General features: G+C 37.5%; 2 protein-coding genes across 5 annotated transcripts; one reads left to right on the forward strand and one right to left on the reverse strand.

Moving 5' to 3' along the window:
* The first annotated feature begins 26459 nt into the window (after window positions 1-26459).
* On the forward strand, window positions 26460-41309 carry LOC107802309 (vesicle-associated protein 1-2). The gene is made up of 8 exons (XM_075238222.1): window positions 26460-26762; window positions 26876-26946; window positions 27019-27100; window positions 27343-27458; window positions 34006-34155; window positions 34266-34307; window positions 36891-36968; window positions 40840-41309. Exons 1-8 carry the CDS (start codon window positions 26711-26713, stop codon window positions 40948-40950), a joined length of 702 nt encoding a protein of 233 aa, XP_075094323.1. The 5' UTR covers window positions 26460-26710; the 3' UTR covers window positions 40951-41309.
* An 882-nt stretch (window positions 41310-42191) lies between these two features.
* LOC107802312 (uncharacterized) lies at window positions 42192-47282 on the reverse strand. 4 transcript variants are annotated; one of them, XM_016625786.2, is made up of 6 exons: window positions 46766-47282; window positions 45917-46012; window positions 45549-45743; window positions 45391-45451; window positions 45067-45188; window positions 42192-42737 (listed from the first exon to the last, which is right to left on the reverse strand). In XM_016625786.2, exons 1-6 carry the CDS (start codon window positions 47141-47143, stop codon window positions 42666-42668), a joined length of 924 nt encoding a protein of 307 aa, XP_016481272.1. In that variant the 5' UTR covers window positions 47144-47282; the 3' UTR covers window positions 42192-42665. The 4 variants fall into 4 exon arrangements, with proteins under 4 accessions (XP_016481272.1, XP_016481270.1, XP_016481271.1 ...); XM_016625784.2 differs by having other exon boundaries at window positions 45067-45191; XM_016625785.2 differs by having other exon boundaries at window positions 45391-45454.
* Between the last annotated feature and the right edge of the window lie 24807 nt (window positions 47283-72089).

Here is a 72089-nt window from a genome sequence, read left to right on the forward strand (position 1 = left end):
TCCAAAAATAATGTTTGATAAATAGTACAAATTTGTTGCTGCTACTTCCTATTGATTGTAGGTGAGAAAAATATTTTCCATCAAAAGGAAAAAAAAATTCTCTCACTTATCGATGAAGTCATTTTCTGTCGTAAGACTATTCCTCCTACACATATTATAGCTTACATTTTATTATATTTCATTCAGCCACATCCGATTTATCAATATCAAGCCTTAACAAGTATTCTTGTCAGATTTTCAATCACCCATCCAACCAACATTTGAAAAATAAGTGAGCAAACCACTTATTTTCTTTTAAAAAATTCCTTCATAGTAAACAATTATTCGAGGAATTGCCTATATGCAAAATCATAACTAATATTGATACATTTCGCATTTTGTATTTCAAGAGACTAAAAAAATAACTTATATTAAATGTTATTCATAGATCCAAATTTACATCAAAGCATTGCGCAGACAATGTTGAATCACACGATTTCAAATATAATATGAATAATTTACTGGACTGTTGAGGAATATGGTGTATATGAAAGTGGAGGAAAAGAGGAGCATAATTGTTTTTGTTTTTTCACAACAAGAACAGCTTGCAAAGATGATGGTTTGCTTTCATAAAAAAGATTGCTAAAAAGGAACCATAGTGCACTTTTAATACATTAGTTTGTTAATTGCGTTTGCGAGCTTTAGTAATCACCTTTTGCCTTAGCTTTTTAATGCTAATCCAATGGACCTTGGTGTCGGTAGCATCGATCGTCCCCATTGCCCATTCCATTCAAGAATTTATTTAGTATTATTCCATTAATTGATATGATTCACCAATATGCGAGCTGTATTTAATAACGTTAATATTTCATTTTTGTACTGTATCTCGATTATTTTAGCAGATACATACCACTAGCTTGTGATGTATTACATATAAATTCTAAACTATACATACTCTTAGCAATAAATTGATTTTATATCAATTAGGATAGATATCGATTACATGTTTTTTTTTTCACTTGATTTTGAGGTCAGTTTCCATGAAATGTCATCTTAAATATTTTCGTTAAGTTTTCTTATTTAAGAGGTATTAGTCTTCTTGATCTGATTGCATTGCATCAATATGGATCTAATAATTTATTGGATGTTCATTCCGATATGAATAAAATGAATTCTTACGCGTATTTTTACATAAAGAAAATATGTTAAGAAATGAGTTCCTTTCTATTTTCGAAGGCAAAACGGAATCTTCTTGAATCTAATACTTAAATGGTAGATTGACCGAATCCAACAATGACTTACTTATTTGAGAAAAAAAAAATCGAAGGTAATTGTTTTTGGTTTTTCACAACAAGAACAGCTTGCAAAGATGATGGCTTGCTTTCACAAAAAAGATTGCTAAAAAGGAATCATAGTGCACTTTTAATACATAGAATCTGTTTTTTTTTATTTTATCTTAAGTGAAAAATATAAGTGCTTTCAGGCTTCATCATTTCAAGAAATATATAAAAGAAAATTTGTGTTAAAATTAATTGGTATAATTTTTTTTATGAATAATAATAAAAGGTAGAGAGAAATGCCTTTCAACAATTGCAAACTCCATTTCTTTATGGCTATTATTATCACATAATTAATTTGACTATGAAAAAGTTAAACCTACAATAGCGAACTTAAGAAAGAAAATCAAATTTCCAAAAGGAAAAATATTCAAAAGGGAGTAAGGAAACTTAAAGGTCAAACCGAAAACTTTGATTGTATCTCTTAAACTTCAGAAGAAACGTTAGATGACAACTAAAAGGTTTTAGTTAAGTGAATTAGTTGCTAGTGTCACACCTCCTTTTTTCCGGAATAGGGAAATTTTTCCAATTAAAGTGACATTAATCAAAATGAGATTATTTATTTAATTCAGAGTCACCACTTGAAATATTTATTATGGTGTCACAAGTCGCCGGTTTATTTTAAAATCTCAAATCGAGAAAATTGACTCTATTTTACGGTCCGCGAACACAGAAGACCAGGTAAGAAATTCTTTTAACCCGGGAGAAGGTGTGAGGCACTCCCGAATTTCGTGATTTTAGCACGGTCGCTTAACTATTAATAATTGACCTAATTTTCTGATTTATTACACATTTAAAACATATTATGCATTTTTTTTACTTTTTAACCGCTTTTAATATTTATGGAATTTATTTGAAAAGTTGCGATGTTGCGCACTCGTTATTTTCGTACACATTGCAAACCGCATCACGTGAAACGTACCCGTGATTTGCAACATGTTTATTATTATTAATTTGATTTGAAGTTGTAAGGTCGAGTCACGTGAAACGCGCACTCGAATTTGAGGTTATATATTATGACTATGTCACGGGAGCCGTATCCATAGTCACGATAATTTAAAATTAATCGTTCCTAAAGCAAGCTACGATGTTCATGAATTAATTTTGCTAAACTACTTTGAGATTATTTGTGAAGCTATTGAATTGCGGAGGTTATTGTGAATGTCGTAGGTATTATGAAAGTCATTTGAAGTTATATTAATTTATAAAGGAGAGCTAGCTTACATGTTTATTGGGAACACGAAAACAAATTAATTATTCTTCTTGCCTTGGGCCCAAAACGTTGGTCATTTAACATTACTCACTAATTATGCCTAAAATTAATTTGCAAACAAATCATATGACCCACTTAGCAATTAATTATAAACTAACCAAACTAAACTAAAACAGAATACTACCTAATAAATCTCAAACAACTAATCAGAGATATTATGCAAATAATCAAACTTATAAGCATTTATATCAATGTAATCTAGCAGACTCTATTCTAACAAATAAATATCCAACATGATAAATTCAAAGAGAAGTTTAAAGAGAGGATGAACCTTTATTGCTAAAATTTCCAGCATGTACAGTAAAAGAGAAGCTCCAAAATAGCAAAAATCCAAAAAAAAAAAAAAAAAAAACTTAACTAGAACCTCAAACGACGGAGCTCTAACACGACTTCACTTCGGCGTTGGCTTTTGACGGTATTTTTTGGGGCTGATTTTGGGTACTTTGAAGCTGGATTTGGGAGTATTTTGGAGTCTTAAACAAGGTGATGAATTGCTGGATTTTTCGAAAGAACAAGGAAGAAAGAATGACACGAGTAAGAATTTTCTTAGCGTAGAAGAAGAAAATAAATTCTCTTCATTCCCTCCTCTCTATTTTTTTTCTCCTTCTTTCTTCCCTTTCTTTTTTCCTTTCTCTCCTATTTATAGAAAATATTTTGGAATTTTTCATATTTTATTTTTTATTTTTATTTTTATTTTTATTTTTTAATTAAAAAGAATTTCCACTTCCCATTTTTCTTCTTTTAAAAAAAATAATTCTCCACTTTCCTTTACTTTAATTTTTTAATTTATATTTTTTACTTTTATTATATTTAAATACCTACTTTTTTACTTTTCTTTTTTTATTTCTCACTTATTTTACTTTTCTTTTTTTAAAATTTCCACTTACTTTTACTTTTTTTCTTAAAAAATTTCAGCTACCTTTACTTTTATTTTTTAATTCCAAATTTTTTTTACTTTTATTTTTTTAATTTTCCACTTTCTTTTACTTTTTATTAAATAATTTTCACCTACTTTTAATTTTTCAATTCCATACTTCTACTTTTTTTATTATTTTATTCAAATCCGAAATTTTAAAAAAAAATATTTAAATTTTTTTCCAGTTTTTTAATTTATTTTATTTTAAAATAAAGATAAAAATAAAAATAAAAATAATACTAATAGTAATAATTGACCTTTTAAATAATTATTAATTTTACCCTATATATAAAAAAAGTATAACAAAACTTAAAAAAATATATATATTAAATTTCTAAAAATATTTACATAGTAGAAGGTGATAAAAATTCAAATTTAGTCAAAAATTAAGTGCTCACAACTGCCTCTCTTTGCTTTGAAACATGAACAGTTTTCAGGCAAAGACTTGGTGAGCCATGTGACTAATTTTTGACCGAACCATTATTCAACAGGAAAAGAAATAAAAGATAGGGTGCAACCGAGTCCTGGTTTTGGACAGCCTACATATCCCGAATTATATGTGAATCAGGTCGCGTGTGGTTCAAAGAGAATAGTAGAATGATGAGTTGAGGAGTCGGGTGAGGTTCCGTCGAGGCTCCGGTCCATTGTCCTGCTATTATATCAAAATAAAAAAGAAACTAAACAAGCCTATTATTATGAGTTACGAGATTCCTATCTATAAGTCTTCTGAAACTTGATCTTGAGTCTTGACTGGTTCTTCATGCGGACTCTGTTCTAAACCTTGATGCTCGCTAGCTGTAGGTTCTAGTTCATTGTTCTATAATTTCTTCTAATCAAAACGGGACTCCAATGCTCGTGGCTTCAGTCATGTCTTGAGCATTCCACATCTTTTCAATTGCTTTTGCATTTTGGATTCACTTATTTTTTTCTTTTATTTTATTCTGAATTGAGACTTCTTCTTTTGGTCATCTCGAACCCTGTGCCTCGAGGTAAAACCTACTCAGACACCAAAACAAACAAACGAACAAAATTTTTCTTCCCCATTTTATACTAGAAAAATTTCGTGAGTTATTGTAACAAAATTCTAAACTACTTCTTTATTGAAAGCAATAAAAGGTCGAGAGTGGTGTACCCCGAAAAAGTCATGCTTTTTTTTTTTGGATGGTGTTCTTTTATTGTCAAAAGTATGTCTCAACTAAGGATTGGTGTACCTTATGTTGGGAAAATATGGCCAGGGAATAGGATACCTTATATTGGCAAGATATCAGGGAGTGGTGTACCCTGCATTTAAGATCAAATCAACTAAGGAATGGATACCCTATGTTAGAAAGGATACTAGGGAGTAGAGATCCTATGTCTAAAATAACATCAACTAGGGAGTGGAGACCTTATGTCTAAAATAACATCAACTAGGGAGTGAAGACCCTATGTTGGAAAAGAGACTAGGGAGTGGAGACCTTATGTCTAAAAAAATAAAAATCAACTAGGGAGTAGAGACCCTTTGTTGGAAAAGGCGACTAGGAAGTGGAGACCTTATGTCTAAAAAATAAAAATCAACTAGTGAGTGGAGACCCTATGTTGGAAAGGAGACTAGGGAGCGGATACCCTATATCTAAAATAACATCAACTAGGGAGTGTAGACAAGAGGGGTTGCTCTGATGGTAAGCAACCTCCACTTCCAACCAAGAGGTTGTGAGCTCGAGTCACCCCAAGAGCAAGGTGGGGAGTTCTTGGAGGGAAGGATGCCGAGGGTCTATTGGAAACAGCCTCTCTACCTTATGGTAGGGGTAAGATCTGCGTACACACTACCCTCCCCAGACCCCACTAGTGGGATTATACTGGGTTGTTATTGTTGTTGTTGTTGTAGGGAGTGTAGACCCTATGTTGGAAATGAGACTAGGGAGTGGAGACCCTATGTCTAAAATAAAATCAACTAGGGAGTGGAGACCTGATCACGCCCAACTATGCCTTATAAAAAGGACTAAGCGGTTGTTGCAAATATAATATGGTTTACAAGTCCGGAGTCGAATCCCACAGGAAATTAACGTACTAATCATAATTTTTAGTTTAGCAAGAATCCAAATAATCAACTTCCAATAAGATAGAATAATGACTTGAGTGTTTATTAACTAATAACAAGGTAATAAAAGGCTATAATTTTATTACTAACAAAGCAACTATTGTAGACAAGATTAGGAAGATCTAGAGTTACGATTTTCCCTCTTATCGGAATCCTCCATGCTACGTCTGCTACAAATCCACCTAGATATTCTCTACCGATTGTGATCACTTTAGGTGTCGTAATTCCTTTCCGAGTAACTACAATAATTTACTAAATGTATTCTTCCGAATTACGCTAGCTAGTACTATTTGACCGCTCACTACAATCGCATCAAGGTTTTGTTATTCCTAAACCCACCTTTAAACCCTCTGTATTGATTTTCTCTCTTATACGTTACGAGTGATGTTGTTCAACAATTACCTAAACATATACCCTTTTCCAAGTAATACACACTAAATAGGCATAGCCGATTGAGGGCCCTTCAATCAACCACAATAATTACGTAGTTGAACAAGTGGAAAAAATTCAATAGCGAATTTATATTAAACACAACAAAGATTCATCCTCTAAGAGGTTTCATCAAACCCTAGAACAAAGAGTTTAGCTACTCATAATTTTTTTCACAATCACAACATAAGAATTCATCATCAATGATAAAAAAGGGAGAAAGAAAGATAAAAACTCGTTTCCGAATCTTCCGTCTCGCTCCTTGCCTGTTTTTGCCTTCAAAGTTCTTCTAAAAACCCAGATACCATCTTTTTGGGCGAGCTGTGCTTCATATAGGTCAAGGATGATCGCCTCTAGAATTATAATTTTAGCCTTGGAATATGTTTTTCTCGGGGGGACGTGTGCGGCCGCGCACCTGGGCAGGTGACCGCGCATCTGGCCGCGCACTTTGGCCAATTTCTGCCTGACTTGCGCGGCCGCGCACCTAGGCAACTTCATGCACTCTTCTTCATTCTTCTTTTTAAGTGCGCTAACCTCCTTCGATCCTCAAATGGGATCCCAATTTATTCCATAAGCTTTTACTTGGCCTTCAATGCTCCATATTAGCTCCAAAACGCTCCTTAATTTCATCATAGCCCGAAATTGCTCCTGCAAAGCATAAAGCTCTCAATCGGAGCAATTTATTATCATTTAACACTCAAACATCAATAAAGTGCAGCCAATTTGGAGTGCAAATAGTGGCCAAACTACATAATTATAGCCTACTATCAATACCTCACACTTAAACTATTGCTCGTCCCCGAGCAATCAAACCACACTCTACAGGTGCCTAACTTCACTAAGCGACTTTTTTAACTCATCACACCAAGAATATTTCACATAGATTAAGCACAATAATGTAACATCTTCACCTCAAGAGTTGACTGACAAGCACCACGTATTATTCCCAACTTACTCACTTACTCTAACACAGAGGTCACGAATTATCTTCCTTCATGAATCAAGTGTCTGCTCACAACAAAAGAGACTCGTCCCACAATTAATAAAATTCACGAACAATGAGGAACTTCAAAATAGACAGAATTCACTCATTCTCAGAAACGATATTCATGTGCCACAAAAGATGCTCCATAGGCTTGCATGTAGTGTACTACTCTACTAATCGAGTTCATTCAGTCAAGGATCAAGTAGGACTTTTAACTGGTTGTAATATAGGTTGCGGGACGGTAGGATACATTTGTATAAAAGAGTGATTCAACCTCCCTAAGCACTTTGCTACATACACTTGAGCAGTCAGAACCCCACACTTATGTCAAACCATACTCCACCTTCAAATCAATATACATTAACTCCCAATTATTTAAGCACATCATATCAAGAATCACCATTTTTCTTCTTTTCTTTTTCAATTCAAGTGGCTCTTACTTTTTCAAAATAGTGCATCTTTCTCCTTATTTCATTAGTTCCACTCAAACGCCAAACCAACCACCCCACACTTTAACTTTTACCAAGTTCATAACTATTCAAGTGCTCATGCGAGGTTAAAGGGTTCAAATAGATGGCTAATTCAAACAAAAGGGTAAGACTTGTAATGTGGTTGCCAAAGAATCAGGATTGCGGCTCAAAAGGGTTAACTACGATACATAACAATTAGGTGGGTAAAATATACATATTTGCTCAACAAAGAAACGCCTATATCACTTCCAAGACTGAATAAAACTACTATTTCACTTTGCAAACACACGGGGCAAGTTTTAGGCATCACCTGCAATGCACAGAACACAATAAACCTCACACACATATATGGCACATGACTCACTCAAGATTGGATCATCAGAACACTCTAGTCAAAGTACTTAAGCCAAGTTAAGAACATACAATTTAAGGCACTTCTACAAGAGTCAACAACTGAGCCTAAGCATCATACTACAACACCCACTATCTTCAAGGCATAACGAGGTTAAGAGACCCTGTTTCCATTTCATCCCATAGCCCACGGGTTCCTACTTCTAAAAAAATAAAAACTAACTACTCTTGGTTCAAACGAAACCCTTGGAAAAGAACTGTGGCCCAAAGAAAACCCAAGGGAGATTTGATACACTCCTAACAAAAGAAAATCTTTATATATATATATATATATATATATATATATATATATATATATATTAAATTAACACATAACTAACACTACTCTACATTACTATATACATACAAAATATTCCCACCCCACACTTTAAATGGTGGCATGTCCCCATGCCACACAAAGAAAAAATTGCAAGGTAAATGAAACTTCCCTGGTAACGTCAGTCCTGGTCGGAGACAGTGTTGGGGTCGAGATGGCAAGCCCTACCAAGTGCACGCAGCCATGCCATGACCTTCCTATCAGATTTTGCATTTTGGGTACCACAGGATCTATAGCCCTGCCATTTCATGCTCTAAGGCCATCATCCTCGTGTCCCATCTGACCACAGTTGTTCCCTCAGCCTCAGCAACCTGCTCGTGCGGGGGTGATGCAACCACAGCCTCATCCTGCCCTTCGTATCCCTTATCTGGCGCATCAGACTCATTACTATTTGCTTTGACAGGTACCACATGATCCTTCCCAATAGTCACATTATCAGCCCGAAACTTCTGTTCTTTTTAAATTTTTCCATCCAAGTTCTTGTTCTCCGATACACGTACTGCCCAGCATAATCTAGTTATTAGGGAAGGAAAGAAGAACCTATACCTCTACACTGGACAACTTATGAACATTTCGTCGTGAATAACCTTAGCCACATCAAAATCGTGGCCATTGATAATGCACCAGATCAGTGCAGCTCGGGGACCATTCACCTCAGTGGTGTTAGAAGAAGGCAGCGGGCAGCTATTGATGATATAAAGCCAACACTTCCCTTCAAAGTGAGTGAAGCCGAGTGAAACTTTCACCCTTGCGTAATTCACACTACGTCTTTGTTTGACACACAGATTGTTCTAAAAAAATAAATTAGAGGAGGTTGGTTCTCTGCTATAGGTATCATAATAGTCCTCAGCCCCATCAAATACTGGCAACTGGTAAACCCTCCTAATGGCGTCGATAGATGCATCCACATTTTTCTATCGTACCGTGCAGATATGGTCCACATGTTTCGAGCAGTTCACGTAGAACTCCCGCACAACCATTAAATTGGCATCATCAGGTTCTTCAAAAAAAATACTCAGCCCGCACCGAACCAATTCCCGATACATATTGGGACAATCATTCTGGAGGGACCCCATATCAATTCCCCGTTCCGATATGGGTTTCTTAGGGGCTTTCTGACTAAAACGTTCCTCGGCTGAGCTAGATACAAACCTTGTGCTGTCAAACTGAGGCGCATTGGTCGAGGCCCGCGCTCGGGATGAGCCTGCGTGACCACTAGAAGAAGCATATGTGGTTCGTCGCTTCTTGGAAAGCTTCATACTACCTGAAACAAATACCACTATCAGTAAAAGGCACGATGTGTGAACCAAGAGTGGTTACTCAGACTTCACCAGCACAATTGGTCACAAAATTACATTCACGAACTCACTGTGGCATTCATACAAATACTTGATGTGCAAGTGCACCCAAACTCCCCAAACACCCAATTATAACCTCAATTCCACCACAAATATACCAACGCCTAATCCAGCCCAATAATATGATAGCAACTATCACTTCACATACAAAAAGTATACTAGCAATACAAAGAAAAGAAAAGAATAATAATGAATTCTACTACATTACAAAGAAAAGAAAAGAAATGAAAAAATAAAAAGAAAACTAACTAAATTAAGAGGGAAACAGAAACCATGGCACTTACCTGAGGGAACTTGTAAGGATTTGGGTTGGGAAGTGATTGAGTGGGAGAGATAAGGGGAAGGGTGTAGGTTTTTATTTTGAAATTGGGGAGAATGGAGGGTTTGGGCATTTGTTTTTTGTGTGTAGAGAGGGGGGTTTCAGATTTAAGGAGAGGCGAATGGGTGGGGGTCGGGTATTAATAAAAGAAAAATAAATAAATAAAAAAGAAAAGAAAAGAAAAAAAGATAAAATTAAACTAATTAAATACTGACGCCAGTGCGCGGTCGGTGCGCGGCCGCGCACGTGTGGCAGTGAAGGTCCAAAAATGCGCGACCACATGCGCGGTCAGTGCGCGGCCACGCATGTGTGACAGTGGGGGTCTAAAAATACGCGGCATATGCGCGGTTGGTGCACGGCTGCGCACGTTTGTTTTTTCAATTTTTCCACTTGAGCCACTTTTAGCCCCTCTTCGGATTGATTTCTTTACCCCGAGTCATTCCAGCGCGCACAAATTCATCCATACACATTGATAAACCTGTAAATACTTCCACAGTTCAAAATCAAACACGAAAAATAACGAAAACACAAAAATTATTGGGTTGCCTCCCAAGAAGCGCCTGATTTAACGTCGCAGTACGACTCGGGTTATCCCTTATCAAGGATCTTTCAAGTACACGGTCGAGATTATTTTATCTTCCTCAACCATGCCATGGTAATGTTTTAGCCTTTGTCCATTAATTTTGAACTTGCGGGAGCCATCTTCCGCAGTAATCTCGACGGCTCCAGTTGGATGCGTCTCTACCACACGAAATGGTCCCGACCATCTTGACTTCAACTTGCCTGGAAACAACCTCAATCTTGAGTTGTACATCAATACCATATCTCTGGGTTTAAAGTTCCGCTCAATAATATTCTTTTCCTGCATCATCTTCATTCTCTCCTTATATAGTCTTGTGCTCTCAAAAGCCGGGTAGCGAAACTCATCAAGCTGGTGCAACTCAGTTACTCTACTTATACCCGCCTCTTCTATGTCGAGATTCAACTACCTCAATGCCCACAAGGCTCTATGCTCCAACTCCATTGGTAAGTGACACGCATTCCCAAATACCAATTTGTAAGATGACATGCCAATCGGAGTTTTGAAAGCGGTACGATAAGCCCAGAGGGCATCATCTAACTTCTCGCCCAATCTATTCTTGTGGCATTCAGTCTTTGTCAAAACGCTCTTTATTTCTCTGTCTGAAACTTCCACTTGCCCACTCGTTTAGGGATGATATGGGGTGGCAACCTTGTGGTGTACACCATACTTTTATAACAACTTGGCGAAGGCGTGATTACAGAAGTGAGTGCCTGAATCACTGATTATTGCCCTTGGGGGTGCCAAATCGGGTGAATATATTCTTTCTCAGAAAACCAATTACCCCCTTTGCATTATTTGTAGGGAGTGCTGGAGCCTCCACCCATTTTTACATGTAGTCCACTACTACGAGTATGTACTTGTTGCCATATGAGTTGATGAAAGGCCCCATGAAATCGATTCCCCATACGTCAAACACTTCTACCTCCTGAATTAGGTTCTTAGGCATCTCATGTCGGCGGGAAATATTCTCGGTTCGTTGGCATTCATCACACCCCTTCACCCATAAGTGTGCATCTTTGAACAATGTTGGCCTGTAGAAGCCCGACTCCAGCACTTTCGCAGCTATCCGTACTCCCCCGAAATGGCCACCATATGGTGACGCGTGGCAAGCCTACAAAATAGAAGATTGGTCTATCTCGGGAATACATCTCCGGATCATATTATAAATACAAAAATCTTGAACAGATAAGGCTCATCCCAATAATACATGCGATAGTCACGAAAGAACTTTTTCTTCTGGACAGAAGAAAGGTCATAGGGGACAATACCGCTCGCCAGGTAGTTTGCAATGTCTGCATACCATGGCGCCTCCTCCATTGCCACTGCTAGCAATTGTTCATCCGGGGATGTCTCAGTTATATCTTCTACCTCTACTTTCTTTTCAGCTCCCTCCAACCTTGAAAGGTGGTCGGCCACTTGGTTCTCTGCCCCTTTCCTATCGCGGATCTCCAAATAGAATTCTTGTAGCAAAAGAACCCAACGGATCAAGCGTGGCTTTGACTCCTTCTTTGTTATCAGGTACCTAAATGTAGCATGGTCAGTATAAACAATCACTTTTGAACCAATCAAATAAGACCTGAATTTGTCGAATGAAAACACCACAACCAACATCTCTTTCTCAGTCATAGTATAATTGAGTTGTGCACCGCTTAGTGTTCTGCTTGCGTAGTAAATTGGGTGCACCAGTTTGTCCTTTCGCTGCCTCAGAACTGCTCATATAACATAGTCACTCCATCACACATGAGCTCAAACGGTTGCTCCCAGTTGGGTGCAACGATGATTGGTGCAGTCACTAGTCTCTTCTTCAGCTCCTCAAATGCTAATTTGCAGTCATCAGAAAACACAAATGAATGATCCTTTTCAAGGAGTTTACATAAGGGGTTAGCAATTTTAGAGAAATCCTTTATAAATCGCCGGTAGAAACCGGTATGCCCAAGGAAACTTCTTACTGCCTTGACCGAAGTGGGCGGTGGCAACTTCTCATTCACGTCAACCTTAGCATGGTCAACCTCAATACCCTTACTGGACACTTGATGCCCCAACACTATACCTTCTTGTACTATAAAATAGCACTTCTCCCAGTTCAGCACTAAATTTGTTTCCACACACCTTTTCAACACTCTTCTTAAATTGTGAAGACAGTCTTTGAATGAATCCCCCACCACTGAGAAATCATCCATAAAGACTTCCATAATATCTATAGCCATATCAGTGAAAATGGCTAGCATACACCTCTGAAAGGTGGCCGGTACATTGCATAGGCCAAACGGCATTCTTCGAAAGGCAAAGATGCCATACTGACAAGTAAATGACATTTTCTCTCTATCCTCATGAGCCATTGAAATCTGATTGTACCCCGAATATCCATCTAAAAAGAGAAATGAGACATCCCTGCCAATCTATCCAACATTTGGTCAATGAATGGCAATGGAAAATGGTCTTTCGGGGTGGCCGTATTCGATTTTCTATAATCCATGCAAATTTGCCAACTCGTGACTGTACTAGTCGAGATCAACTCATTATTCTCATTTGCACTACAGTCATTCCACCCTTCTTTGGTACACACTGAACTGGGCTGACCCAGTTACTGTCAGAGATGGGGAAGATGATTCCCGCATATAATCACTTGATCACTTCTTTTTTCACCACTTCTTTCATGTTAGGGTCCAACCTTCTTTTATGTTCTCTAGAAGGTTTGTGCCTATCTTCCAGTAGAATCTTATGCATACAAAATGCCGGGTTGATCCCCTTAATATCTGCAATGGTCCAACCAATTGCAGTCGTGCATTCCATTAACACCTGCAAAAGTTGTTCTGCCTGCACATCTAACAAACTAGATGAGATAATAACAGGTAAAGTGTATTTAGGTCCCAAGAAGGCATACCTAAAGTGAGACGGTAACAGCTTTAGCTCCAATTGTGGTGGCTCTTCAATTGATGGCTTAGCTAGAGGTATTTTTCTTTCTTCTAAGTGTAAGGGCTCGAATTCGAGCTCTCTTTTCCAGTACCCTCGCCCTTCAAGGGCCAAAACCCACTCTGCCAAGTCCTCACCATACATTTCTTCTAGGTTCTTGAGGCATGCTGCTAGAGGGTCTTTTGCGTTCAGAGTCTCATCTTCCTCTTCCAAAATCATATCTACATCCTCTATCATAGAGCAGTTAGCAAACTCACTGGGTCGCCGCATAGATTTCTGCACATTGAACGTTATCTCTTCATCATTCAGTCTCATCTTTAGCTCCCTAGTTTCACAATCAATTAGAGCTCTCCCAGTGGCCAAGAATGGCCTCCCCAAAATTATGAAAATCTCCTCGTCTACTCGGCCTTCCAGAATGACAAAATCTGCCGGAAATACGAACTTTCCAACCTGCACCAGCACATCATCAAATATACCCGAGGGCTTCTTCACCGTTCATTCGGCTAGTTGTAGTAACATGGATGTGGGTCTTGCTCTTCCAATGCCTAGCCTCTTATAAATAGCCAAGGGCATCAGGTTTATGCTCGCCCCCAAATCACAAAGTGCCTTAACAAAAGCATAGTTGCCTATTGTACATGGAATTGTAAAACTCCTTAGGTTAGACAACTTCTCAGCTATGGGTCTCGTCATAACAGCACTACATGTTTGAGTCCGTGTAATCGTGGCCAAGTCTTGAAAGTTGAACTTACGAGACATCAAGTCCTTGATCATTTTAGCATAACTAGGCATTTCCTTCAAGGCGTCAATCAATGGGATGTTCACCTGGATTTGCTTCAATATCTCCATGAATTTCTTATACTGCTCATTTTTCTAATATTTGGCCAATCTTTGGGGGAAGGGTGTTGGAGGCCGCTTTTTTTCTGTGGTTTGAGTTTGAACTTGCTCGGGCTCTGTTTCGACTGCCTTTTCTTTCACTAACTCAGTTTCCTTCGCAATCTCTTTTTCTTTGCTAGATTCAGTTGGTGCATGTTGTACCCTCACCTCTTTTAACCCTATTGAATCATCTATATCGATTGGTACTGGCACAAGTATTTCAGTTGGTTGACTTTCGCGAGCAATTTCTTGCTCTAGATCAAGATCTCTACCATTTCTTAAACTCACCGCCATAAGCTGCTTCGGGCCATGTTCTTTTGGATTGACTTGTGTGTCTGCAGGTAGCGTCCCTTGGGGATGATTGTTTAGAGCCATAGAGATCTGCCCTAACTGAATCTCAATACCATTTATCGCTTATTCATGTGAGTCCACTCTCTCTTGCATTTTTCCAGTGGACCCAATCAGTTGTTGCAACATTCTGTTGTTGTTGTCCAGCATTCATTTAAATTCAGCAAACCCATCATCTTGTCTCACAATCTATTGTTGTTGAGGCTGTTGATAAGCTAACTGCTGATTTTGCTGATTGTAGCCATGTTGTCTTTGGTACGACACAACTTGACCATGTGGTCTTATGGCTCCAGGATTGTTACCATTATTGTACTGATGTTGTCTTGGTCTATACTGTTGATTCTTCTCTCCCCAGTTCTGACTACCTTGCCATAGTTGGCCACATAGTTCATATTTTCTTGATGCTTCTGATTGTCACTTTCCGCACTCCACGAGCATACATAAGTTTGGTTGATGCATGGTGTACATAAACCCCCATTAGTCGCATCAACTATGTGTACCTACTGTTTTTGGCCTGATTTATCAATCGTTTTGGTGAGAATACTCATTTGCGTCATCAGAGTGACCATATTTTCAGCTATGGAGTTATTTGGATCCAAAGCCACTAAGTGAACAACATGAGTGGTCGTAGAGTCTCTTGTCATCCATCCTGAGTTTTGAGCCATTTTATTGAGTAAAATCTTGCATTCTCTGAATGATTTGCTCAAAAATGCTCCTATTGTTGAAGCATCAACATTGGCCTTCAAGTTGTCTACCAATCCCATGTAGAACCTTTGCCCCAACATCTGATCTGGAATGCCATGATGAGGACACTTAACTAGCATACCTTTGAACCTCTCCCACGTTTCTTGTAGTGTATCTGTTGGTCTCTGCCTGAAGCTCAATATCTTGTCAACTTGTTTGGCAGTCTTATTAGGTGGGTAAAACTTGTTCAAAAATTGCTTGACTAATTCCTCCCAAGTAGTGATGGAATTTATGGGGAGTGAATTGAGCCAAGTCTGAGCCTCTCCCATCACCGAGAATAGAAACAACAACAACCTTATTGCTTCTGGTGTCACATTTGGTTGCCTTTGCGCGACATAAATCGACAGGAAATTTTTCAGATGCTGCTGAGGATCTTCAATGTAAGACCCTGAGAACAGTCCCTTGTTCTGCAACAAATGTAGCATGTTTTTTGTGATTTGGAATGATTCTGCTTGTATCTGAGGGACTGCAATTGATGTTGCCAGATTTCCGGTGATGGGTTGTGCCCAATCATAGAAGGTTGCTTCTGGTACAAGAGGCACCACACCCTGATTGTTTGGTTCATTCGCATTGTTTTTGTTGTTGTTTGGATTTTCTATTCCGTTATCCATTTCTGGTTCGATTTGTTCTTTTGAATTTTGTTGCTGTTTGTCTTTCTTGTTCGCATGATTCAATGCCTTGAAAACTTTCTCAGGATCTGTTAATGCGTCGAGCAATTCACCAGTTCTTGAGGAGTTTTTAAGCATGCACCTGTAACACCCAAGACTATAAACGTTAGAAATTCAATGTATTTAGTTTAAGATGAAGAAAATTGACTACACTAAGAATTCTAGCTCTTCTTTTGCTGCAATTAAAAACACCGTTAATTACCCAGCAACGGCGCCAAAGTTTGATCACGCCCAACTATGCCTTATAAAAAGGACTAAGCGGTCGTTGCATATATAATACGGTTTACAAGTTCGGAGTCGAATCCCACAGGGAATTAACGTACTAATCACTACTTTTAGTTCAGCAAGAATCCAAATAATCAACTTCCAACAAGATAGAATAATGACTTGAGTGTTTATTAACAAATAACAAGGTAATAAAAAAGCTATAATTTTATTACTAACAAAGCAACTGTGTAGACAAGATTAGGAAGATCTAGGGGTGGGCATAATACCGACCGAACCGAAAAAATCGGCCGAACCAAAAATTTCGATTTATTCGATTTATTCGGTCGGTTTGCGATTTCTAGTTTTAAAAATTTCGGTGTTCGGTTTAACCGAAAAAATAAAAAATTGTATTTCGGCAGAGGTGGCCGGTAGGCTTTGTCCACTGCGAGGCATCATTGTGTAGGGAAAGAAAGTGAATCAAGACATTGATAATGCATATATAATTTACTGTTTCATTTGTTTTCTTTTGGAAGCTTTGAAGTGATAAGTGAAAATAAAGTATGCCTTGTAATATTTATGAATGCCTAGCTAGCTAGCTTTATCCCCACATATATTCTCTTTAGCTACCTTTTGAAGCTTTCCATACTTCATGCTCTATGAAATCATTGGCATCAAAGCTTGCACTTTATTCTTCATTTGCATCATTAAATTTTGATTATTTTTTTTTGGGTTCTAAATTAACTTTGGATAAGCACATTTAGATCCACACAAACAGGAAATCCTATGTTAGTGTGCATGCTCCATTTTTTACTCAAAATCTAGTTTGTTTGTTGTAGCAAAGTAGTTTGTTCGTTTTATTTTATATAATTATGTTTGATTAATCTTGAAATTTAAGAAATACATAAATATTTTTTAAGTTTGTAGTCTTAAATATATTACTATAATATTTGTGTAACTATAAACTTTTGAAACTTGTCGTCGTAAATATATCGAAACAATTATGATGATAAACGCTTGTCGTTAAAAATAAATAAATTTTTTTCTATGGCTTGAAACCAAAACCGAACCGATTAAACTGAATCGAACATGAATAAGCCGAATCGAATCGAAGTTATTATGGTTCGGTTTTGGTTATTAAAATCATAAACCGAAAATCAAATTAACCGAACCAAAATTCTACATAACCGAACTGAACCGACCGATGTCCACCCCTAGGAAGATCTAGAGTTATTGTTTTTCCTCTTATCGGAATCCTCCCTGCTACGTCTTTTACAAATCCGCCTAGATATTTTCTACTGATTGTGAGCACTTTAGGTGTCGTAATTCCCTTCCGAGTAACTACAACAATTTACTAAACGTATTCTTCCAAATTACGCTAGCTAGCACTATTCGACCGCTCACTACAGTCGCATCAAGGTTTCGTTATTCCTAAACCCACCTTTAAACCCTCCGTATTGATCCCTCTTATACGTTAGGAATGATGTTGTTCAACAACTACCTAAATATATACCCTTTTCCAAGTAATACACACTAAATAGGCATAGCCGATTGAGGGCCCTTCAATCAACCACAATAATCACGTAGTTGAACAAGTAGAGAAAATTCAATGGCGAATTTATATTAAACACAACAAAGATGCATCCTCCAAGAGGTTCCATAAACCCTAGAATAAAGAGTTTAGCTACTCATAATTGTTTTTACAATCACAACATAATAATTCATCATCAATGTTAAAAAGGGAGAAAGAAAGATAAAAACTCGTTTCCGAATCTTCCGTCTCGCTCCTTGCCTGTTCTTGTCTTCAAAGTTCTTCTAAAAACCCAGATACCATCTTTTTGGGCGAGCTGAGCTTCATATAGGTCAAGGATAGTTGCCTATGAAATTATAATTTTAGTCTTGGAATATGTTTTTCTCGGAGGGACGTGCGCGGCCGCGCATCTGACCGCGCACTTTGGCCAGTTTCTGGCCTTCAATGCTCCATATTAGCTCCAAAACGCTCCTTAATTTCATCATAGCCCGGAATTGCTCCTGCAAAGCATAAAGTTCTCAATCGGAGCAATTTATTATCATTTAATGCTCAAACATCAATAAAGTGCAGCCAATTTAGAGTGCAAATAGTGGCCAAACTACATAATTATAGCCTACTATCAAGACCCTATGTTGGAAAATAGACTAGGGAGTGGAGACCCTATGTTGGAAAGGAGACTAGGGAGTGGAGACCCTATATCTAAAATAAAATCAACTAGGGAGTGGAGACCCTATGTTGGAAAAGAGACTATGTAGTGGAGACCCTATGTCTAAAATAAAATCAACTAGGAGTGGAGACCCTGTGTTGGAAAGGGCAACAAGGAAATGGAGACCCTATGTCTAAAGTAATTTCAACTAGGGAGTGGAGACCCTATGTTGGAAAAGAGACTAGATAGTGGAGACCCTATGTCTAAAATAATATCAACTAGGGAGTGGAGACCCTATGTCTAAAATAATATCAACTAGGGGGTGAAGACCCTATGTTGGAAAGGATACTAGAGAGTGGAGACTCTATGTCTAAAATAAAATCAACTAGGGAGTGAAGACTGTATGTTGGAAAAGAGACTAGGGAGTGGAGACCATATGTCTAAAATAACATCAACTAGGGAGTGTAGTCTCTATGTTGGAAAGGAGACTAGGGAGTGGAGACCCTATGTCTAAAATAAAATCAACTAGGGAGTGAAGACCCTATGTTGGAAAAGAGACTAGGGAATGGAGACCATATGTCTAAAAATAAAATCAACTAGAGAGTGGAGACCCTATGTTGAAAAGAGAATAGAGAGTGGAGACCCTGTGTCTAAAATAACATCAACTAGGGAGTGGAGACCCTATGTTGGAAAAGAGACTAGGGAGTGGAGACCCTGTGTCTAAAATAACATCAACTAGGGAGTGGAGACCCTATGTTGGAAAAGAGACTAGGGAGTGGAAACCCTATGTCCAAAATTCATCAACTAGGGAGTGGAGACCCTATGTTGGAAAAGAGACTAGTTAGTGGAGACCCTATGTCTAAAATAATTTTAACTAGGGAATGGAGACCCTATGTTGGAAAAATGACTAGGGAGTGGACACCCTATGTCTAAATAAAATCAACTAGGGAGTGGAGATCCTGTGTTGAAAAAGCGACTAGGGAGTGGACACCCTATATCTAAAATATCATCAAGTAGGGAGTGGAGACCTTATGTTAGAAAAGAGACTAGGGAGTGGAGACCCTGTATCTAAGATAAAAATCAACTAGGGAGTGGAGACCCTATGTTGGAAAAAACGACTAGGGAGTGGAGACCCTATGTCTGAAATAAAATCAACTAGAGAGTGTAGACCATATGTTGGAAAAGAGACTAGGCAGTGGAGACCTTATGTCTAAAATAAAATCAACTAGGGAGTGGAGACCCTGTGTTGGAAAAGAGACTAAGGAGTAGAGACCCTATGTCTAAAATAATTTTAACTAGGGAGTGAAGACCCTATGTTGGAAAATACAGTTAGGGATTGGAGACCCTATACTACCATGATGTGGAACTTTTTTTTTCTTTTCTTCTTTTAAATTTTTTTTAGAGGATGAGTAAAATGCGGAAAGAATTTGGAGAAAACTTCCCTTTTGGGGTTATTGTTCCTGCAGAGCTATTTTAGTCTCCGTGCGTTTTCTTTTGGTTGCACCTGCTTCTTACAAGGTTGCTTTGGATTGCACCTGTTTCCTATGGTTCAAACAAAGAACAATTTGTCAGTTTGAATTGGTGGTTGGTTTTGCGGCCTTGAGTGTTTCAGTCATTTGATCTTGGCTGGCTTCTTTGATGATAATTTCAACTGTGACTGATAGTTTCCTCGATACCGATTGCATTTATGGCCCCGACGAACCTTTGGCTTTTCCAAAATTTTACCATGACGGTTGGTCGCGTGGGACTTAACATTTTTCAACTTTATTTTGCCTACATGGGCATTTGACTTCTTTCTTCCAATTTTTTAACTTCAGAGCATTGGGGAACCTTTGGCTCTTCAAACTTTTCCTAGACGGTTAGCCACTTGGAGCTTAACCTTTTCAACTTCATGTTGCCTTTGTAGGCATTTTAATTTGATTCCCTTCTTCCAGTTTTTGTAGCATCGGCCGCGCCATAGCCAGTCGGGGTCGACTTGATGCCCCTTCCGAGGTTAGGTGCCCTTTTTTACATATTATCTTGCATCAAACGAGAGCCCTGTAAATTAATCGTGCCATCCCTTATTTGCCTTAGTTTTGGAACAGAGTTAGACCGAAAGGGATTCAAATAAAAACAAAAAATGGAATGAAGAGTGAGTTTGAAACAAAAGGTATCCTTTTCGGGGAAAGGAAAAGAAGGACTTATCTGAAGTACATGCGGACTTCAATGAACATGACATGCCTTTTGGACTGGATGCCTGACCTGTGTAAACCGTCTGAATCTCATAAATTCATTATAACTTTTGCCTCGAAGCCGAGAAACCTTGCCCAAGACTGTCAATACCAATGGCTGTGAAGATCCTCTTTTCGATCAATAGTTCTCTTTGCGGGTTTTCACCAGCTAATCTCTCTCATTTCTCTTCTCACCATCACCTTATAGTGCCCTTTGTGGGTTTTCACTAACAAGACTCTCTCATTTTCAGTTTCTTTACTCACCATCGCCTTACAGTGCCCGTGAGGGTTTTCACCAATAAGACTCTCTCATTTTATTTCTCTTATTTTAATTGTATCAGATCCAAGCGATTGTATGTTCCAATTCTTGAACATTCTCGTTGATTGATCAGAAGAACTTGAGAAGGATTTGGGTAAAAATAATTTGGACTGACTTACAATTTTGGAACCTTTCAAGCGAAAACCATTGCCGAACCATTATAATATCTGCCCCTAGTTTCAAATTTAGGAGGAATGTGAATTTTTGTTTTGGTGTGACTGAACTCCAGAGAGAGACTGCCTACGTATCCTTTCGGAATCAAGCCGAACATAGTTCAAGAAACTTTGTTTCTGATTTTCTTTTGTTTATCCTTTCTTTTCTTTTTTTCTTTTCTTTTTTCAATTTTCATTTTGCTTTTTATTTTTATAACACTTTCAGGTTCCAAAGAGGGTAATCAAAGAAAGGGAACCGACTCAAAGGTTTTGCAAAGGATTGTTAGTATTTGGATAGTGAGAAAGCAAGTCTTCGTCATCCCAATCGGAGCATGTTAAAGCTGTGAAAGTAGTCAAACGTAATACCTTTTGACCGCATCTGCATTGACAGTTGACTCATGATCATTTCCTTCGATGTCTCCCAAATACAGTGCTCCCTTCAGCAACACTCTTCTTATAATGTATGGACCTTTCCAATTAGGAGCAAATTTTCCTTTGGCTTCTTCATGATGCGGGAGAATACGTCTCAGAACGAGTTTCATTAATCAGTGTCAATCTAGACCCAATCTTTATCCTCAATCACGACTTCAACAATGATGCGAAGAGAGGGAATCTCAACTTCATTCCAATTTTTTATTTATTTTCTTACAAGCCTTGTCTTCAAAATATTCTGCTTCTTGATTCATTATTTTGAGGTCTGACATCGTTTTAGAATCTGGGCATGAAGTCCGCAAGCATGTCATGTTATTAAAAGATGCATTAACAAAACTGAAAAGTGAATCAGAAAAAGTGACAAAATTAAGAAAAGAGACATTCTTGGACAATGAAATATTAATTTCATTCAATTTTTTTAATTTTAAAGATTAGAAGGGTTTACATCGAAAAGTAAGACAATAAAGTAAAATATCCGGATCACACCCTGAGATAATCCGGACGCAGAAAGGAAAGCAAGACTGGCTACCGAAACTCCCGTATGATGGGAAACTTTCAGGCTTGGCGACCGTTTTTCGGCTTTTCTTCTGTCTCGGCAATGGCTGCAATGACTTTCAGTGCCGGATCAAATTCCTCATCTCTCCAATTTCTGTTCATCGAACCTCCTGAACCACTCTGAACGGCCTATAATGTGGCCTTAAAGACAACATGACTCAAGATTCGGCTTGTTTTAAAACTATTTTCGACCATCTCCCCAATTTTGATAGCCCCGGCGAACGGTCTACCCATAGCAGACATTATGTTCTCAAAGTAGCCCGCCTCTTGGGCCTGTAGGAAAACCGTAACCATTTCTGCTTCGTCCATTGGAGGATTTACCCTGGCGGCTTGCTCGTGGCATTTCACAGCATATTCACGAAAACTTTCCGCGATTTTCGTTTTCAAATTGGACAAAGCGTTCTCTTTTGAATTTTTTTCACTCTTGCTTTTTTCTTTTTCTTTTTTTGGTTGTTTTTCGCTCTTTGTTTTTCTTGTCACTCCTTTATTTCTTTTTCTTTCTTCTTTTTTTCCCACTCGATTTATTTAATGGCTATGATCGAATCCGATGTGGATTGCCTACGTATCATGACACCGCATGAATCAGATCTTGCGTAGTTCGGGGAGATCGGGAATAGACAAGCTCATTTTTCTTTTCTTTTATCTTTTTTTATAAAGACTTTTAAATATTTATTTTTTAAGTTTTTTTAATGCAATTTTGAATTTATTTTTTTATAAAGAAGGAATTCTAAAGAAGGAAGAAAATATTTTGGATTTTGATTTGATTTTTTTTTCGATTGAAAGACTTTGTTAAAGAAGGAAAATATTTTTGGATTTAGGATTTTTTTTTTTGGATTTTCTAAGAAAAGAATTCTAAAGATGGAATTATGGAAAGGAAAAATATTTTTGAATTTTTTGAAAATTGGGGCCGAAATCGATGAGGTTTGCCTACGTATCTCACATCCGGTGAGAATCAGACTCGCGTAGTTCGGTCAATTTTTCAGGACCGGGGGAAAATGTCTTTTTTTTTATTTTAAAAATTTGGACTCATTTTGAAATGACTTTCCTATTTCTTCTTTATTTTTTTTCAAATTTTTGGCAGAGTTTCATGAGTTGTTTTTTCAAGTACCAGGATTTTCAGGAACCGGGTCTATTTTCTTTCTCCTACCTCACTCTTTTTTTTTTTTTTGGATTTTTTCCTACTCTATAAACCGGTCAACATGCAAGCCGAAACAAACATGCACAGGCAGAACGTAAAATGCATCAGGACAGTCTTTTATATTTGGGTACACCTGTCCTAGACGGATCCAACCCGTGTGTTGAGTCTCCAAAGTCAGATGCACGTGATGCAATCAAATATTCCTACTAGGGATCCGGCATGAGGCTATGTCGTTCTAAGTTTGAATCTTGGGTGTATTATTCTAGACCTGGCTTACCCGAGCGGATAACTCGAGCCGAGGGGGCAGCGTACCAGGAATACAAAAGCTTCACCGGCTTTGCAACTTGTCCGATCCTCGTTCTAAAATTAGTGTATGACTCTAACAGAAAAGAAGCCACGCAAAGTGGACACTTCCCAAAAGATTTAGAAGACTCAGAGAGAAGAAGGGTTTTCGTAACAGTTTATATACCGTTCACGGTAATATCAAAGCGGTAAAGAGCGGCAATTAGCACATTAGGCTCAAACACGTAAAAATCAGATAATAAACAAAGCCAAGTATAAAAGTCATCTAAGCTCGAATTTTGAATCCTAAACCAGAAGTTCTGGGTTCGTTTCTCCAGCAAAGTCGCCAAAGTTGTCACACCTTCTTTTTCCTGGGGGATAGGGGAGTTTTTCCAATTAAAGTGACATTAATCAAAATGAGATTATTTATTTAATTCAGAGTCGCCACTTGAAATATTTATTATGGTGTTCCAAGTCACCGGTTTATTTTAAAATCTCAAATCGAGAAAATTGACTCTATTTTACGGTCCGCGAACACAGAAGACCGGGTAAAATTTTTTTTAATCCGGGAGAAGGTGTGAGGCACTCCCGAATTTCGTGATTTTAGCACGGTCGCTTAACTATTAATAATTGGCCTAATTTTCTGATTTATTACACATTTAAAACATATTGTGCATTTTTTTTTTTAACTTTTTAACAGCTTTTAATATTTATGAAATTTATTTGAACAAGCCGCGATGTTGCGCACTCGTTGTTTTCGTACACATTTCAAACCGCGTCACGTGAAACGTATCCGTGATTTGCAACATGTTTATTATTATTAATTGATTTGAAGTTGTAAGGTCGAGTCACGTGAAACGCGCACTAGAATTTGAGATTATATATCATGACTATGCCACGGGAGTCGTACCCATAGTCACGATAATTTAAAATTAATCGTGCCTAAAGCAAGCTACGATGTTCATGAATTAATTTTGCTAAACTACTTTGAGATTATTTGTGAAGCTATTGAATTGCAGAGGTTATTGTGAATGTCGTAGGTAATATGGAAGTCATTTGAAGTTATATTAATTTATAAAGGAGAGCTAGCTTACATGTTTATTGGGAACACGAAAATAAATTAATTATTCGTCTTGCCTTGGGTCCAAAACGTTGGTCATTTAACATTACTCACTAATGATGCCTAAAATTAATTTACAAATAAATCATATGACCCACTTAGTAATTAATTATAAACTAACCAAACTAAACTAAAACAGAATACTACCTAATAAACCTCAAACAACTAATCTGAGAGATTATGCAAACAATCAAACTTATGAGCATTTATATCTATGTAATCTACCAGACTCTATTCTAACAAATAAACATCCAACATGATAAATTCAAAGAGAAGTTTAAAGAGAGGATGAACCTTTATTGCTAAAATTTCCAGCAGGTACAGTGAAAGAGAAGATCCAAAACATCAAAAATCCAAAAACAATAACGCTTAACTAGAACCTCAAACGACGGAGCTCTAACGTGACTTCACTTCGGCTTTGGCTTTTGACGGTATTTTTTAGGGTTGATTGTGGGTACTTTGAAGCTAGATTTTGGGGTATTTTGGAGTCTTAAACAGGGTGATAAATTGCTGGATTTTGCGAAAGAAAGAGGAAGAAAGAATGACACGAGTAGAAATTCCCTTAGCGTAGAAAAAGAAAAAAAATTTCTCTCCATTCCCTCCTCTCTATTTTTTTCTCCTTCTTTCTCCCCTTTATTTTTTCCTTTCTCTCCTATTTATAGAAAAAATTTCAGAATTTTTCAGATTTTATTATTTTATTTTTTATTTTATTATTATTTTTTAATTAAAAAAAATTTTCACTTTTCATTTTTCTTCTTTTTATGAAAAAAAATAATTCCCCACCTTCCTTTACTTTTATTTTTTAATTTCTCATATTTTTACTTTTATTATACTTAAATTCCTACTTTTTTTTTAAAATTTCCACTTACTTTTATTTATTTTTTTAAATTTTAATCTACCTTTACTTTTATTTTTTTAATTCCAACTTTCTTTTACTTTTTATTTTTTAAATTTTTACATTCTTTTACTTTTTTTTAAAAAAAAAATTTCACTTTCTTTTACTTTTTTATTAAACAATTTCCACCTACTTTCACTTTTACTTTTTAATTATATATTTCTACTTTTCCTATTTTTTTATTCCCATCCGATTTTTTTAATTTTTTTTTTGGTTTTTTAATTTATTTTATTTTAAAATAAAGATAAATATAAAAATAAAAATTATACTAATAGTAATAATTGATATTTTAAATTATTATTAATTTTACCCTATATATAAAAAAAGTATAACAAAGCTAAAATATACATATTAAATTTCTGAAAATATTTGCATAGTAGAAAATGATAAAAATATAAATATAGTCAAAAATTATGTGTTTTGAGAGCTAGAAGGAAGGGTTCAGACACAAGGTAGAAGTAACGTCATTCATATTATTCTCCCTAGATCCACTTGTGAGATTTTATTGGATTATTGTTGTTATTGTTATATTGCAGATATTATAAATATTATTTTTGTATCAAATTATTAAAATTAACTTTGCTCACAAAAGGTAGTAAATTACGTACTGAGCATGTAATGCAGGAATTTTTGTTATATTGCCAATTATATATAATTTAATTCTTCATTGGAGACAACAATAAAAGAGAAAGGCAAAAGGTCCAAATTTGCTCATAAATATTTCGTTTAACTTTGTTCTCGATTAGGAGTCAACAATAACAATATCTTTTCTTTTTAGTATGTACAAATACAAATAAGTATCATATTTTTATATCTAAGACTTATTTTAAATATAATTTTAAAAATTATTTAATTTTTTCTTGAATTTTGTGCTTATTAAAACGGTGCAGAGTATCACCTAACAAGGAAAAAAGCCGCTTACCGAATTTAAACATGCGCCAGCTTAGCCAGCATGGGTAGAAGTCAGACAAAAGACACTGTCCCACGTTTCTTTCTTACTTGGCATCACTCTCCCCACTCTCTCTTTTTCTCTGTCTCTCTCCATAATCCTAAATAAAATTCCCAATTTTTGTAAAAACCCAATCATTTCTCTTCACCTCGAGATTCTCGCCGCTAAACAACTTCCAATTCCCACCGCCGTCGCCGGAAACCGTCCGAATCCGACCTTAAAATAGAATCTCCGGCAGATACCTAAAAAATTATATAGAGAAGATCGCTGTCGAAATGAGTAACGGAGAGCTACTTCAAATCGAACCTATTGAGCTTCAGTTTCCCTGTAAAGTCACTCTATTAGAAACTTCTAGAACATTTTCTACCTTGTTTGAACTTGTTAGATCCGTCTGTTGTTCTCTTGTTTTGATTTTGTTTTTTTCTTCTTATGTTGATTAGTCGAATTGAAGAAGCAGATCGCATGCTCCTTGCAATTGACCAACAAATCCGATAACTATGTTGCCTTCAAGGTATCATGCAAATTTACTGTACTTATTTTTTTTTTTATTTTGTTGTGATTACATTTTGTTTTTGGAATTTAGGTGAAGACGACGAATCCAAAGAAGTACTGTGTAAGGCCTAACACTGGAATTGTGATGCCTCACTCTACCTGTGATGTCACAGGTCTCTCTCTCTCTCTCTCTCTCTCTCTCTCTCTCTCTCTCACACACACACACACACACACACACACACACACAGAGTTCTCCTTATACGTATGCCGCTGTATGTTCTTTTGAGTTTGCTAAATATCTTTTTACTAGTAATTGTTGTTATAGTTACTAGTAGTTTGTGAATCAGATGTAGTAATAGTTGATATTGATGTTTTTTTTTTTTTTTGCATTTGTTTGTACAATTTATGGGTTCAGTTACAATGCAAGCACAAAAAGAGGCACCACCAGACATGCAATGCAAGGATAAGTTCCTGCTTCAAAGTGTCGTGGCAGGCCCTGGAACTACGCCTAAGGATATTACTCCAGAAATGGTAAGTTCCTACTAGTGGTTAATGTTGTGTCTCACTAATCTTTCGTTTTTCACAGTGCAGGGTCTTTTTAGGGGCTCTCGCTTTTACGTTCCATCCATTTTCTGGTCTTTATGATGATGTTGTTATTAGGGGTGGGCATTCGGTACTTCGGTTCGGTATTTCGGTATTCGGTTTATCAATTGTGTATACCAAATACCGTACCAAAGTATTTCGGTATTTCTTATTTTGGTTCGGTACGTTTTCGGTTTAATACATATTCATGTGTCACGTACTGCTAAGTGCTAGGAGCCGAAGCATTAAGCAAGCAGAAACAACCACTAACGAGTAAACAATCTGCCATTCTGCCTAACAAAAGGCGTGTAAGAAACATTCAAATCTGCGTAACAACATGCAGCAACACATACATGGCAGATGCACACCTGATTATCACATTCACAGCAAGTACTTGAAAGAGAAAAAGAAGTAAATAAATATCAGAGCAAGCTAAGATAGTAACAACCACTAACGAGTAGCAGCAGAATTAAAGACGGTACAACAAAAACAGAGAGGGCATAAACCTGCCAAACAGAATTCAAGTTTACACTAATAGTCTCGAATCAACTTAGTCTTAATTCTTAAATACGGATTTAAGGAAGACGTTCAAGACAACGCCTAATATGCTTCCTTAAACAATATGTGCTATTCCTCTTTGGATGAACATTATAGACTCGACCACAATGCTTGCACTCTACTTTGCGAACTTCTCCGTTATCTTCAATCACCTCAAAGTGTTCCCAAATATGAGAGCGTACTTTAGGAGCACGGGGCATGATTGCACTTGAACCTAAAAAAAAGATAAATCATAGGCTAGAATATTATTTTTTGATGATAATAGAACAAAACTACATCACCAAACAAATAGAGTATTAAACTTACCACTCAAGTTGCAACTATACATCAAACATTGCTAGTAGTGCTTCCATTATTTTTCATATCTAAAGATAATTCGACCAAATATATCATACAAATAAAAAACTATTATATATTATTTTGAACTAAAATACACACAAAATATTAAAGCTTACCAAGCTCGAGTTCCTCAAGATACTCCCAGTCTTCTTCAACACTAATAGGATTCTTCTTTTCTCTAAGCCAATCTTGAACACAAGCAAGAGCTTGCACACATTTAGGAGTCAAGGAACTCCTAAATGAATCAAGAGTACGGCCACCGGTGCTAAACGCACATTTCGACGCCACACTAGAAATTAGAATGTCCAACACATCACGAGCCAACTCCAAAAGAATAGGAAATCTAGGAGCATGTGTTTTCCACCAACTTAAGATATCAAATTCTTCACTAAAAGGCTCTTGTTCTTCACTAATGTATTTATCCAACTCCGATTTAGCACCCCCACTTCCATTGTCTTCCTTTTGTTTTTTCAAGTGAAGCTTCGTCCTTATTAATGATGCAGTTATAACACTCTCACAAGATTTATTATTAGATGAAGTAGAACTACATGGAGATTGAGGACAAGATTCAGTTGAATACTTTTTTAGATACTCTTCAAACAAAGAATTCATATAAGCATACACCTCACCATTTATTTTCTTCCCTTTATCCTCCCCAAAAAGTTCTTCAAGTGCAAGGCTAACATATTCAAATTTGTTAAGTGGATCCATGGCAGAAGCAATGAAAATCATTTTATTCATCTTTTCAGGCTCACCCCAATACTTCTTGAACTTTTCTTGCATCCGCTCAGCCATTTTTCTCAAATGCTCATCCTCACTAATTAAACACATTTTCAAATGACAATAAAGTTTAGATACATCCTCAAAATGAGAATTACAAGTGACATAACGTGAACCTAAAACTTTTTTGGTGAGCTCATGAAATCTTGCAAGAAACTTTATCACATTCACCCAATCATCATATTCAAGAGGCCCTGCACTACTACCATCTTCACAAAGATGAGAATATAGATAAGCAGAAAATCCATCATCAAAAAGATAAAACTTGTCAAAGGCCTTTTCAAAGTTTTGTGCCATATCCAACATCAAATAGGTGAAATTCCACCTGGTAAGAACATCCAAACACAATGTTTTGGTACATTCTACCTTTACATGTGCACAACACTATTTAAACTTTAAGGTCCTTGCAGGCGACGATCTCACAATATTTCTAACACGTGTGACAGAAGCATCAATTTCTTTCAAACCATCTTGCACATTTAAATTTAGTATATGAGCCATGCATCTCACATAAAGATGTTTACCACTCATCATATTAGTTTTTCACATATCTAACTTTTTAGACAATTCTTTGACTGTGACATCATTTGAAGAAGCATTGTCCACGGTAATAGTGAACACCTTGTCTAATTTCCATTCAAGCAAACAATTACAAATAGCTTTAGCCATCTCTCCACCCTTATGACTAGTGATAAGGCAAAAATTTAGTATTTTTTTATGCAACTTCCAATCTCTATCAATGAAGTGAGCTGTCAAACACATATAATTTATTCTTTGCAATGAAGTCTGTGTGTCTGTTCTGAGGCAAATTTTTGGTTGTGCTTCTCTAAAAGACCTTCTTTGATTTTGCTTCAATTCACCATAAACTTCATAACAATCCATTGTTATTATTCTACGAGAAGGAAGACGAAATAGTGGTTGAGTTATTCTCATAAATTTCATAAAGCTTTCCTTTTCTACAAAGCTAAATGGTAGTTCATCAATAACTATCATCTCAATTAAAGCCCTCCTAATCACTTCTTGATTGAATTTCCAAAGTGATCCTCCATCATTTTGGCAAGATTGAAAGTTTATCCTTGTCTGAGTATTATCTTTATCAATGTTAGGTGGGTATTCTTTGCATCTATTCAAATGACTTTTCAATCATGTTGTTCCATTCTTAGATGAATTAGCAGCATAAGCTTGCTTACAATCTTTACACCTTGCTTTACCGATCCCATTTTCCTAAAATTTATCAAAATGTTTCCAAACTTCGGATCTAGGTTCTATGGCTTTTCTTTTCTTAGAATCTTGATTATCAATTGTGTTGGCATTGCTATCAACAGTAATATGTAAGCTTTCAGTTGAACCAACATCACTTACTCTACTTTCATCCGCCTTCTATACAAAATTAAAACAAATATAAACACAAATTGTTAAAACCAAAACTCTAAATAGAACACTACAAGCAAAACACTACAAGGGCGAATGGTCGTGTAATGAGCAGAGAACAGCCTAGTACCAAAGCAGATCACACACCATAAGGAAAAGCTATTCCACATCTAGTTAGTTTGTCATTCCTGGAAATAAATAAAGTGGTCATTTTCTACTTCTAGTATGATTAATTTATTTATTTCCAGGAATGACAAACTAACTAGATGGAGAATAGTTTTTCCTTATGGTGTGTGATATGCTCTTGTACTAGGCTGTTCTCTGCTCATTACACGACCATTCGCCCTTGTAGTGTTCTATTTAGTGTTTTGGTTTTAACAATTTGTGTTTATATTTGTTTTAATTTTGTATAGATGGCGGATGAAGTAGAATAAGTGATGTTGGTTCAACTGAAAGCTTACCTATTACTGATGATAGCAATGCCAACACAATTGATACTCAAGATTCTAAGAAAAGTCATAGAACCTAGATCCAAAGTTTGGAAACATTTTGATAAATTTCAGGAACATGGGGTCAGTAAATCAAGGTGTAAATATTGTAAGCAAGTTTATGCTGCTAATTCATCTAAGAATGGAACAACAGGATTGAGAAGTCATTTGAATAGATGCAAAGAATACCCACCTAATATTGATAATACTCAGACAAGGATAAACTTTCAATCTTGCCAAAATGATGGAGGATCGCTTTGGAAATTCGATCAAGAAGTGATTAGGAGGGCTTTAATTGAGATGATAGTTATTGATGAACTACTATTTAGCTTTGTAGAAAATGAAGGCTTTATGAAGTTTATGAGAATAACTCAACCACTATTTCGTCTTCTTTCTCGTAGAACAATAACAAGGGATTGTTATGAAGTTTATGGTGAATTGAAGCAAAATCTAAGAAGGTCTTTTAGAGAAGCACAACCAAAAATTTGCCTCACAACAGACACATGGACTTCATTGCAAAGAATAAATTATATGTGTTTGACAGCTTGCATAAAAGAATACTAATTTTTTGCCCTATCACTAGTCATAAGGGTGAAGAGATGGCTATTTGTAATTGTTTGCTTGAATGGAAATTAGACAAGGTGTTCACTATTACCGTGGATAGTGCTTCTTCAAATGATGTCACAGTCAAAGAATTGTCTAAAAAGTTAGATATGTGGAAAACTAATATGATGAGTGGTAAACATCTTCATGTGAGATGCATGGCTCATATACTAAATCTAATTGTGCAAGATGGTTTGAAAGAAATTGATGCTTCTGTCGCACGTGTTAGAAATATTGTGAGATCGTCGCCTGCAAGGACCTTAAAGTTTAAACAGTGTTGTGCACATGTAAAGATAGAATGTACCAAAACATTGTGTTTGGATGTTCCTACTAGGTAGAATTCCACCTATTTGATGTTGAATACGGCACAAAACTTTGAAAAGGCCTTTGACAAGTTTTATCTTTTTGATGATGGATTTTTTGCTTATCTATGTTCTCATCTTTGTGAAGTTGGTAGTAGTGCAGGGCCTCTTGAATCTGATGATTGGGGAATGTGATAAAGTTTCTTGCAAGATTTTACGAGCTCACCAAAAAAGCTTCAGGTTCACGTTATGTCACTTGTAATTCTCATTTTGAGGATGTATCTAAACTTTATTGTCATTTGAAAATGTGTTTAATTAGTGAAGATGAACATTTGAGAAATGGCTGAGCGGATGCAAGAAAAGTTCAATAAGTATTGGGGTGAGCCTGAAAAGATGATTTTTATTGCTTCCGTCTTGGATCCACGTAACAAATTTGAATGTTAGCCTTGCACTTGAAGAACTTTTTGGGGAGGATAAAGGTAAGAAAATAAATGTTGAGGTGTATGCTTATATGAATTCTTTGTTTGAAAAGTATTCAACTGGATCTTGTCCTCAATCTCCATCTAGTTCTACTTCATCTAATAATACATCTAGTGAGAGTGTTATAACTGCATCATTAATAAGGACGAAGTTTCACTTGAAGAAACAATGGAAGTGGGGGTGCTAAATCGGAGTTGGATAAATACATTAGTGAAGAACAAGAGTCTTTTAGTGAAGAATTTGATATCTTAAGTTGGTGGAAAACACATGCTCCTAGATTTCCTATTCTTTCAGAGTTGGCTCGTGATATGTTGGCCATTCCAATTTCTAGTGTGGCGTCGAAATGTGCGTTTAGCACCGGTGGCCGTACTTTTGATTCATTTAGGAGTTCATTGACTCCTAAATGTGTTCAAGATTGGCTTAGAAAAAAATCCTATTAGTGTTGAAGAAAACTGTGAGTATCTTGAGGAACTCGAGCTTGGTAAGCTTTAATATTTTTGTTCAAAATAATATATCATAGTTGTTTATTTGTATGACATATTTGGTCGAATTATCTTTAGATATGGAAGCACTACTAGCATTGTTTGATGTATAGTTGCAACTTGAGTGGTAAGTTTAATACTCTATTTGTTTAGTGATGTAGTTTTGTTCTATTATCATCAAAAAATAATATTCTAACCTATGATTTATCTTTTTTTAGGTTCAAGTGCAATCATGCCTCGTGCTCCTAAAGTACGCTCTCATATTTGGGAACACTTTGAGGTGATAGAAGATAACGGAGAAGTTCGCAAAGTAGAGTGCAAGCATTGTGGTCGAGTCTATAATGTTCATCTAAAGAGGGATAGCACATATTGTTTAAGGAAGCATATTAGGCGTTGTCTTGAGCGTCTTCCTGAAATTCGTATTTAAGAATTAAGACTAATTTGATTCGAGACTATTAGTGTAAACTTGAATTATGTTTGGCAGGTTTATGCCCTCTCTGTTTTTGTTGCACTGTGTTTAATTCTGCTGCTACTCGTTAGTGGTTGTTACTATCTTAGCTTGCTGTGATATTTATTTACCTCTTTTCCCTCTCAAGTACTTGCTGTGAATGTGATAATCAGGTGTGCTGCTGCATGTTGTTAGGCTGATTTGAATGTTTCTTACACGCCTTTTATTAGGTAGAGTGGCAGATTGTTTATTTAGTGCTCTGCTGCCTTTTGTTAGGCAGATTGTTTACTCGTTAGTGGTTGTTTCTGCTTGCTTAGGCTCTTAGCAGTACGTGACACATGAATATGTATTAAACCGTACCGAAATACTTTGGTATACACAATTGATAAACCGAATGCCCACCCCTAGTAAGGTCTGCGTACACACTATTCTCCCCAGACCCCCCTAGTAAGGTCTGCGTACACACTATCCTTCCCAGACCCCACTTGTGGGATTTATTGGGTCGTTGTTGTTGTAAATGGTAAAGATTATTAAAGTTTTGTTGTTTGAAGTGTTAATTGATTTGATATATTGGTTATTGTTTCTGTTCTGCTAATTGATGAGAAGTAGCATGGTTTATCTGTGGGTATTTTGTTTTTTTTTTAGTTCAACAAGGAGTCGGGGAATCATGTTGACGAGTGCAAGTTGAGAGTGGCTTATGTTCCACCTCAACCACCATCACCTGTGCAGGAGGGGTCTGAGGAAGGTTCCTCACCTAGGGCTTCTATATCTGAAAATGGAGCTGAGTTCCACAATGTGAGTTTTTAGGTGTCTTGCCCTTATTTTTTGAAGATTAAAGATTTCTTTTTTGGGGTAAAAAGCTAGCAGGGTTCAAATGGAAAATGAGATATCCGGTTGTTGTGCAGGCTTCAAGGACATATGCTGAGCCACAGGACAACTCATCAGAGGTAGTTTTCATTTTCCAGAATTTATGATGTTTCTCTGGTGACTGATAAGTTACTTGATTTGTGTCGTCAACAGGAACAACTAAGTTTCTAGATGCATCTTATTTGGAAGGGGGGGGGGATTATAGCAAAAGGTATATTAAACATGGCAATCTTTTTAGGGCCTTTGCATTGAGAATTGTTTGGTTTGTGTCTCTATCTTTTTTCTGCCTTTCCAGTGTTTTGCTCTTATACAGTGGAATACTGTTGTTTTAAATTTGAATTTATTATTGTGTTTTCTAATTGCAAGGTGTTAGCCCCACATTGCATTTGAGCATTATAGCAAAAGGTATATTAAACATGGCAATCTTTCTAGGGCCTTTGTATTTGAGCATTGAGAATTGTTTGGTTTGTGTCTATCTTTTTTCCGCCTTTCCAGTGTTTTGCTCTTATACAGTGGAATACTGTTGTTTTAAATTTGAATTTATTAGTGTTTTCTAATTGCAAGGTGTTAGCCCCACATTGGTTGAGGGATCAACCATAGTCTCTTTATATGGTGTTGTATGATCCTCACTTTACGAGCTAACTCTTGCGTTGACTACGGCCAATGTCTATTTTTCTTAATATGATATTATAATAGAGTCAAACGCATCCCTGATGTTGGCCCGATGTGGGCGTGGGCCTTGTTCACTCTCCAGATGTTCAGTCCTGGGCATGCCAGGATGTTAGAGTCTTACACTTGTCGAGGGTATGGGCAGTTGTCTCCTTTTCTTTTTTCCTTTTTTGTTTGATGAAATGGACATTAATCTTTTATATGGTCTTGGACAATCCTTAACTCACGAGCTGCACTTCGAGGTTGAGTTAGGTTCAAGGTCCCTTTTTTTAGCACAAGGTATTACCACGTGGTATGGAATATAGTGTTCCTTGATTGTCTAGTCAGAATGATAACTGACTAATGGGAAAGGTACTTTGGATATGCAATACCCTTTGCATTCTGTTGAGTATCATTGTTTTCATTGTATACTTCTTTTTTCCTCATTTGCAAATGAATAGAAAATATTGCCCCAATATCGTAATTGCCAGTATCACTCAATGAAATAAACAAGAATGTATTAAATTCTGATTTCTTAGCCACTCGAATACCTGCTTACCTCCTGATTGTGGTTAAAAACTCAGTCTGGATCAGGCATATCAACTGATCTTTGCTACAGAGGTTGAGCTATAGAACACCTGTAATTTGAGGAAGAATGGCAAACCACTTCACTTGTTGAAGGATAGCTGAAAGTATCAAGCTTCCCTCAGGAGAGCCAATAGGCATATCTTTTTAATTCTTATAAACAAATTTTCTAATTGAGCTTTCTCGACTTGAAGTTTTGTAAGCTCATAGCATGTTCCCTGTACTCTTACCTCCACCATGCACCCATTCTGTCAAAAAGGACAACTCCCTGCAAAGCTAGTGATTTGAGCTATGTATCAAAAGCTGTTATAAATCTCATGTATAGTTCCTCATTATTTCTGACCCAGCTTCCATCTTTTTACCTGTAATATAGATGGTACTTTTCTTTGTCATTTTGGCCCAAAATGTTGTTATACATGCATCCGAGATAGCTACTTTACGAGAGAAGTAAACTATTGCTTACAGAAGAAAAAAATTACTAGGAAATTTAATCTAATATAGACAACTCATAATGGAGCTTTATCGTGTTAAAAGTTTTGCTAGGTTGTCGTGGATCAAACTTTTGCTTGGTGAAAACATCCTTTATTCCAGAAGAATTACAAAGTCATATTCCTTTTCTTGTTGTGTTGGTCACCTACTGTGGGCAGTTTTATTTTAATGATGCATTGTTATTTGGCTTCTACAATTTGATTCCGATCAACTTTTCATTATGTTCTTGAAAAAGTGAATCTCTGCTTTGAATAGCATTTATCAGTTTGACTAGTTACAGATCATTTTATCATTTCATCACAGTAGTTTTAAGTGTGTTTAACTATGTATTGCCTTTTGTGTTTTGGATACCCTTTCCTTTTTTGAAGTGGTTTATTCTCATGATCAATGCTATATTGGACATGCAATCATCTTTTAAGAAATTTCATATATCTGTGTATTTGATCCTTTGGTATGCAAGAGCTGGTACTACTATGTTCTCCTGGCTTAAGATTTTAACTTGGACCACGAACAGTGATGCTAGAAGAATTCAAGATTAGTAGGAGAAAACCTGTCAGTCTAAAATCTCTCTCTGAAGTTCGAGTGGAATCATTTGGTTCTATGATGGTATAAGACAGTCATTTTCTTGCATATGTTATTAGCTTGTAAAACATTTATTTTGTAGCTCTAGTCGTTTTTAGGCTTTTGTAAATTACAAGTGTAGCTAATGACTGCCTAGGCCCTGCATTTTTTGGCTTCAGCAAATGTACTGTTTAAAATTTTCTTTCCGCTCGTTCAAATGAATACTTGTTTCATATTAGGTGGATGTTACAGTCTGTAAAGTTTGTCGTTATAACTAAACCTGGATTACTGTACACTGTTCTTCGCTTTGGAGAAGAAAAGATGCAGAGTAACTTTTTAAGGAAACAAAAGATTGAGGATTCTTTTTGTTTTATTTGCAGGCAAAAGCACTAATTTTGAAGCTGACAGAGGAGAAAAATTCTGCAATGCAGCAAAGTAACAAGCTTCAGCAAGAGCTGGTAAGGGCTTTAATATAGAAAATTAGAAATGTATTTTACTAGTTTTTTGTCTGTCTTATCAGAATTCTTGCAACTTCTCACTATTTCTTACAGGATGTATCAGCAATTTCAGAATTAATCTTTCTGTTTTCTTTTTCTTTCTTTTTTGCTTTGGTACGTGGCATTCCGCTCACCGAGAAGTTATTCATAGGAGCCAGGAGGTGACTTCAATGGTCACATTGGGGCGACATCTGGGGGGTATGGCGGTGTGCATGGCAGCTTTGGCTTTGGAGTCTGCGTTGTTGGACTGTGCTAAAGCCTTTGATTTGGTGATTGCCAACTCGTGTTTTTCGAAAAGGGTGGAGCACTTGGTTACATTCCGGAGTTCATTGGCCAAGACTCAAATTGATTATCTACTCCTCCGGAAGTGCGATAGGAGTGTGCATGGATTGCAAGGTTATACCAGCGAGAATCTCACGACTCAGCATAGATTATTGGTGATGGACTTAGAGATCGTGAGGAAGAGGGCCGTGTATAAGGATCACGTGGGGTGCTTTGACTAGTGACAGAGCGCAAGAGTTGGGGGGAAGTTGTTGGCTATGGGAGCCGGGAGGAGTAGTGGGGACGCGAGCTGTATGTGGACCACGACAGCGGAGTGTATTAGAGTAGCTGCGAGAGAAGTGTTAGGGGTCTCAAAGGGTTTCTCTGGCGGCCACAAAGGTGACTGGTGGTGGAGTGAGGAGGTACAAGAGAAAGTGGAAGCCAAGCAAGCGACGTACTTGACACTTATAGAGAGCATTGACGAGGAGGCGAAGAGGATGAACAAGGAGGGGTATAGAAGGGCTAAGAAGGAGGCGAAGTTAGCGGTTACTGCGGCTAAGACTGCGGCGTTTGTATGAAGAGCTTGGGGGCAAAGGCGGGGACAAGAAGCTATACATGCTAACCAAGGTGTGAGAGAGAAAGGCCCGTGATCTGGATCAAGTTAAGTGTATCAAAGATGAGGAAGGTAGAGTTTTGATGGAAGAGGCTCAGATTAGACGAAAATGGCAGACATATTTCCATAGACTCCTGAACGAAGAGGGTGATAGGGACATTGCGTTGGGCGACTTGGAGCACTCCGAGATGCGTCGAGATTTCGGGTATTGTAGGCGCATAAGAGTAGAGGAGATCGATTGGGCTATGCGTATGCACAGGGGTAGAGCTACCGGGCCAGATGAAATACCTGTGAAATTTTGGAAGAATGTGGGTAGGGCAGGTTTGGAGTAGCTCACTAAGTTGTTCAATGTCATTTTTGGGACGAATAAGATGCCCGATGAATGGAGCTGGAGTACGATGATTCCTCTGTATAAAAACAAGGGCGATATCCAAAGTTGCAATAATTATAGGGAAATTAAGCTGCTAAGCCATACTATGAAAGTTTGGGAGAGGGTGGTTGAAGTGAGGGTGAGGACCAGTGTGTCCATTTCTGAGAACCAGTTCGGTTTCATGCCAGGGTGTTCGACTATGGAAGCCATTCACATTGTGAGGAGATTGGTGGTTCTGTATAGGGAGATGAAGAAGGACTTGCACATGGTGTTCATTGACTTAGAGAAAGCATATGGCAAAGTCCCGAGAGGTGCTCTGGCGATGCTTGGAGGCTAAAGGGGTCCAAGTAGCCTACATTAGGGTGATTAAGGACATGTATGATGAAGCTAAGACTCGGGTTAGGGCAGCGGGAGGAGACTCAGAACACATTCCGGTTATGATGGGGTTGCACCAGGGATCAATTCTTAGTCCATTCCTATTTTCCTTGGCAATGGACGCATTGACGAGACACATTCAAGGTGAGGCGCCATGGTGTATGTTATTTGCGGATGACATAGTTTTAATTGACGAGACGCGGGGTGGTGTTAACGAGAGGCTGGAGGTTTGGAGGCAGACCCTAGAGTCTAAGGGTTTCAAGTTGAGCAGGACCAAGACGGAATACATGGAGTGCAAGTTCAACAACGATACCCAGGAAAGGGATATGGAGGTGAGGCTTGATACGCAAGTCATCCCCAAGAGAGGTAGTTTCAAGTATCTTGGATCTATAATACAAGGTAACGGAGAGATTGATGAAGATGTCACACATCGTATCGGAGCAGGATAGATGTAGTGGAGGCTCGCTTCCGGTGTCTTGTGTGATAAGAATGTGCCGCTGAGACTTAAAAGGTAAGTTCTACAAGGTTGTAGTTAGACCGTCTATGTTTTATGGAGCAGAATGTTGGCCGGTCAAGAACTCTTATACTCAGAAGCTAAAAGTAGCTGAGATGAGAATGTTGAAGTAGATGTGTGGGCATACCCGGTTGGATAAGATTAGGAATGAAGTTATTCGGGAAAAGGTGAGAGTGGCCCCCGTGGAGTATAAGATGCGGGAGGCGAGGTTGAGATGGTTCGAACATGTTAAGAGGAGAAGTAGAGAAACCCCGGTTAGAAGGTGCGAGCGGTTAGCCTCGGTGGGCAGCAGGAGGGGTAGAGGTAGGCTTAAGAAGTCTTGGAGGGAGGTTATTAGGCGGGACATGGCGCAGCTGGAGCTGACTGAGGACATGGCCCTAGACAGGAGGGTGTGGAGGTCAAAGATTATGGTAGAAGGTTCGTAGGTAGTCGAGCGTTTCTCTTTGTCTTACTCAGTTCGCTAGCGTTAGTGTTAGTATGATATCTTTTATTCATACATGGCTATTACTCCTAGAGTTTGACTGCATTTTTGGTTTCGATCTTATTTTATCTTGTTGTTATTCCTACTTGTTGCAATCACCTTTTCTTTTTCAATCGTTCTCTAGCCGAGGGTCTATCGGAAACAACCTCTCTGCCCTTCCAAGGGTAAGGCTGCGTACATCTTACCCTCCCCAGACCCCACTTGTAGGAAACTACTGGGTTTGCTGTTGTTTAAAGAGATTGAAGAGCTCAGAAGAAAAGAATTGAGCTTCATTTAATAGCTGATTAGAGAGGGCTAAAGATCGTACTTGGAGCAACGGTAAAGTTGTCTTCATGTGACCTATAGGTCACGGATTCAAGTCGTGGAAGCAGCCACTAATGCTTGTGCACGGTGCACCGGGCTGCTCCACTACTGGAAGTAGGGTTTAAGTCATTGAGTGTAAAGGCGATGGTATTTATGTATTTAGGTAACGACAGAGGGTGATTGAGAGAAATAAGATTTTTCAATTACATGGTCAGATATGTTAACTACGTCAGTGGATTTTGAGGTCTGGACATGCTGCATAGACAGGCATTCTGTTAGTAGGTCAAGCATAGAACGAGCATTCTGTTAGTTGGTCAAGCCATTGTATAACCTTTCTGCATTGATGAGGCAAGCATCCTTTGTTTGTTCCCTTTGTTTTGATAACTGCATCCCTTCCGCTGTTATAGGAAAGCATTGCCTTTTTCTTAATCACATGGATGAAGCACTGCCTTTTTCTTGATCACATGGATGAAAGCACATTCTTTCTTTAATTCGTGTGAACATAAGATGAAATCTTTTATTATGGCAAATGACGATATAGCTTGATAAGCTGTGCAGTGGACCTCAAAAAAGGCAACAATTAGAGAACCTCGTTGTCAGTTCATGTTTGCATGGGCTACCTTTAAGGGCGGGCTAGTGTGTGGCATTTTCATTATTTTGGTAATGAATTGATTAATCATGAGCTCTTGCTTGCTTTTTGGTGACTGTATGATTAGCTAATTGCTATATTTGTTGCTGGCCGTGTAAGAGAACTAAGTGTCAGGCTACTGCATTTTGAAGTCACTGACTCTTGAATTGAAATTGTAGTCAAAGTATTTGACACAGAACGCATCTTTTCCCATGCTAGCACTGGAAGAAATTTATTGTGGCCTTCTGAATGTTATCCTTAAACTTCATGAACCTTGTTGGGTGCAGGAGTTCTTGAAGCGTGAAAGCAGCAGAAGTCGTGGTGGAATCCCATTTATGTATGTTGTTATTGTTGGACTGCTTGGCATCTTTCTTGGCTATCTTCTCAAGAAGACATGATCACTAAGAGGTTGCTGCTATATCGTCAGTGCACCAAGTGTTTAAAAAATTATAGAACCTTGAAGAAAAAGGTGACTAATCCAGTAAAGCTTTGTATCATTAGTTGTCTGGTTGACTGAAATGTACCAAGACAGGTTTTAATCTGTTTCTGTAATGTGAGCTCAAGAGCATCATCGTGTGATTAACTGCTTTTGACTTCCTTTGCCAACATGTGGAGGAGACATTTTAGTTTGCCAATTAAGCATACCTCCTGATTATGGGCCTTGTGGCTGCAGCTAGTTTGTCTGTTCACCAATAGTTATCAGAGTTGACGTGATCTTATTGGTTCACCAATGCATATTACGAACGGTTTTGATTTACTTAGAATAGTTTTACATTTACAGTTATAACCTTATTTCTTGAGATTTCGTCCTCGAATACCTTATACCATGCAATTTTCTAGTTATAAACATATGTTGTTAAGAAGTTGAATCTCATTCGAACCCTACCAGCAGGCAAACTTGAAAACTGTGTAGGATGGCTAGCTATTTGGAAAACTGAAGTTGCACAAATAAGATTTCTGGTATAGTGCTGCTATGTAAGGATTATTATTAGCTCATTCTGGTAGGACTGTTATTCTCGAACTTTGAAGTCCCCAGCAAGACTTTAAAGAATTCAACCAATTTTTGCTTAAAGTTTGTAAACTTCAAAATTATCATTAGAGGTAAGCAATATTGGAGTTGAATGGTTTTTAGTTGAGCAGAAGTGCAGAACGGATAGAGGATTCAAAACAGCTGATCCAACTAATTTGAGATTGAGATATAGTTCAGTAATTGATTGAGAGAAAAAAGCTGCAACCTAGCGGAACAATGAATAACAAAAATCTAGCATAATAACTTGGACTCTTGGGTTATGACATTACTCTTGAATACATACGTAATTGATTTGATATTGATCAGCTTTGTGATTTTCGATGCAAAACTCATTTAGGAATCTAGCAGTAATAACAAAAAATTCACTCATTTAGTGATTTTCGTTGCAAAACTCTGTTTTCTTTGAGAAATACACAGTAATTCAATAGGGACTATCATTATCAGCATTTATAGTAACAAACTAATCCCAAGCTGGATTGTTTCTGATAACTTGAGCTATAGGAGCGTAAACTTGGCTGGCAGACTAACATAGGATTATAGTAAGCTGCTATAAACTAACAATTCCATCAAATTTGAAAGGGCTTTGATATGTTAACACAGTAATGCATATACAAGAATGAGCAAAGTTCCTCTCTTAAAGCAACAATAACTGGTTAAAGTTAATGGAGGATAAACCAGATAGTTAATGTGAGGTCATTGCGTTCCAACATTCAATCGCCATCTTCTTGAAGAACTTACAACATGTTGGCTGGAAGAGTTCAGAATGAAAGCAAAAAGAGAAGATACTATTGATTGTACTAATATCTAAGGTTAAAATAACCCTTCTTTCCTTTCCATTATAAGCAAAAATCATTCTATTACTTGAAAGCCATCATTTGAAACCCGTTGCAATTGTCAGTTTATCTTGCGCTGAGATACTGAGAACCTTTTTTTTGTTTCTAGTTGTCAACTTTTTAGCTATAAAATTTCCCCCCTAACAAAGGGTAGATAGTGTAGTGGCGTAAAGTCTAAGCCAGTCACGTCCAATAGCACTTAAAGTCCTCTATTTCTTTAGTAAGATTCGAGTACTCTTTGAATACATCATCAAGCAGCATCTTCAGAACCTTTTATCATATTGCATTTGACCACAATCTTGCGAAAATCATCCAGGCTCAACTGCATACGCCGTTACAACAGGGTAGATAGGAATTAGAAAAAACAAGAAAGATTGACGAACTTAGAAGTATACAGCTTCAAAACATATATTTTAGAACATACATTTTAGGACAGATACACGTGGATCAACTCATTATTGCCATCAATTTTGTTTCTCTTAGTACACATAATTTACGACAGCTACACCAAAAGAACCAAAAATAAAAAATTTGATGGTAGGAACAACTGTTCAGGTTTTTAGTTAGTTTTTGCCAGTGGAAGGTCATAGAAAAGATTTTATCAAAAGCCTAGCAGAAGAAAACAACAACAGGATTAGCCACTTTTTCCCTTTTCAGTTGCAGATGATTCATAACCTACCTCCATATAACTAACTAAATCTTTCTAAGTAACTAATCTATAAAACCCAAACACCTTAGAGTGACGTCCTTGTTTGGTGCCCAAGGAACAGAAACCGAGGCGGTTACATATTCTAACTTCCCTTCTAAAAAAAAAGTTTTTAACTTCCCAACTTATGGTATTAATTTATCATTTTAGATTCATTCTTTAATCATAGGTGTATTATATTATATATTATTTTATTTAAAATACGGAAAAGGGCCAAAAATGCCCCTTTACTATATGAAATAGGACAGGCTAGCCCTTCGTTAAAAGTTGGTTTCTATTCTGCCCTTGCCGTCAACAAATGGGCTTGTATATGCCCTCCATCATTAACGGAAGACTCATAAAGCCACGTGGAATATATGTGAGGGCAAGTTAGACCTAGTTCGAATTGTACAGGGACATATATGAGTCAGTTATAATAGTCATATCTCAAACACTTCACAACTCCATATCAGATTACTTAGACACCTATTTGACAACACCAAACTAATTATCACAGCAAATAAACTAAGTCATAGACACAAACATTCAAATGAACGACAATGACTTCATTAAATCCTAATAGCTCAAAGGGGTCGAATCATAACAAAAGACAATGTTGGAATGTTCTAGTAGCTCAAAGGGATCGAATAGGAGGTGTCATTGCGGACTTGCTGCCAATTATTTCATGGCATGGACTCCTTTAAATGCTGGGAGAAGGTTTTTCAAGTGCCCGAAGCATGAGGTAAATAAATTTTTTGATGGGTTCTTTTAATTATTCCGATTTGCTTGTAAATTTGTTTTATTTATTTTGGATTTTTAGGATGAAAAATATTCCTATTGGGAATGGCAAGATGAAGAGCTTCCTCCTAGAGTTTCAAATCTTATATGCAGTTTAAAGAAGGAAAAGGAAGCTCTAATCCGTGAAAGAAATGCTCTCCAAAGGAAAATTTGATCTTGAGAATGTTATGATGCTCGTCGATCATGGAGGAATAGAAGCCTTGGAATTGGAAAGAAATGTTCTAATGAAGAAAGTGACCGATTTAGAGTACTCAGTTGTGCTTGATGCTAAATTTCGGAAGAAGATGTGGCTTTTCATGTCTGTGATATTGGGATGTTTTGTTATGTTCTTTGGATCAGTGGGAAATGATATGTAATGTTAGTGTTATTGTGACTTAATTGTTGTCTTTTATTATGTAATGAAGCATTATGTTTTTGTACACGGATTTAATGAAGTCATTGCCATTCATTTGTTGTGTCTATGTTCGACCCCTTTGAGCTACTAGAACATTCCGACATTGTCTTTTGTTGTCTTTTGTTATGATTCGACCCCTTTGAGCTACTAGGATTTAATGAAGTCATTGCCATTCATTTGAATGTTTGTGTCTATGACTTGGTTTATTTGCTGTGATAATTAGTTTGGTGTTGTCAAATAGGTGTCTAAGTAAACTGATATGGAGTTGTGAAGTGTTTGGGAAATGACTATTATAACCGAATCATATATGCCTCGTACAATTCGAACTAGGTCTAACTTGCCCTCACATATATTCCACGTGGCTTTATGAGTCTCCCGTTAGTGATGGAGGGCATATACTAGCCCATTTGTTGACGGCAAGGGCATAATAGAGACTAACTTTTAACGAAGGGCTAGCATGTCCTATTTCATATTGTAAAGGGGCATTTTAGGCCCTTTTCTGTTTAAAATAATTTATGCAATTAATATCTAGTATAACTTAGTTACTAAGCGCCTGACGAGTGTGCCTCAATGGCTAGCTTATGATTTATTGCTTTGACTTGTCTACATTCGACCCAAGCATGAAAGCAATAAAGATTTAATACTAATAGCACTTGTCCTCCAGGATCTCTTCCTCATTGAATCTTATCCAAAACTTAGGTCTTCACTGAATAGGGAATACTTTTGTAAACCAAAAAAGATTAAGAAAATATAAGATTTAAAGGGAACAAGTACCTTTCCATCTCCATTGGAATCAAAGCAATGTATCATCTTTGCCAGCTCCTCATCTGACCATGTAAAATCATGGGAAGTTGCCACCCTCCGTAAATCTCTGAGACTTATACTCTCTTTTCCAGCTTCTATGAAAAAGATACCAACTAATTAATGGGACTATACAATCAATCTAGAACAGAAAGCAAAGAAATATCATGCTAGAACGTGCAAGAAGTACATGTGAAATCAGAAAAAATTTCAATATTGTGGACCAAAAATTGTACTATAACTTATCACTTCCATATGTACAAGATGCTAAATCTTAAAATGCAGAGTCAGCATTACCATCGAACTGAAAGAAATGCATAATCAAGTCATCCTCAGTCATCTGCACTCGATTTCTTGTCTGCTAAAAACAATTGTAAAGTACCCAAGCATAAGGAAGGAATATGAGAAAGTTTCAGAATTTTCACTGATTTAGTAAAGTAAATAATAGAGCATACCTGTTGTTTTCTCTTCCTCTTCCAAGTAGTATCTCCCTGATTGCAGGAACCTACTTCTTTTTTGTTACTGGCCTTTTTGGAAGAAGCTTTTTCATTGCTGGCCTTATGCGCGGAATCTGCATCAGTGACTTGCCTAGGTACTTCATTTGCAAGATTCAAGAAACCTGAAGAATCTTGTAGTGACAAGGCAATAGCCTGCATATAGATAAATAAATACTTGTTGTTGGAAACCTGATGGAAAGCTGCAGACATATTGGCAAGGCAATGTTTTACTCAGCCTCCAACATAAGAGTAAGGCGGATGTATCTTTCCATTTTAATATATGTATATGTGTGTTAATAAGACTGAATAATAGTAATCTATTTCACCTGCATTAAGGCGTCATCGTCGTCCACAAAATCCGTGTCAGTTGGTACCGTTGTGTTAGAAACTCTCTTCTTAGGAGTTTGAGTTTTTTTCTTTGACTGCAACAAGAGATCCAAGGAAAATTAACATGATAACAAACTAGAATATTTCGTCTCTCCAACTGCGGAAGCAAATAAAAGGCTAAATGCAGGGCATGCGAATTATGATGGCAGCCTTCCCTCACAGACAGCTCCACATCTAAGAATTCAGATGTACTTAGATACCTTAATTGAAAGTAGTTGTAGTACGCATGTCATTCATGTGTTGTTTTTCCCAGCTAACAATATTCAGGAACATCAGTTTTCTGATGCTCAACACACGATAACACAAGGTATGCAGCCTGTCTTCATGAAAAGTTTCAGAGCTCAGGATGCACATAATAGACTCCTTTGATTGTAGTTGTTTTTTGACATCATCAGTGTAGAATTCACACATTTAACAAAAACCACAAACATAATTCTTCTAAGAGGTTAGATTTCTTAGTTAAGAGTTTCTACTAGGCAGTATAAAAGGAAAGGTATGACATTGTTGCTTCCTTTACTTTTCTTATGAAAATGGTGTAACTCATTTTTATACTAATCATAAGCATAAAAACAAAATTACAAAATACAATCAATGCACACAAAATAACATAAAGAAGTAAAAGATAGAGCATAACAAATTTCTTGCTCCATACTGTGCTTCTGCACCTGAAAAATTGTACCTTTCACAAAATTTACAATCTTTCCCAAAAAAGCTAAAATCTGTCCGATGCAATAACAAATTACCTTATCGGACTTAGTTAACCAACAGAAAAAGTAAAAAGGTTGTACCTTTTTCAATTGGGACTTTGAAACTTCATAATCCACATCATGTTGTTCATCTTCTTCGCCTGAAGCACTTAAAAGGTCCTCACTTTGAGCTGGCTCATAATCTTCATCTTCATCAACCACTTTCTTTTTTCCCTTTTTGTCCTTGCCTTTTTTCTGGGGTTTTTGGGAAAACCCCATCAAAGAGGTGGCCATATTGTGGAGACCCATTGCCTCCATTCTTGCTTTGTTTTCTTGAATTCTCTTCATTCTTTGTTTCTCATACTCTGTGATTTTCCCGGTACTTTGGGGTTCCATTTCCACCGGGGAGTCCCCTGAGTCCGAGCTTGAGCCTGAGTTTCTCTCTTCTGTTTCTGAGTCTGAAAGATTCCGTTTTGCCATTTCTGGGGACACTGGAAATTGGGGTTTTGATTAGATTCAGAGGTTTTTTTTAAGGGAATTGCACAAGGTTTGCTGCCTTGTAAAACGCGGGAGTTTTGTTGGTGGTAACAGTGGCGAGCCCGCGATCTTTGTTTCCGTGTGAAGTATAGAGACAACAGAGAGAAAAACAAGTGCTCAATATCTTATCCTAGAATACGCATTTATTTTTTATTTTTTACTAGTATTAGAGAATTAAAAAGAATAATCTACACTGTATATTTTAATTTGTTAGTGTTGATATCATATTTACAACCAAACATTAAACAGAGACTTCAGTAAAACTTTTGTTCTGCCGCCCTAATAAATATTCCATGAAAAATAATTATACTATATAATTTTCTTGATATGAAAATTGTATATCTCATATTTTGAGATATATGAGTAATTAACTAAATGTCAGTATGTTACTATTGTCACGACCCAAAATCACGCAATCGGCACCCGGTACACTACCCGATCCGAGCGAACCAAATCATATGATGCACCCAAATCATATGCATGAAAACTAATTTAACTGCGGAAGCTCCTTAAAAATCATATACATTTTTAAGTTAAATGGTAAAATATTTTCCAATTCGAAATCACACATGACGCCTTTCATGATAATAACAATGAGACTGAGTAAAATAAATATATTTTCATGTATGTCGCGTACAACCCCGTTACTACAACCTTTCACAACTATCTATGAAGCATTTATACCAACTAATATAATTAAACACTTGGGCTAATACCCGACTAGCATAAATTAAGATAACAACATGATAGCTACCACGAAATAGAAGTGGTGCCTCACCATATACCTCAGGAAGAGAGTCATCCTAACCCTGACCGTATGCCACGTATCATACCTCATCCTGAAACATGTAAAGTAAGCAGGGCCCTGGAGGGGGGCTAAGGGCTGAGTACACCATAACGGTACTCAATAAGTGTCATATACTCTCTCTAATTTATGTTCTTGGGACAAACTTTATAAAAATAGTGCATCAATATTTGATATAAAATGATAAAAAAATTTATCAATTCATGATCCTTATCATTTTAAATAAAAGACAAGTAAAACATAGCCCACAATATATACTTTTAAAATATTTATATCAACCCAAGATTTTGGATAAAATCATACAGAATCATTTCATTTGCTTTAAGTCATTGAAATCACTTTCGGCTCCTTAGGCCTAAACATAGGAAAATCATTATTACCTTTAACTGGGAGTACTATACCATCACCGACATAAGAAGGTCAACTAGGTCATGTACCTAGCGGCAAGTATTATATACCTTAATTGCTCAGGTCGCCTTATCGTAATGCCGTACGAATCGACTCAGCCATGCTAATAATAGCACAAAACAGTACCCCTCGAGGGAGAGCACTCTGACGTAGTCTATACCACAAAGTGGCCATCTACGCCTACACCGACACGTGTAGTTTCATGACGACGAACACAATATATCCGAAGTCAATCTCGGTGAACACAAGTAACTCCCAAAATATTTGATACTTTAAAAATAAATTCATAGCATAGTAGCCTCAAAGGATCTATTTTTATCAAATCATAGCATTAATAGAAAATCTAAGCCATTTGAACAAAATTTAAATAAACAACTTTTACATGTTAAAACCTCTAGCAATTTAATATGAAAGATACCACAAGTGCTATTCTATTTATCAATTTTCAAAAGAAATACTTTTCATGAAAACTTATCTTTAGCACCCAAATATGTATATTCTTATCAATACGTAAGTTTTGATAAAAACTTATAACATTTACCTTGAGTGTCATTTTGCCAACACGATTTAAAATAAATTTTTATAAAACAACATGACACTACATATGCAACGTAATATTTTAGTTCATGGATACATCCGTACTTGTTTGTCCCCACAAGCACGAAAGCACATTTGCAAACAACTTAATCATTAACGTGAAACATGTTGTTAGAGAAAATCCTTCAAGAAAAATAAGTTTTAATCAACTTATCTCGCTTTTACTTTATTAATATTCACAAACTTTCAATCCTCTTCCATCGTTCCAACTGACGATCGCAAAACTGGTGTATAAAACTTAGGCTCGCTAGTCGAATATAGTATAAAAATATCGTATCCACAGGGATTGAATTTAAATAGTGTTTTCATAGCTTCTAGTTTAATTTCTGTCCAATATGATCAACATTTGAGAATTATGTGATTAAAAACTAAAATTAACTAAGAATCTAGAGCTAATTGACTATGACAATCGCAACAAAAGTAAGCAAGGAAGATATCAATGGGAGAAAATAGGGGTTGATTGGATAGGTGCAAGATAATTGTTTGGGATTTAACTCTAGTTAATTCCCTTCTAATGTTCAAGTGAGTCTCTCGAATTCACTCAATTATTAGTTCAAACGTTTCGTAGAAACTCCTCTCTCGATTAAGTCTCAACCTCACAATATGAACCAATTTAAGATCGGAGAAGATATGCAAGAATTCGTAATGGATTGGTCTTTAGGAGAACCTCTTTCGATTATCCTCCTAACTAGGTTTAATCAATGACTCAACTAGCCTCTTTCGATTACTAATAAGAATTAATGAACTCCACCAACAAGATAGTGCAAAAATATTACAAGTTATGCCTCTCTCGATTACATGAATATGTGAATATAGATGCAACAATTAAATCAACCAAAACTATTCAATACATAAAAACTAGAGTTAATATCCACAAATAAATATCAATACACCAAATTCATCAATCCCTAAAGAGAACTACTCCATAGATATGGAGTAATTCATCACAAATATAAAGAAAAACATAAAACGATTTAAACTCTTGTCTTGAGTGAGGATTGAATGATGAATTCCTTGTGCTTTTGCTTCTCAAACTCCTCCTTAGCCTCCTTAGGTCTTAGATGTGTCAAAAGTTCTAAAAATAATATTTTTATATGTATTTATACCAAGTAGGGTCGGGCCCATACGAAAGTACCTTTTCCTACGCGAATTAGGACAATTACTCTGCAAACTTTGTACAGGCGCGCCGCATGGGGTAACGTGCCAGGCGGGGCAGTAGTGGAAAACTTCAAGGAGCTTGAACTTTGACAGGAGCAGGAATTTGCACTAACGCGTCGCACAATGTGTCGCATTGTGCGTCGCATTAGTGCAAATTTCTCAGAGTACGGATTTTGCTTTGATTTTGACATCCAGACTTGGTCCTCGACCCCCGAACACGATTCCGGCTTACTACCTTGGGCTTTTATTCAGACTTCAAAGATCCAAATCACTCGAATTAGCTCCATAACATTTATATAACTCGAAATCACTCCTACATGGCATAAAACACATAATAAGTGCAAAACACTAGCGATTAAATCTCAAACTCAATTAAAGTGCAGTAAATTAGAGTGCAACAAGCGACTAAAATACGAGATTATAGCCTACCATCAACACCCCACACTTAAACCATTGCTCATCCTCGAGCAATCAAACTATACTTTATAAAGACACGACCTTTTTACACAACTCTCATAACTCACCATACCAAGAATATTTAAAATAGACTAAGCACAATAGCGTAACATCCTAGCCTCAAGATTTGACCCACAAGCACCACGCATTATTTATAACCCCGCTCACTTACTCTAGTATAGAGGTCAAGCATTACATTTTCTTCGTGAATTAAGTGCCCTCGCACAACAATAGAGAGTAGTTCCACACACCATAAAAATTACGAACAATCAGGAACTCAAGGTAGAAAGAAGTCACTTACTCTTAGAAACAACATTCATATGCCATAAAAGATGAACCATATGCTTACTACTCTACTAATTGAGCTCATTCAATCAAGGATCAAGTAGGACTTTAATTGGTTGTAATGTAGGTTGCGGGATGGATAGGATACATTTAGATATAAGAGTGACTACACCTCCCTAAGCACTTTAATACATACACTTTACCTTTCAAAACCTGCTTATGTCAAACCATAACTCCTCCTTCACATCAATATAGATTAACTCCCTACTTCTTTAAGCACAATTATATCAAGAGTTACTACTATCAAGGAATATTTTTCACAACCATATAATTATATTTTTTTTCTTTTACAATTCAAGTGGCTCTTTTTTTTAAAAAAATCGTGCACCTTTCTCCTTATTTCAATAGTTCCACTCAAAAATCAACCCAATCACCCTAACTTCAACTTCTACAAAGTTCATACAATTTTAAGTGCTCATGAGAGGTAAAAGGTTCAAATAGATGGTCAATTCAAACAAATGGGTAAGGTTTGTAATGTGGTTGCCAAAGAACCAAGATTATAGGCTCAAAGGGATTAACTAAGATACATAACAATTTGTTGGGTAATAGCATATAACTCGCTCAACAAAGAAATGTCTATATCACTTTCAAGACTGAACAAAACTATTATTTCGCTTTGCAAATACACGAGGCAAGTTCTAGACATCAAATACAATGTACAGAACGACACAAACCTTACACACACATGGCACATAACTCACTCCAGATTAGACTATGAAAATACTCTAGTCAAAGCAATTAAACAAAGTTAAACTTATACAAATTAAGGTACTTATGCAAGAGTCAAAAACTGAGCCTAAGCGTCACAACTAAAGCACTTACTATTCTCAAGACATAATAAAGTCAAGAGATATTGCTTTTAATTCAATCATAGCACAAGGTTTCATACTATTCTACAAAATAAAAACTAACTACACCCGGTTTAAATAAAACCCTTGAAAAAGAACTGCGGCACAAAGAAAAACCAAAGGAAAATTATTACACTAACAACAAAAGAAAATCTTTTTGTCTTTTTCTTTCGATTTTAATCCCTCAAGAAACCTGTCGATATGATATCCATCGTCGGGAAAAATCAAAAAATTTAACATTTTTATGTTTTTTTTCTTCTATCAAACTACTAAATCTAACAAGCAAAACCTAAGACTAATATACATACATATATAGATACATACATACATACATACAAATATCCTCCACCCCACACTTTAAGTTGTGGCATGTCCTCATGACACACAATTAAAAAAATATAAGGTAGAGGAAACTTCCCTAAATCTCTAGTTGGGGTCTGAGCCGAAGTCGGGTCCATTCTTCTCGCCCGAACTAGTGCACACATCCATGCAGACAGATTCTTCTCACCCTTATTGGGGTACACCTCACACTTGTCTTTCTCAATCAGCGGGACCTTATCTTTCAAGCCTTTCACTCTCTATTCTACACTCGCAGCTGGCTTCTCCTTTCTTACCTGCATCTCCACATTCATCTCAAAAGTCACCGTCTTTTCACCCACTCTAAGCATGAGCTTTCTATCATGTATGTCTAATATTGCTCTGCTCGTTGCTAAGAATGGCCTTCCTAAGATAAGGGGACCTCTTTGTTCTCTTCCATCTTTACCACAATGAAATCTACAGGGAAAACAAACTTATCTACCCGAACTAAGACATCTTCAACTATCCCCTCAGGTATCAAAGTAGTTTGGTCGGCCAGCTGCAAGGAAATTGGTGTAGACCTTATCTCTCCAATATCATTCTTCATCTTCCTGTAAATAGACAAAGGCATTAAATTAATTGAGGCACCAGAATCACATAAAGATTGATCAAAATTTAGAGTGCCCGGCTCCTCATTATCCTCCTTAGGTCTTAGATATGTCAAAAGTCCTAAAAATAACATTTTTATATGTATTTATACTAAGTAGGGTCGCGCTCAAACGAAACCATCTTTTCCTATGCGAATTAGGACAATTACTATGTAAACTTTGTACATGCGCACCGCATGAGGCGACGCACCAGGCGGGGAAGCAATGGAAAACTTCAGAGAGCTTGCACTTTGACAGGAGCAGGAATTTGCACTAGCGCGTCGCACATTGTGTCGCATTAGTGCAAATTTCTCAGAGTACGGATTTTGCTTAGATTTTGACATCCAGGCTTAGTTCTCGACTCCCAAACACGATCCCGGCTTAATCCCTTGGGCTTTTACTTAGACTTCAAAGCTCCAAATCACTCGAATTAGCTCCATAACATCTACATCACTCAGAATCACTCCTACACGGCATAAAACACACAATAAGTGCAAAACACTAGTGATTAAAGCTCAAACTCAATTAAAGTTCAGTAAATTAGAGTGCAAGAAGCGATTAAAATACGAGATTATAGCCTACCATCACCAACCTTGATTGAAATGCTCAAGCATCACCAACAAGTTGATATCTACAATTAGATATCCCAATTACATAAAAATGTAACCTAAAATATTGACCAATATCCATTTATGGCTCATAAGTTGACTACAAACCTCCAACAACTCAAATCACCAAATAGGTTCACTTACTAACATATTCAACTCTACTCTTATCAATTAATACCCATTTGAAGTCATCACTGACACTACATTAATTCTCCAATACCGCCAAATTACTACTAATCATCTTAATTAACCAACATATCCAAAATATTCAATTTGGTGATTACTTAGTTGAACACTTTCAATTTAGCTAGAAAATAATTCCATAGGTTCATCGCATCCTTTAATTTTAGTTCTAAGAACACTCTTCATCTTCCCCATTTTCTCAAAAACACTATTCATGCCATGAACTAGGGTTTGTGAATTCAATTATCCAACCATAACAACTTTAAACAAATATTATAACTACTCTCACCGACTCATAAGAAATGAGTTTGAAGCATTAGGATTACCTTCTTGAAGCATTCCTCAAAATCCAATATTTGGAAAATTTGGTGTTCTTGAACAACTTGAAAGATTTATAGGGATTTCGAAGATTGAATAATATTAATACTAGTGTTAATAGGATGTTATTAACTTAAAATATCCATAAAAACTCACCTTATATTCTTAAGCTGTCCCAAAGGTCGAATCCACCATGAAAGCACAAAATCCTAGCTCCAAAATACCCTCTCACCCGACCTTGTACTTATAGGCCCAAATTTCTGGATTTCGAATGCAGCCCCGGATGCTTCGCATCCTTACTTCACTCCTCTTCGAAGCTCAGACGCTATGGTAGTACTCCACTGCCAACCTTTGGTAATTTGATCTTAACGTCTTGTAGGAGTGTCCAAATAACAAACGGTTTGAAGCGTTAGAAACTAGACTCGGAGATATTTCATTTGATAGGTTGTCCATCACATAAATCCTTATATATGTATATATACTCGTCCAATGTTAGGTCTTGTGCGTACTCATTTGGAACTTTAGTCTATCATGCAATTTCCAACTTGACTTAGAATTAGGGCTCTCCTTAGACCCCACATAACTTATAATATGCCTCGTACACTTATTATCATATCCAATTAATATTCATCATATTAATAGTCCTCGTCTGCACACAAAATAATGTAATTAGCACACACTAACTTTCTTAATAGCGCTTAAGTACTTCGAAATTTTTCAGGGTGCTACATTCTCCCCCACTTAAGAAAATTTGTCCTCGAATGTTTTACAAGTCACTTCTAAGCATAGAGTTACCATCCTTTTATCTCCAACCATTATACATAGGCACTTATGACTACATGGGTCTTACACTTCCTTTGCAAAATCTCAACTTACTAATGACCCTCAAAATTTGGCTTTCTTTACAAATTCTTAAAAAATTCGGCAGAGTTTTCCCTATAACTAGGACTATCCAAAAACTTTAACCTATCCAGAACAAGTCCCCACACGGGCACCAATAACAATATCGCTCAACAACCAACAATACACAATATAATGTACTATATTGACCCCACTCGGCCGTACATATACCATAAGTGCATCAAATGTAAATCTTTAAAACTTTTAACTTGTAACATATATGAATACCATTCAATATCAATAATAGATACTATACATAGCTCCCATATCACTATTATACATGCCTGCATTTTCTTTAGTCATGCATACGTCAAGTTGTACCTCAAATATCACCATGTGTGCATATAACCAACGAATCACAACCCCTCGTAGCATAGAGGGGTAGCACATAGATCATATTAGAACACAAATAAGCCCAATTCCATCGAATGGCACATCCTTCAACAATAGCAGTACGGAGTCAACCAATCTGACTCGGTGTAGAATACACATCCTCATTGAGTCTACCAATTGGGCCCCAAATCAACTCTGGTCATCCACAAATAGATAAATAACCCACTAAAGGTCCACAATGACCCAACCATAACACATAATATCACATGGCTAGATTTGGCCACATCTTCATATTCTACAACCACGAAATGATCCGTTCCTGAGAACTTCAGGTCTCCAAGTCCATAGAACACATAATCACCATATCTGATCCCAACTCCATCGTCTGAATGTCTAACACACCTCTCATACACAATCATCCCCGAGGAATACTTCTATAATTCTTCTGTGCCATATAGCAAAATCTGAATATCAGCAGTCGATCAATTAAGCGAGTACCACCATACCAATGAAGCACCTGTAAGTCTGAACACAGTGCGCCTTCTGAAATGTGCACTATTCTCAAGTAATACCAAATAGTAATATCATTCCCCTAGTTATCTGAAACCGTCCATGTTGCCTAAGAATTCATAACCTTCATTTCAAAACTGAGTCGTGACCTTGCACACGCAAATCTTAATCCCACACAACACAACACATCATTCATGCCATCATATGAAAAGTAAGAAGATCTCATAATCAACTCTAAGTCACCAGTAGAACACATACGCGATCAGTCAGAAACCTTCAGTTTGATCCCATCCAGGAGAAAATTACAATACGCGACATGCTCCTCACGCCGACAGAAAATATACACCTCGATCTGTGGTAGAAACCATTGAGAGCACTTTGAAATCCATTTGCACATAACCCAGCTATCGGAACCGAATCCTTTTATCTCAACCAGGTCACGCATGCCTCTAAAACCCAAGAGCATTGCCATGAAACACCCGTAAAGGCTCACCACATCATAAGTATCCAAAGAACCGATCATATCTACTACCTTACTAATCCAACCTACTACCAAGTTGTACTATTTCCATGAGTTCCTTCCGAATTACCCTCAAATGGACACTTCCCTTGCTAGAACACCACGATCCTTAACCAAAACTCACCCCACGAGATCCTAGAATAAAACCACACTACCCTAAGGCCCATAAGCCGTTGTATTCCCTCTTAAGCACCTCACGAGTACCACCACCGAGACACCCACTCTGAAAAGACCTTTTGTGAATCTAAAGTTGTTTCCTTCACCGTTCTGATACCGAAATTTAAAATCCATAATGATATAAAATTACCACGAGTCTCGACACCATCCAATGTAAATCTCATATCCTAGCCATATACAAATCATGAAAAATCTCAGTTGGGCTACATAAAAATCTTGAATCCGTTAGAACTTTCTCGAGAGTCAACCACCCTGCTCAAATCTCAATTGCACCGTCCAAATGGGTCAAACAACTTGTGCCTCATTAGCACAATAACACCCAAAGAGGTAACTCATACCTCTAAACAAACGAGTGAACCCCTACTTCGTGCACACTACATCCGTCAGAAATAGCAAACTCAAATCATTCCACGATTTTCATATACCCATAAAGTGCAATACATCACGCATCCCGAAATTCCTTACTCAAGTCATCCTCAAAACCAACATGTGCAAGTCATATCTGATTCACAAATATACCTCAAACCGAAACTAGTACAACATATAACCAAGCAATCTAATCGTCGGTAGCAGACTCCCCCACTTGGCTCAAAGCCATAGAACAAAACACTCGATAACTCATAATATCCATACTCTATTACTACCATAATCCCGCACTGAAGTTCAACTAAATCCTTCATAAGCTCGCATAACACAAACTATATAGTACCTCAAATCATCTACTAAGCTCACAGACATCCACATGATGATTAGGTCAACTTTCTCAACCAAATTCAAATTCAAATCTCAACACATATCCCCCGCTGGTAGAAAAAAACTCTCCATACAACATTATAAGGATCACACCTCCGTAAATTACTCCGCAAGAGATAACCCACTTGCTTAGCCTTAATTGGCATCTTGCTATACCCTTTCGCAGCCGCGATTACTACACCATCACTCAATCTTCCGGAGTCTGAACTCACCATAAGACATGAAAATCTACTCCGTTCCACAATTAGACAACATGGAAAAAAATCTTTCAACACACTCAACTCGAGACTATACGTCACGTCAAGACAACAATCTAGCATCTAATAGTCCTTTTACATCTCAAGTAAACTCTTTTCATCACATTCAAACCATCTGAACACATCCCGTAGTCACATCATGCTCATCATATAGTTATCCAGCCACTCATCGAGTCACAAATTCCACTCATAGGGACGTTACTGGATATATAAGTCCAGAAGCATGTGCTCACACAACCGAAATCCCCGTGCTCAAGCTACAGTCATAACTCAGCCTCAAGTCCTCCAGACTGGCCTATCATCACCACGCCAATATCACGTCTCACACCTCATCCATGGAATCACAAGTCGTCGATGTACAGTACAGTTGATACCGAGCGCTCACATGCGCATACGAATGTGTGGAAGGAATTCAAAAAGTTACATTTCAAGATGAATCAATGTCGCACGATAAGGAAAGAAAGATGGCAAGTTTATCCTAAATGCCATGTAGCCTCTCAAAGATAGGTATGGACGTCATCATATCGATCCGCAAGACTCTACTAGACACTTGCTTATGACTTGTAGAACCTATGAACCTAAAGCTCTGATACCACCTTGTCACGACCCAAAATCCAACTAGTCGTGATGGTACCTAACCCAACCCGCTAGGTAAGCAAACTGACAATAAACCAATTCCAATGAAATTTAATGAGACAAATAAATAAAAGAAAATATCTGAATTTTATATATTTTCCAAGGACTGGTAGTACAAATCATGAGCTTAAGATTAGAATTTACAAAGTTAGTATGAAATAAATACATCATCCGTCCAAAATGTACATAAACAGATTTTTATAAATCTAAGGCTGCCATAAACAAGAAACAGCTACAACCGGAATGCATGTACGTCTTCAAATCTAGCTCTCGTCGATCACAGCAACATCAACATCCAACATATGCACGCAAGGTGCAGAAGTGTAGTATGAGTACAACCGATACCTTGTACTCAATAAGCAACAAACCTAACCTTAGGTTGAAAGTAGTGACGAGGTGGGACAAGGATCAGGGTCCAACTCCAATAACCAGCAATAGTTCATAACAATATATTAAATATGGTGCAAGAAATAACTCAATAAATAAATGCTCAGCTCGTATAAAATTTCGAAAAATAAATGCTTCTTTTCAAGTATATAGTAAAACTCAAATCCTTTACCAAAATCACCAAAATATGAGTAGGTTCGTAAAACTGTGATTTTTCCCAAAACTTTTCAACAATACTTAAGATGTTTTATTTTTTTCCAGATAGCATGAGGAAAGTACATCTCTATGCCTACATGTCACTATGCAGGTGAAATCATGGATGAATGCCGTACATCATGAGAAAAAATACATATCTATGCCTATATGTCAAATGCAATGTATCCTATAGATGAACTCGCTTACTCACACTCTCAGAGTACTCAATCTCACTGTATCACATTTTCCACTCATCATGCTCAATCACTCAATATTGTATATGGCCAATCTATCCCAGGGAAGATCCATCCCGGAATATATACATCAACTGACAATCAGTCACTCAGTACTGGGTAGGGCTAATCCAGCCCGTGGGGAAGATCCATCCCCAGGTATAAAAGATTCGGACAAGATCCATGTCCAGGGAAGGTCCATCCCTCAATATAAATCAACTGTGCTCATTGGGTGTGTGTGCAGACTCCAACGGAGCTCCTTCAGCCCAAGCGCCATAATAAGCCAGATCCAGGCATAAATCAATATAACATACTGCGGTGTGCAGCCCGATCCCATAATATCACTCACAATCAGGCCCTCAGCCTCACTCAATCATCAATCTCTCCAGTTTCTCGGGCTCACAATTCCATGAAACTAGCCCAAAATGATGATATGATGTGTCAATATATAGCAACAGAGACTGGGATATGATATGAAATGAATGAATATGACTGAGTATGAAATTACTATGTAAACAAATAAGTCAACATCAGGAATGACTTCAGTGGGTCCCAACAGAATAAACATGTATCCTAGACATGGTTTCTAACATAGATCACAACTCAACAACACTAGTACGTAGAGATTTCATGGTTACAGATAAGATCAGGTAACTACATAGTATCACAGAAGTAATAGAGTCACAATTTACATGGTGTACGTCCACACGCCCGTCACCTAGCATGTGCGTCACCTCAACACCAAACACATAACACGTAATTCGGGGTTTCATACCCTCAACACCAAGTTTAGAAGTGTTACTTACCTAGAACAAGCCAAATCGAATACCGAGCAGGCCAAGCGATGCTCTAAAAATGACATCCCCCGCGTGCCGACCTCTGAACGACTCGAAACTAGCCAAAAGCAACTCAAATACATTAATTAATGCCTAAGGAAACAACTCCAAATGATAAAGGTCGAATCTTTAATCAAAAGCCCAAAATCGACCCAAAAGCCCAACCCGGTCCCGTACCTCGGAACTCGATGAAACTCATAAAATCTGACAACCCATTCAGTTACGAGTCCATCCATACTAGTTTCGCTCAAATCTGACTCCGAATCGACGTTCAAAACTCAAAAATTCGCTTTATGAAGTTTTAGATACCCCCCACCCCCCCCCCTCCAAATTTGTCTTTAAAATTCATCAACCAATTGCCAAAAATGAAGATGGATTCATGAAATAAAATCAAAACCAAGAGTAGAACACTTACCCCAATCCTTGTGATAAAAATTGCTTCAAAAGTCGCCTCAATCCGAGTCTCACATCTCAAAATATGATAAAAGAACCAAACCTCGATTTATAGCATTCTGCCCAGCATTTCCGCATATGCGGTCCTATTGTCGCATATGCGACCTTCGCTTCTACGAAAAACATCTCGCTTCTGCGAATCCCTAAGAAGACCAGTCCTTTCTCACATGTGGAATTTTCCTGCTTCTACGCACACGCAGGTGCGACAACCAACTCACGTTTTTGCGTCAATTGTCGTTTCTGCGGCTGGACTTATGCTTCTGCGGATGCGGAGATGCGCCCCACTCTTCCGCTTCTGCGATCTTCTCCATCCAAGTCCTTTTGCACTTATGCGACCAACTGTCCGCATCTGCGGACTTACATATTCATCCATTCTTCCGCAGATACGGAAGAATCAGAACCAACATGCTTCAGCAATGCAACATGAAACGAAAATGATCCGAACCTCGTCCTAAACTCACTCGGGCCCCTCGGGACCCCGTCCGACTATACTAGCAAGTCCCATAACATAAAACGGACCTACTCGAGGCCTAAAATCACACATAACAATATCAAAATGATGAATCGCACCTCAAATCAAACTTAAATGAACTTTGAACTTTGAACTTACAAAACTCGCGCCGAAACATATCAAATCAACCCGGAATGAACTCAAATTATGCACACAAGTCCCAAATGACATAACGAATCTATTCCAATTCCCGGAACAACAATCTGAATTCGATACCATCGAAATCAAATTCCGGTCAAACTTATAAACTTTTCAATTCTTCAAATTTCTAACTTTCGCCAATTAGTATCGAATCCTTGTAGGAACATCCAAGTGCAAATCCGGACATACACCCGAGTCTAAAATCACTATCCGAACCTAATGGAACCATCAAAACTCCAATTAGAGATCAAATACAAAATAGTCAAACTTGGTCAACTCTTCCAACTTAAAGCTTCAACGATGAACTTCATTCTTCCAAATCGATTCTGAATAACCTGAAAATCAAAACCGACGATTTACATAAGTCATAGTACATCATACAGAGCTACTCATGCCCGTAAACTACCGAGCAAAGTGCAAATACTCATAATGACCGGTCAGATCGTTACAAATATCTATTTATGGCTCATAAGTTGACTACAAGCCTCCAGCAACTTAAATCGCCGAATAGGTTCACTTACTAGCATATTCAACTCCACTCTTATCAATTAATACCCATTTGAATTCATCAATGATACTACATTAATTCTCCAATACCGTAAAATTACTACTCATCGTCTTCATTAACCAACATTTCTAAAATATTCAATTTGGTGATTACTTAGTTGAACACTTTCAATTTAGCTAGAAAATGATTCCATAGGTTCATCGCATCCTTTAATTTCATTTCTAAGAACACTCTTCATCTTCTCCATTTTCTCAAAAACACTATTCATGCCATGATCTAGGGTTTGTGAATTCAATTATCCAACCATAATAACTTTAAACCAATATTATAACTACTTTCACCGACCCATAAGAAATGAGTTTGAAGCATTAGGATTACCTTCTTGAAGTTTTTCCTAAAAAATCCAATGTTTGGAAAATTTAGTGTTCTTGAACAACTTGAAAGATTTCTAGGGATTTCAAAGATTGAATAATATTAATACTAGTGTTAATAGGATATTATTAACTTAAAATATCCATAAAAACACACCTTATATTCTTAAGTTGTCCCAAAGTTCGAATCCACCATGAAAGCACAAAATTCTAGCTCCAAAATACCCTATCACCTGATCTTGTACTTATATACCCAAATTTCTGGGTTTTGGATGCGGCCCCGGATACCTTGCATCCCCACTTCACTCTTCTTCGAAGTTCGGACGCGGACCCGGACACTATGGCAGTACTTCACTGCCAGCCTTTGATAATTTGATCTTAACTTCTTGTAGGAGTATCCAAATGACAAACGGTTTGAAGCGTTAGAAACTAGACTCGGAGATATTTCATTTGATATGTTGTCCATCACACATATATATATATATATATATATATGTAGATATGCTCGGCCAAAGTTAGGTCTTATGCGTACTCATTTGGAACTTTAGCCTATCATGTAATTTTCGACTTGACTTAGATTTAGGGCTCTCTTTAGACCCCACATCACTTATAATATGACTCGTACACTTATTATTATATCCAATTAGTATCCATCATATTAATAGTCCTCATCTGCACACAAAATAATATAATTAGCATACATCAATTTTTTTAATAGCGTTTAAGTACTTTAAAATTTTTCGGGGTGCTACAACTATTCTTTTGGAGTTATTGAGACAAATTTTATCTTCCTTCAATTATCCACATTTAAAATACATATCAATGAGAGCAAATTCACTTTGCAATTATGGATCTACCTTCCCCATTTTATAGCTGCTATGTTGTTAATGCAATTGTATTAACTAACATGTTTGAGCTTATCACATTCTTTTGTATCCTCATTTCATTAACACCAATACTTAAAAGACAACCTCTTCTATCTCGACTGGGAATTGTATATGAACAATAATCAGTTTAGGTAAGTTATGTATGCACAATTATAGTGAAAAAAGATTACTTGTTTGGATCTGACCATTCGGTATATCACGCAAAGTAAGATTGATTTTCTTCATTTTCGATTCTGCTCCATCTGCCATTTGTGGGATCAACACTGGTAGAAGAAATAGTGAAAGATAAAACAATTACCAAATAGATCATTCTTATCAACATCAAGTTGATTTATCAAATGCTCATAAGGTCTAAAGTTGATGATATTCAAAGTTTCAAACTAAACTGCAGAACATTGATTTCAACCGCGCCCGTCCTATGATAAAACGTCAGTTTCAATTTATGCTTGTTGATCTTAAATTTCATATCGTTTGGTCCTACTACAAAATTCTTCATAACATGCAATCTCATTTCCTGTATTTTTATTTTAAAGATACGTATAATGGACCATCCAACAGTTGCATTAATTCGATCTCCCTAAAAATGAAAAAAAAAATAAAAAAAAATTAAGTTAGTAGGAGGTCATGGTTATATAAAGACTATTCATTATTTTGTTGGTAAAAAACCACAACATACTTATGCATCAGTAGGCACGAGTAACTATCGCTTATAATCATAATAAACTGGATGATACATTGTATTACTAAACATGCATCAACACGAAATGATTTTTTTATCTTGGCAGCATGGGCAAAAATTTATCATAACTCTCTGACTAATGGCTTAGCTGTTTGAATTGAAAATATGCCAAGAAGAAAAAATCCTTATTTGTTATGCATTAAGCGTAAAAGTTGTACAAACTAACATAAGAAAGCAATATTTAATGACAAACTATAAAAGTAAAAACTCACAAAATCAACAAATTTTATTGAATATGCAAAGAAATACAAAAAAACTTGTCAGTAAATTAAAATCTAGAGTTGTTTATATATTCAATCACATATGTAGATTTCTTACATAAAATCATAAAGGAAAATAGATTTCCAATGACAAATTTATATTGCCTAACACCAGTTCAAATTGTAAATGGAATCATAATAAATATCTATCTAGACCCTAACAAAACCGTAATTAAAATGGATTAAATATACACATAAGTGGAAAAAAATACAGAACAATTCGAATATCCACATTACCTGGTAATGGAAAAGATTAATAACACTTAAAAATGTATGCACCTTTTCATCCTGAATAAGTAATTCAAAGGGCTGTCTAATTTATCACGATCTAGAGCGTGCCATATCTAACAATTCCAACCCATTTTGATACTCGATTTTTCACTGATATAGTTAATGTTTTGCAACCGTATTTTACAGTTTCTAATTGATTGTAGGTTTGTTTATAATGAATTGTACGTAAGGTATTTTGTAGTAGGTCATATGATTAATATATTAAAAACTATAAGCGGCAAAACCCTAATTAAAAGAGATTCTTAATAGTATTTCTGTCATAACCCAAACAAACCCCTGTCGTGATGGCGCCTATCGTGGAACTAGGCAAGCCGACTCATTTCCAAAACAAACCGATATTTTCATTTCAAAGATAATTTTAGTGCTATTTAATAAAAAACCTTCGCAAAGTAGTTCAAATCAAAATAAAAGTGCGGAAGAAAAAGCCCGACATCAGGGTGTCACTAGTCATGATCATCTACTACAATCTGTCTAACGATATCAAGGCTAACTCAGCCTGAAAATTAGCTAAATACAACTAGAGGAAGATAAGAGGTAGAAGAGCAAGGGCTGCGATCGCCAAACAACTATCTTGCTATCTCCAAGAAAATCTGCAACCAGAACAAGCAATAACCACTACCGTGTCTAGCTACACCTGAATCTGCACACAAGGTGCAGGGAGTAACGTGAGTACGCCAACTCAGTAAGTAACAACAATAAATAAAGACTGAGCAGTAGTGACGAGCAATAAAGCATATAACGTTCATATCAGAAAATCTCAGTAAAAAACCACATGCTTTTAAAATCATGATTTGAATTAAAATATCTCGTTTAAACCCAGTTCTAGTAAAAATCATTTAAAGATATTTTTCAACAGTTGTTAACAGAGGAAAAATGCAAAGGTGAGCAAAAATAATGAAATCATAAACAGCCCCTCGGGCAAAACATCACTCATATACAGCCCCTCGGGCAAACCTCACAGTCACTCGTGCCACTCGGGCATACCTCACAATCACTATTGCCACTCGGGCATACCTCACAATAACTCATGCCTCCTAGTCACTCAGCACTCGACACTCGCACTCAGTAGGTACCTGTGCTCACTGGGGGTGTGTACGGACTCCGGAGGGGCTCCTTCAGCCCAAGCGCTATAATCTGCATGGACAACTCACATGCTGCACGGATAACTCACGTGCTATAATAATAGAGAATGTTGCAGGCGGGCAGCCCCGATCCACACTCATCCTCACAATCAGGCCTTGGCCGATATCAAACATATTGCGGCGTGCAGCCCGATCTCATAAATATATAACATGTTACGGCGTGCAGCCTGATCCCATAAATATCCTCACAAATCAGGCCCTCGGCCTCACTCAGTCATAAACTTCTCAAGCCACTCGGGCATTTCAGTAAAACAGGGTGCTCAGCCCAAAACAACATTTATATGCATCAAAATAGAGTCATAAAACTGAGTTATGCAGTAAACAAGCATAACCATGACTGAGTATAGATTTTCAATCGAAAACAATGAGATGATAGTAAGAAAAAGGCCCCTAAGGGTCCAAACAACACTGGCACAAGGCCCAAACATGGCATTCAGCCCAATTTACAGAAACTCTTTCTAAAACATATAAGTATCATATAGTTTCAACAAAGTATGCAATTTTACAGTTGCTACGGGACGGACCAAGTCACAATCCCCAACAGTGCACACTCACACGCCCGTCACCTAGCATGTGTGTCACTAAAAATAGTAGAATGATACAAAATTCGAGGTTTCGTACCCTCATGACTAGATTTACAATCGTTACTTACCTCGAACCAGTCAAATCTCTATCCCGCAATGCTCTTGCCTCTGTACTCGGCCTCCAAATGCTCCGAATTTATTCACAATCAGTACAATATCATCAATACGCGCTAATGGAATGAATTCCACAAGAAAAGCTATAAAATTAGACCAACCGAAATTGGCTCAAACCCCGCCCCCGGGCCCACGTCTAGAAATCCAACAAAATTTATAAAACTAGAAAGCTCATTCACTCACGAGTCTAACCATACCAAATTCATCAAAATCCGACATCGTTTGGTCCTTCAAATCCTTAAATTAAACTCTTAAAATCTCAAGCCCTAACCCCCTATTTTCACTAATTATATGATTAAACAACGAAAAATCATCATATATATAAGTATTAGGGCTTAAGTAACTTACCTCAATGAAACCCCCCTTGATTCCCTCTTCAAATCTCTCCTAAAATCTCCAAACCGAATAGAAATGGTGAAGAATGCACCAAAATTCGCGAAGTGTTCTATTTATGGTTTCTGTCCAGGTTTCGCACCTGCGGGCTCTTTTTCCGCGCCTGCGGGACCGCACATGCGGTCAAGGCACCGCATCCGCGAACTCCACTTAATTCCCTATCTTTCTCACCTGTGCTCCAGGCCTCGCACATGCGGGCTCGCAGGTGCGGCCAAATCCTTCGCACCTGCGCTCCAGCCTTGGCCTCACATTTTCCGCATCTGCGCAGCAAATTCTCGCGCCTGTGCAAGCGCACCTATGCTCTCATACTCTGCTTCTGCGAAGCCTGCCCAGCATCCGTTTTCGCATCTGCGGGCTCGTAGAGCGACCTCCAACTCGCACCAGCGGCCTCGCACCTGCGACTCTTTCTTCCGCAGGTGCGAAAATAGCAGTAGCAGCAGCTTCAGCTGCATTTTTCAACTTTGACAAATCCGTTAACCACCCGGAATCACCCCGAGACCCTCGGGACCTCAACCAAAAATACCAAAAAATCATATATCAACATACAAACTTAGTCGAACCTTCGAATCACTCAAAACAACATCAAATTATCAAATTACCCTCGGATTCAAGCCTAATAACTTCTAAATTTCCAAATTCGACAACCGATGCCGAAACCAACCAAATCATGTCCGAATGACCTCAAATTTTGCACACACATTACAAATGACACTACAAACCTACTCCAACTTCCAGAATTCCATTCCGACCCCGATATTAAATTTTCCACTGCCGACCGAAATCGCCAAATTCTAATTTCGCCAATTCAAGTCTAATTCTACCACGGACCTCCAAATCGCATTCCGGACGCACTCCTAAGTCCAAAACCACCTAACGGAGCTAACAGAACCACCAGAATTCAAATCTGAGATCGTTTATACATAGGTCAATATCCGGTTGACTTTTCCAACTTAAGGTTCTAAATAAGAGACTAAGTGTCTCATTCCACTCCGAAACCACTCTGGGTCCGAACCAACTAACCTGGTATATCATAATATAGCTTAAGAGCATAAAGGAAATAGAAATGGGGGAAACGGGGCTATAACTCTCGAAATGACCGATCGGGTGTTACATCCCCCCCCCCACTTAAACATACGTTCCTCCTCGAACGTGCCGAGAGTTGTTCCAAAAGCCAATAAATGACTGTGTAACTTTCCCGTGAACATACCCGGGTAGCGAGTAATATTCCTCGCAAATGCTTCATCAATATCACGCCACCTCTAGCTGCACACAAGAGATAACCCACATGTGGAATTCCTTACCGACATCTTCCAATGACACTGCACTGAGTGCAACGACCACTAAATCCGTAAATTCTCCTGTGTTCATGCTCGCCCGCCATTTGTATAAGTCTGCACTTTCCCTATTGACATCAACTGTACGTCAACAATACCTTCCGAACTCAAGTCATATTGCACCTGACACGATAATTAGATCTTCACGCCTATATTCATTTCAAACACACTCCTTTCTGGCATATTCAATTTTTTTCTTTGTACACTAACCATCACTCCAAATAGAGTCTGCAGGCCGATTCACATATTAACACGATTCCAAACCATTCTACACTTTCTCAAGGCACACGACTACCCTACTAGTGAATTCATATGCTAATCTGCCACTCTTACTTGGGTTAAATCATCTCCTTTAAGAAACTTCTCAACCTCTACTTCTTCTACTTGACCTGCTAGTACTTCAACCACTGCGAAACACTTCCCGTAATGTCTTCTCTCATACTTTGCTACCCAGCTGCTGCATCAAATCAAAATGTATCTCTATCGCACCTGAACCAATAAAATGTTACCGACTCTAAGTCTCTTCGAAGATCATCTTTCTCGAGTCATCAACATCAAAAATACCCATTCGCAACCACAATTACTACACAATCGCTTACTCTTCTTGAGTCCAAACTCATTGACAAGACATGAGAATTTAATTTGCCCCAAAATTTAACAACGTGAAAGATCCTTCAAACATTCACACTCGAGACCGTACGTCACATCAAAACAAAAATCAAGCGCCCAATGGTCTTCCTTTACATTTCAAGGAAACACTTCTCGTCACATTCAAATCGTCTTAACACATCCCGCAGTTACATCATACTCATCACAAAGCCATTCCACCGCTCATCGAGCCACAAATTCTACTCGTAGGAGCATTATCGGTCATATGAGTCTAAATGTACAGGTTACAACTGAAGCTACCGAGCCAAAATTACGTTTTAAACATGGCCTCAAGTCCTCCAGACTAACTCATCACCAAAACACATAATACACACCTCGAACCTCATTCATAGAATCACAAGCCGGCGATGCACAACTGATACCGAGCGCTCATGTGCGCATACGAATGCGTGGAAGAAATTCAAAGAGTTATATTTCAAGCTGAATCAATTTTGCATGATAGAATACAAGAAAATAAAATTTTCCTAAGGGTTATGCAGCCTCTTGAAGATAAGTACAGACGTCTCCATACCGATCCACAAAATCCTACTAAACCCGCTCATGACTCGTGAGACCTATGTAACTTAGGCTCTGATACTAATCTGTCACGACCCAAAAAAAACCCTGGCGTGATGGCGCCTATCGTGGAACTAGACAAGCCGACTTATTTCCAAAATAAACTGATATTTTCATTTCAAAGATAATTTCAGTGTTATTTAACATAAAAACCTTCGCAAAGGAGTTCAAATCAAAACAAAAGTGCGGAAGGAAAAGCCCGACATCGGGGTGTCACTAGTCATGAGCATCTACTACAATCTGTCTAACGATATCAAGGCTAACTCAGCCTGAAAAATAGCTAAATACAACTAGAGAAAGGTAAGAGGGAGAAGAGCAGGGGCTGCGATCGCCAAACAACAACCTTGCTATCTCCAAGAAAATCTGTAACCAGAACAATCAATAACCGCTACTGTGTCCAGCTACACCTCTGCACACAAGGTGCAGGAAGTAACGTGAGTACGCCAACTCAGTAAGTAACAACAATAAATAAAGACTGAGCAGTAGTGATGAGCAATAAAGCATATAACGTTCATATCAGAAAATCTCAGTAAAATACCACATGCTTTTAAAATCATGATTTGAATCAAAATATCTCGTTTAAACCCAGTTCTAGTAAAAATCATTTAAAGATATTTTTCAACAGTTTTCAACAGAGGAAAAATGCAAAGGTGAGCAAAAATGATGAAATCATAAACAGCCCATCCGGCAAAACATCACTCATATACAGCCCCTCGGGCAAACTTCACAGTCACTCGTGCCACTCGGGCATACCTCACAATCACTCTTGCCACTCGGGCATACCTCACAATCACTCATGCCTCCCAGTCACTTAGCACTTGGCACTCGACACTCGCACTCAGTAGGAACCTGCGCTCACTGGGGGGGTGTACAGACTTCGGAGGGGCTCCTTCAGCCCAAGCGCTATAATCTGCACGGATAACTCACGTGCTATAATAATAGAGTATGCTGCAGGCGGGCAGCCTCGATCCACACTCATCCTCACAAATCGTGCGGCGTGCAGCTCGATCCCATAAATATGCAACATGCTTCGGCGTGCAGCCCGATCCCATAAATATCCTCACAAATCAGGCCCTCGGCATCACTTAGTCATAAACCTCTCAAGTCACTCGGGCATTTCAGTAAAACAGGGTGCTCAGCCCAAAACAACATTTATATGTATCAAAATAGAGTCATAGAACTGAGTTATGCAGTAAATAAGTATAACCATGACTGAGTATAGATTTTCAATCGAAAACAATGAGAGAGTAGTAAGAAAAAGGCCCTTAAGGGTCCAAACAACACTGGCACAAGGCCCAAACATGACATTCAGCCCAATTTATAGAAACTCTTTCTAAAACATATAAGTATCATATAGTTTCAATAAAGTATGCAACTTTACAGTTGCTACGGGACGGATCAAGTCACAATCCCCAACAGTGCACGCCCACACGCCCGTCACCTAGCATGTGCGTCACTAAAAATAGTAGAATGATACAAAATCCGGGGTTTCGTACCCTCATGACTAATTTTACAATCGTTACTTACCTCGAACCAGTCAAATCTCTATCCCGCAATGCTCTTGCCTCTGGACTCGGCCTTCAAATACTACGAATCTATTCACAATCAGTACAATACAATCAATACGCGCTAATAGAATGAATTTCACAAGAAAAGCTATAAAATTAGACCAAAACCCGAAATTGGCTCAAACCTGGCCCCCGGTGCCACGTCTCGAAATCCGACAAAATTCACAAAACTAGAAATCTCATTCACTCACAAGTCTAACCATACCAAATCCATCAAAATCCGACATCATTTGGTTCTTCAAATCCTTAAATTAAACTCTTAAATTCTCAAGCCCTAACCCCTCATTTTCACTAATTACATGATTAAACAACGGAAAATCACCATATATACGAGTATTATGGCTCAAGTAACTTACCTCAATGAAAACCCCCTTGATTCCCTCTTCAAATCTCTCCCGAAAGCTCTAAAATCAAATAGAAATGGTGAAGAATGTACCAAAATTCGCAAAGTGTTCTATTTATGGTTTCTGTCCAGGTTTTCGCACCCGCGGGCTCTTTTTTCGCGCATGCGGGACCGCACTTGCGGTCAAGGCCTCGCACATGCTGGCTCCAGGTGCGGCCAAATCCTTCGCGTCTGCGCTCCACCCTTGGCCTCACATTTTTCGCATTTGCGCAGCAAATTCTCGCACCTGCGCTCTCATACTCCGCTTCTGCGAAGCCTGTCCAGCATCCGTTTTCGCATCTGTACCCCAGGGTTCGCACCTGCGGGCTCGCAGATGCATTCTCCAACCCGCACCAGCGGCCTCGCACCAGCGACTCTTTCTTCCGCAGGTGCGAAAATAGCAGTAACAACAACTTCATCTGCATTTTCCAACTTCGACAAATCCGTTAACCACCCGGAATCACCCCGAGGCCCTCGAGACCTCAACCAAAAATACCAACAAGTCATATATCAACATACAAACTTAGTCGAACCTTCGAATCACTCAAAACAATATCAAATCATCAAATTACCCTCGGATTCAAGCCTAAGAACTTCTAAATTTCTAAATTCGGCAACCGATGCCAAAATCAACCAAACCACGTCCGAATGACCTCAAATTTTGCACACACATCACAAATGACACTACGAACCTACTCCAACTTCCAAAATTCCATTCCGACCCTGATATCAAATTTTCCACTGCCGACCGAAATCGCCAAATTCCAATTTCGCCAATTCAAGTCTAATTCTACCACAGACTTCCAAATCACATTCCGGACGCACTTCTAACTCCAAAAATCACCTAACGGAGCTAACGGAACTAACGGAACCATCAGAATTCAAATCCGAGATCGTTTACGCATATGGCAACATCTGGTTGACTTTTCCAACTTAAGGTTCTAAATAAGAGACTGAGTGTCTCATTCCAATCCGAAACCACTCTGGGCCTGAACCAACTAACCCGGTATATCATAATATAGCTTAAGAGCATAAAGGAAACAGAAATGGGGGAAACGGGGTTATAACTCCCGAAACGACCGGCTGGGTCGTTACAATTTCCTTATATAGATCAATGCCAGTTCTAATATGCAATATATAACAAATTAATTATTAAGTAGATACACAATTTTGGAGGATTTTCAAAAGGAAAAAAATATTTAATACTAATTTCTTAGATAAATGAGCGACATCTCTAATATGCAATTAATAAAAAAAAAAACAATTATTAAGTAGATACACAATTCTGGAGAATGTTCAAAAGGAAAAGGTGTTAATATTATTTCCTTATATAGTCATAGTTCTACTATATCATTCATAAAAAGTATTTAATTATTAATCAGGAAAAAATTCTAGTGAATGTTTCTTCAAAAGGAAAAGATATTTAGTAATATTTTCTTCTATTAATCGGTGACAACACTATATGCAATTTATAAAGTTTGTTTAATTATTAATTAGATTACATACACAATTATGGAGAATGTTCAAAAGGAAAAGGTATTTAATATTATTTTCTTATATAACTCGGTGACAGCTCTAGC

The sequence above is a fragment of the Nicotiana tabacum genome, chromosome 19 (assembly GCF_000715075.1).
Source record: "Nicotiana tabacum cultivar K326 chromosome 19, ASM71507v2, whole genome shotgun sequence".
NCBI classification, from domain to species: Eukaryota; Viridiplantae; Streptophyta; class Magnoliopsida; order Solanales; family Solanaceae; genus Nicotiana; species Nicotiana tabacum.

Excerpts from the sequence above, each read along its gene's own strand:
- LOC107802309 (XM_075238222.1), top strand. The coding sequence starts at position 26,711 with ATGAGTAACGGAGAGCTACTTCAAATCGAACCTATTGAGCTTCAGTTT. Across the intron at positions 27,101-27,342 it reads CTCTACCTGTGATGTCACAG|TTACAATGCAAGCACAAAAA; the intron begins GTCTCTCTCTCT and ends TTATGGGTTCAG. Across the intron at positions 36,969-40,839 it reads ACAAGCTTCAGCAAGAGCTG|GAGTTCTTGAAGCGTGAAAG; the intron begins GTAAGGGCTTTA and ends TGTTGGGTGCAG.
- LOC107802312 (XM_016625783.2), bottom strand. The coding sequence starts at position 47,143 with ATGGCAAAACGGAATCTTTCAGACTCAGAAACAGAAGAGAGAAACTCA. Across the intron at positions 45,455-45,548 it reads AGAGGAAGAGAAAACAACAG|CAGACAAGAAATCGAGTGCA; the intron begins GTATGCTCTATT and ends AATTGTTTTTAG. Across the intron at positions 45,192-45,390 it reads GCATTTCTTTCAGTTCGATG|AAGCTGGAAAAGAGAGTATA; the intron begins GTAATGCTGACT and ends TCTTTTTCATAG.